Source organism: Pisolithus orientalis (genome assembly GCF_024613125.1).
Source record: "Pisolithus orientalis strain OTSU chromosome Unknown F5J12scaffold_33, whole genome shotgun sequence".
Lineage (NCBI taxonomy): Eukaryota > Fungi > Basidiomycota > Agaricomycetes > Boletales > Pisolithaceae > Pisolithus > Pisolithus orientalis.
Window position 1 is genome coordinate 243,513 of NW_026260814.1, and position 69,726 is coordinate 313,238.

The 69,726-nt window shown below is 46.5% G+C and overlaps 11 protein-coding genes across 11 annotated transcripts; 4 read left to right on the top strand and 7 right to left on the bottom strand.

Moving 5' to 3' along the window:
• Positions 1–8,016: 8,016 nt before the first annotated feature.
• On the bottom strand, positions 8,017–9,098 carry F5J12DRAFT_895806 (uncharacterized protein; the record flags this gene model as incomplete). Its single annotated transcript, XM_051747875.1, has 5 exons — positions 8,017–8,267; positions 8,315–8,546; positions 8,599–8,782; positions 8,819–8,841; positions 8,895–9,098. 5 exons carry the CDS (start codon positions 9,096–9,098, stop codon positions 8,017–8,019), a joined length of 894 nt encoding a protein of 297 aa, XP_051597018.1.
• A 3,991-nt stretch (positions 9,099–13,089) lies between these two features.
• Positions 13,090–14,198, top strand: F5J12DRAFT_851076 (uncharacterized protein). The gene is made up of 3 exons (XM_051746536.1): positions 13,090–13,150; positions 13,206–13,274; positions 13,323–14,198. The coding sequence occupies exon 3, from the start codon at positions 13,466–13,468 to the stop codon at positions 14,117–14,119; it is 654 nt and encodes a 217-aa protein (XP_051597019.1). The 5' UTR covers positions 13,090–13,150; positions 13,206–13,274; positions 13,323–13,465; the 3' UTR covers positions 14,120–14,198.
• A 1,553-nt stretch (positions 14,199–15,751) lies between these two features.
• Positions 15,752–18,233, top strand: F5J12DRAFT_772291 (uncharacterized protein). Its single transcript, XM_051742263.1, has 13 exons — positions 15,752–16,166; positions 16,226–16,267; positions 16,328–16,352; positions 16,411–16,508; positions 16,573–16,593; positions 16,645–16,717; positions 16,773–16,781; positions 16,832–16,868; positions 16,923–17,038; positions 17,115–17,325; positions 17,388–17,471; positions 17,531–17,896; positions 17,959–18,233. Exons 1-13 carry the CDS (start codon positions 16,088–16,090, stop codon positions 18,022–18,024), a joined length of 1,227 nt encoding a protein of 408 aa, XP_051597020.1. The 5' UTR covers positions 15,752–16,087; the 3' UTR covers positions 18,025–18,233.
• Positions 18,234–18,314: 81 nt separating this feature from the next.
• Positions 18,315–19,007, bottom strand: F5J12DRAFT_851105 (uncharacterized protein; the record flags this gene model as incomplete). The annotated part of the gene is made up of 4 exons (XM_051746537.1): positions 18,315–18,436; positions 18,506–18,638; positions 18,695–18,822; positions 18,886–19,007. The coding sequence occupies 4 exons, from the start codon at positions 19,005–19,007 to the stop codon at positions 18,376–18,378; spliced, it is 444 nt and encodes a 147-aa protein (XP_051597021.1). The 3' UTR covers positions 18,315–18,375.
• A 7,383-nt stretch (positions 19,008–26,390) lies between these two features.
• Positions 26,391–27,684, top strand: F5J12DRAFT_785128 (uncharacterized protein; the record flags this gene model as incomplete). Its single annotated transcript, XM_051743178.1, has 9 exons — positions 26,391–26,422; positions 26,469–26,488; positions 26,738–26,782; positions 26,838–26,912; positions 26,974–26,998; positions 27,160–27,175; positions 27,258–27,347; positions 27,396–27,534; positions 27,629–27,684. 9 exons carry the CDS (start codon positions 26,391–26,393, stop codon positions 27,682–27,684), a joined length of 498 nt encoding a protein of 165 aa, XP_051597022.1.
• Positions 27,685–38,713: 11,029 nt separating this feature from the next.
• On the bottom strand, positions 38,714–39,052 carry F5J12DRAFT_725179 (uncharacterized protein; the record flags this gene model as incomplete). Its single annotated transcript, XM_051741605.1, has 1 exon — positions 38,714–39,052. One exon carries the CDS (start codon positions 39,050–39,052, stop codon positions 38,714–38,716), a length of 339 nt encoding a protein of 112 aa, XP_051597023.1.
• A 771-nt stretch (positions 39,053–39,823) lies between these two features.
• Positions 39,824–41,042, bottom strand: F5J12DRAFT_928987 (uncharacterized protein; the record flags this gene model as incomplete). The annotated part of the gene is made up of 2 exons (XM_051749471.1): positions 39,824–40,783; positions 40,935–41,042. The coding sequence occupies 2 exons, from the start codon at positions 41,040–41,042 to the stop codon at positions 39,824–39,826; spliced, it is 1,068 nt and encodes a 355-aa protein (XP_051597024.1).
• Positions 41,043–51,666: 10,624 nt separating this feature from the next.
• Positions 51,667–52,404, top strand: F5J12DRAFT_785131 (uncharacterized protein; the record flags this gene model as incomplete). Its single annotated transcript, XM_051743179.1, has 4 exons — positions 51,667–51,707; positions 51,830–51,891; positions 51,935–52,068; positions 52,129–52,404. 4 exons carry the CDS (start codon positions 51,667–51,669, stop codon positions 52,402–52,404), a joined length of 513 nt encoding a protein of 170 aa, XP_051597025.1.
• A 10,790-nt stretch (positions 52,405–63,194) lies between these two features.
• F5J12DRAFT_785132 (uncharacterized protein) lies at positions 63,195–63,995 on the bottom strand (the record flags this gene model as incomplete). Its single annotated transcript, XM_051743180.1, has 5 exons — positions 63,195–63,306; positions 63,388–63,434; positions 63,489–63,575; positions 63,696–63,810; positions 63,874–63,995. The coding sequence occupies 5 exons, from the start codon at positions 63,993–63,995 to the stop codon at positions 63,195–63,197; spliced, it is 483 nt and encodes a 160-aa protein (XP_051597026.1).
• A 1,248-nt stretch (positions 63,996–65,243) lies between these two features.
• F5J12DRAFT_785133 (uncharacterized protein) lies at positions 65,244–66,793 on the bottom strand (the record flags this gene model as incomplete). The annotated part of the gene is made up of 2 exons (XM_051743181.1): positions 65,244–66,169; positions 66,211–66,793. 2 exons carry the CDS (start codon positions 66,791–66,793, stop codon positions 65,244–65,246), a joined length of 1,509 nt encoding a protein of 502 aa, XP_051597027.1.
• A 1,476-nt stretch (positions 66,794–68,269) lies between these two features.
• F5J12DRAFT_725153 (membrane bound O-acyl transferase family-domain-containing protein) lies at positions 68,270–69,566 on the bottom strand (the record flags this gene model as incomplete). The annotated part of the gene is made up of 2 exons (XM_051741601.1): positions 68,270–69,229; positions 69,303–69,566. The coding sequence occupies 2 exons, from the start codon at positions 69,564–69,566 to the stop codon at positions 68,270–68,272; spliced, it is 1,224 nt and encodes a 407-aa protein (XP_051597028.1).
• Between the last annotated feature and the right edge of the window lie 160 nt (positions 69,567–69,726).

The window sequence follows — 69,726 nt, forward strand, 5'->3', positions numbered from 1 at the left end:
CCAAATGAGTGACAGGGGAGTAGCATAGAGCTACCCAAGGGGTATCAGAGGCTGAGGGAGTCCAGGAGATGGGAGACCAGCCAAAGAAATGATGTGAGGCATCCACATTCCTTGGACACATAAACCCCTATCATCAACCATTCCATGACTGTTGTTATATTCCCAGGCCTCTCAAACATGCCACTGTTCATGCACTACCTTCCCATGCCCTCGCTCCCTCTCACACGATGCTATATCTGCAGCCACTGTGCTCCAGTTGCTTCCTTTCTTTTGGACTCTTTTCTTTTACCATGGTCTCTGTTCCCTTTACATTAGTGGTATACCCTTGGCCCCTGTTCTGGCCTGTCTCTTGTGTATGTGCTGTCATGCAGCTTTCCTTTACTTGTACCCTGTCTTACTCCAGTTCTGGGTTTTCCTGGACTATAAAGTCCTGTACTTAGGTACAGAATGACACCTTTTGGCACTCAGAAGGTCACCACAAGTTTCTTTTCCACTTTGTCTACACCACATGTTCCACATACTGCTGTACATGAACTCTGCACACCACTTGCACTGCTCACATTGCCAGTACTACTCCACAGACCACACCATGCATGTCATGAATCACTGCCACTACAAAGCACAGGCTCTCACCATCTAGTCTCAGCAGTCCAGAATCCCTTGGGATGAGCAATTTGTTCCCTTCATTTTTATTGTTGTTATCTAAGCCATCTAGCTCATATTATACAGCTACTTGGACTTTTCCTACAACTGGAGCCCACTGTGAGGGATTCTGCTGTCACTTCCAGAAGGTTGCTCAGGTGCACCACTGAATGCACTGAACTAGAAAATTTACACCTGCACTTTCACAACCTCAACCTGTCAGAAGACTCTGACCTCCTCCACCCTGTTTCACCCATAACACCAGATCATGTGCAATTACCCACTGACATTCCATGGGTACTACCCATAATCACTCCCCCTGATTTTCCCAGTGGCTTTATCCACTCAACTCCCTGAAGACCCAAAACCCTGCCATCACCTTTAACACCCATCACATCATATGATTCATCATCACCAACACCCTCTTTTTCCCATCTCTTTGATGCCTCCAAATCTATACCCAGACTCTCAGTTCCATCTTCCACCCTGCTGCAACCACTCACTCAGTTGCAGACCACCCATCAGCCAATTAGTAACCTGCCAACACTTCTGCCAGTCTGCTCATGTGCTATACCAACTGCTCCACATCTGCAACCAATACCCATTCCACCCATTACCAATCCAGCACCACCACCACAGGTTAACCCACCAATGGCTAATCCTCAGTTTCAGATGCTGCTCTGTGGTACACAAAACTCACCTAAATTTAGTGGAGATTCCCCCATGCAGCTTCTGCACTACCTTGAAGACATTGACTTCCTCAGTACTCTTGCTGCTCTTGATGACCATGGCAAGATCAGAGCTGCAATCTGCTATGCTGACCTCAAAGAAGCCAAGGTCTGGCAAACACTTCCAGAAGCCACACCCATGGCCAATGACTGGGATGCCTTCATAGTCATTGTTAAGGGCTTGTACCCTGGCTGCAAAGGTGATGACTGCTACTGTCATGCAGACTTGCAGTACCTTGTTGAAGAATACCAGTCCAAGCCTATGTGAAACCAGGATGACCTCAGAGAATACCAGCAGAAATTTGCTAAGATTTCTGCCCTCCTCATTAAAACTAAAAAGCTACCAGAGACAGACAGAATGGGACTCCATGTTCCTTAATGGCTTCCTAAGAGCCATCACAGATTGTATTCATCATTGACTCTCCATAGTCTGCACCAACCTCCACCCAGACAACCCATACCCCCTTGCAGAAGTGGTTAAAGCTGCCAAGTTCCTCCTGACAGGATCTGCCCTACATAGCATGGTACTGATGATGGCTTCCATGGCCTTGCCAGCTGCACCTCCCTCACCAGCTTACATGCTGCAAGTGCCACCTGCTGGCACTGTCATTAAACAAGAGTACAACTTCCAGATGCAGCACCTGCTGCAGCAATGCAGACCTGGCTGTGGTTTCTGTGCAGACCCCAACCACTGGACAAGGATGTGCATGCTCATTGAAGTCTACATCCATGCTGGTAAGATCATGAGGGGTACAGACAACTGTCTCTATCTTGCAGATGGAAGCTGAATCCCATGCTTCCCTGAATGTAACTCACTGAGAGAGGCTGTTGACCATGTCATGGCTGACAGAGACCAGGCCAGTGCATGCACTGCGACTCCTGCTGCTCTGTGCAACACAACTGTGCAAGGCACCACTAATCTATTCTGTGTTGCTCATCCTGAGGTTGATGTGCAGTTGGAGATCCTGCCTTCTGCCTTTTTAAAGACTGTCCAAGATGTCAATGAGCCTGTCATGGACTTAGCTGTCCCTGACTTCCAATCATATGTCACTCAAGCTTGGGCTACCTACCAAGTGGATAAAGGTAACAAGGGAGGAGTCATTTCCCACAGAAAGAAAGCCCACTTTGATGGGGTCAAGATTACAGCATGACCCACAGCACATCCTGCCAACCCTCCACAAGTCAATCCTTGCACAGCCACTGTCAAAGAGGAAATCATTTCCCCTGGCATTCAAAGTTCACATGCCACTCACCAGGCATCCAAGCCCTCTGCACCTGTGCCAACTGCCACTGCTGTGAAACCATATGTTCCTCCAACTAATCCCATTCCAGCAGCTGCACACAAGGATCCCACACCCATGGCAGCAGTTGTCCCATCACAAACACCATACCCAGCAGCTCACAATCAGAACCAGTATCATTACTCATTCCCTCTCGAAGATGATGCTGTTCCCAAGCATATTGTGGAGTGTGTACTCAAAACCAGTATTGCCTTGCCAGTCAAGGAACTATTTGCAGTAGCCCCTGAGTTTTGCAAACAGTTCAGGGACATCACCATGGTGAAACATGTCACCACCAGTGAGATTGAGGTAGTTCATAGCAATGATGACAAGGGAGTACATGTAAATGAACTGACCAGTTGTGACCCTCAATGAACCACACATGAGTATGGAGACCATGTCATCCATGGCAATGACAGATCCATCATGGCTCACCACACTCTGCCACTCTGCTGCATCAAAGCCAAGGTTCCCAGGACCAATGTCACAATCAACTGCATACTAGATTCCAGTTCAGAAATCATTGCTATGCCTAGGCACATCTGGGAAAAGATTGGGCTGCCATTGTGCAGCAACCATCTCATGACTATGACCTCTGCTAACATGTCTACAGACACTACTGTAGGTGTTCTAGAGAACCTGAAACTTGACTTTGGAGCTGGACCAGTCATGCTCCAGGTTCAGGTAATTGAACACACCAACTTCAACATGCTTCTTGGGCATCCATTCATCTGCCTTATGAGTGCAGTAACAAATGACTATCCTGATGGCAGGCAGCAGATCACTCTCTGTGACCTGAACAATGGCCATGAGTATGCTCTGCCCATGCACCCATGGTGTGAGGGCTGTCTGCACTGTAAGTGTGGCAAGCACTGCCATAGTCACCAGAGTATTGTTGAATGGGGTTTTTGAGTATCAATGATCCACCAAACAGTCAGGGAGAGCCTACTAAGACATCCTGTTTCCTGTTTAGCTGCTGTTATCCATTCCTCAGTCCTGCAGTCTCATCTCTAGCCTTCACTTCAATGAACTTCCCTTCACCTGTGGCACTCATACCACAGAACATACCCACAGGAATACCCTTGCCTGCTTTCACTTTCCTCTCCTCCACTCAGACCATACTAAACCCCTCTGCTATAGCCACTTTCAGCAGTGTTTACCAATTAGATCCTGCAGTTTGCACTCTCATTTACAAGCCAGTTGCCAAGAAAGTTTGGATGGTACCTGCCCCAATGGTGGAAGAATACTGCATTGTGCACAGCCTGCCTGATGATCCACTTGCTGGTCTCCAACCACTTCCTACACATCTGCCAGACTTTACTCCAGGCATCCACTTCACTGCTGAACAGGCCATGGAGCTTGACCTTGATCCTGCAGATTGGCTTTGGCCAGAAGAACTCAAACTCATGACTTGGCTCATCTCAGTCCACAAGCCTGCATTTGCTTGGGACATCACAGAGCATGGACACCTAGATGAATGCTATTTCCCACCTGCAAAGATCCCCACAATCCTGCACACACCTTGGGTCCAACACAATATCCCTATTCCAAGTGTGATACATGCCCAAGTCATAGACATGATTAAAGATCACATCAAGTCCGGCATGTATGAACCTTCTACAGTGGCTTACCACTCCCACTGGTTCTGCATAGTAAAGAAAGATGGAAGGTCTCTTTGCCTTGTGCATGACTTGCAGCCCCTAAATGCAGTAACCATCTGTGATGCATCTGTCCCACCCTTTGTAGAATATCTTGCAGAATCCTTTGCTGGATATGCAGTGTATGTGATGATGGACCTCTACTCTGGGTATGACCAGCATGCACTTCACATTGATTCCTGTGACCTCACCACCTTCAGTACCCCACTTGGACTGCATTGGCTTACTACTCTGCTGCAAGATCATGTAAACATGGTCCAGGTATACAAGGGAGATACTGTGTTTGTCCTCCAAGATGAGATCCCGCATCATATCTTGCCTTTCATAGATGATGTCCCCATAAAATCTGAGACCACCTGCTATCAGCATGCAGACAGGTCCTATGAGACTATCCCAGAGAATCCTGGGATTCAGAAATTTATCTGGAATCACTGTATAGTCATTAACTGCATCCTTCAGCATTTGCAGAATGTTGGAGCCACTGTCTCAGCAAAGAAGTTCATGCTAGCTGCTCTGTCTGCTGTGATCATTGGCCACAAGTGCACCTTTGAAGGTTGCATCCCTGAGGAAGGCAAAGTACAAAAGATCCACAACTGGCCTGAGTGCCACAACCTGACACAAGTTTGCAGTTTCCTTAGTGTTTGTGGTGTCCTCCACATCTTCATCAAAGACTTTGCCAAGATTGTGCAGCTGCTAGTTGCACTCATGCAGAAAGATGTATCATTCACATGGGACAAGCTGCAATGTGCTGCCATGCAATGGCTCAAGGATGAAATCATAAAGTCCCCTGCACTCCAAAGGATTGACTATGAGTGTGGTTGTGAAGTAACTTTAGAAGTTGACACTTTGGTCATCACAGTTGGCTACATCCTTTATCAGCTTGGCAAAGATGGAAAATGATACCCTAGTTGCTTTGGATCCATTACCCTCAATGAAGTGGAAAGCCATTACTCCCAGGCTAAGCTTGAGTTGTACAGCCCCTTCTGCACATTGTGTGTATACATCTTTGGTCTCACTAACTTCACTGTGGAGGTAGATGCAAAGTATATCAGGGGCATGATAAATAACCTGGATCTGCAGCCTAACACAACGATCAATCAGTGGATTGCTGGCATCCTCCTCTTCTTGTTCAAACTTGTGCATGTTCCCACAGACAGGCATGCCAGCCCTGACAGCTTGTCCTGCCATCCACAGTTGGAACTCAACCTGCCTGAGGGTGATGACCATGAGGATTGGCTAGACTGTTTTTACTCTTTCTCTACAGAGGCTGTCAATGACTGCCTGCCTCCTACATCCCTTTCCAATCAAGATCATCATTCCTTACTGCCACCCACTTACCATCAGGCAAGCCTCCCACCACCTGCATCCTTCTATCTCACATTCTCTGTGACTGCTCATGCTGATAACCCTTCCAATACCCCTGATAACCCTGCCATTCCATGGTCTGCAAAAGCTTGGGCATGTGAGGCAAAGATAGAAATGATCTGCACATTCCTTGCAACCTGTGAGCGACCTCCTGACCTTACTGATGTGCAGTACTCATCTTTCTTTAATTTGGCCAGCCACTTCTTCCTCCTAGATGGTAACTTATGGCATAGGGAACCACACAGATGGCACCAGCTAGTCATCAATGGGTCCAAGCAGTATTGTCTCATCAAAGAAGTGCATGACAACCTTGGACACAAAGGTGTCTTCACAGTCTGCACCCACCTTCTCCTTCACTTTTGGTGGCCTCTGCTTGTCAAGGACATGAAGTGGTATGTTTGCACTTGTCACAAATGCCAGATCCACCAAACACAGAAGCTTCATATCCCTCCCACTGTGCCCATGATTGGGGGCCTGTTTCATAAAGCTCACATTGACATGATGCTAATGCCCAAAGCTGGTGGCTACTGCCACATAGTACAGGCTCGATGCATGCTCACCTCATATCCCAAGTGGCACATGTTGTGTGCAGAAAATAGTACCACACTCATGTCCTTCATCTTTGAGGACATTCTATGCCACTGGGGTCTGCTTGCCAAGATTGTCACTGACAATGGTCCTGCATTTGTTTAAGCCTTAGATGCCCTAGCTGTGCAATATCTTATCCATCACATCTGTATCTCTCCTTACAACTCTCAGGCTAATGGCATTGTGGAGCATTGCCACCATGATGTGCACAAGGCTATCATGAAGAGCTGTGAGAACAATGACCGCTGCTGGCACACTGTTGCACACTCTGTGTTCTGGGCTGAGCAAGTCACCATCTTGAAGTCCATGGGTCTATCCCCCTATTTCATGGTACATGGTGTTGAACTGCTGTTCCCATTCAACCTTGCTGAGGCTACTTTCCTTTTGCCCCTATCCCACAATGATGCGACACCACTGACTACCACAGAACTGATTGCTTGGCACATGTGCCAGTTACAGAAGTGTCAGGATGACCTAGACCAGGTCCATGATAATGTCCTCTGTGCATGCTTCCAGTCTATCCAGCAGTTCGAAGCCACCTTTCAGCATCGCATTAAAGACCATAACTTCACTCCTGGCACCCTCATGCTCATTTGCAACTCCTGTGTAGAGAAAGAACTGAACTGGAAGATGAAGCCACAGTACACTGGCCCCATGGTCATCCTTCATTGGACCACTGGGGGCTCATACCTGCTGGCTGAGTTGGATGGCTCCATCTTGAGACTCCACTTCACTGCATTCTGCCTACTTCCCTACCACCTGTGGTCTCAAACCCACATGACCATGACTCATATTACTGGGTTATATGATGAAGAACTAGACCACCTTCTTGAGGAGACTGAGGATGACCCCACTGATGACAAGGTAGAGGCTTTTGCCTCAGTCAGCTGACTATCTGCCCTTTCTGGGACCCACAGCCCATCCATCATGCCCTCCCCTTCTTTCCTTCCTACTTGCCTCCATACCCTCTCCTCTGACAATACCCCTACCTCCTTCTGCAGCTTCACCTGCCTCTGTGGCCTCTTCTGCTACCCTTGTTCCTTTCCCCATGCTGACTGGGGACAGTCAGCATTCAAAGTCCCCCACAGGGGTGACCTGCACACCACTTGATACCAAACATAGTTCATTTCCTTTTATCTGTTTTACCCTGGGTTTTGTCTGGTAATTCTACTGATAGCTAGTCCTCACACAAAAAACATAAAAACTGCTAACAAAAAGTCAAAAACCATCCAGAAACATAACAAAAATAAGTATATAGCTAAAACAACATTTCTCCTATCTCTCTTACTAGTCTTGCTGATGCCATCCTTGGCCACTATATACCACAGATACCTGCAACTACCCCATGCATTTCTTCTTTGAATGTGCAGTCAGCATGTATGCCTTGATCTATTTTCCTTTCAGTTCTTCTTCTGTCTCCTTGCAATTGATACCCAAAGACCATCCCAGTTACCCAATAAACAGTCCCTTTGTTCTCTCTTCAAGAATCCATCACATCCTACCATCAAGACCATTCCACAAGGACTTACTGCTGAGAGCAGTTGAAAGCTGCATGAAGCAGACAAGTCAGGTGGTACCCCATGCACTCTACAATACTGCAACCAGTTCAGGGCCAGTTCCCTGCTGAGCAGACAGAAGTCTCTTGTGGTACCTTGCTTCACAACCACACAGAACAGGCCAGCATGATATGTTTTTCTGCATGTAAGGTGCAGGCTGCAGCAAAAATGGGACAGGATGCAAGAACAAGTCTACAAACTACATGGTCTCCATGAGCTGGTTGAGGCAGACCTGCAGACACATGGTGGCTGTGTGCAAAGCCACAGCCTCAGCCCTCCCTGTTGTCAGTGCTCGAGACAAGGCCATGGCAGTCTTGTCACCCAATCCACCATGCACTGGTGCCTTGCCCTTTCCATGGGCCCTGCTCTGGACCACCTCCACAATGTCATCATCATCATTGTCATGACCCCACTTCAATGGACTGGCCTTAGGGGCCTTCATGGATTGCACTGTAGTGGGATAGCCTCAGATGCATCAAGACACAACCACTACTTACCAACTGATGTGCCCACCTGTGCCTTCTTGCCTGCCACTTTGCTTGACTTTTCACAGCCCTGCTTGATCTTCACACATGCATCACAGGTCTTGCCCAATGTTCTGGTACAAGAGATCCTCTTCAGGGCACACTGCATGCATGGCTCCTTGTGGGTGATTGTACCTGTGGCTGGGATACAGATCTTTGGCCAGGTAGGCTCTTCATCACTTTCAGCAATGGTCTGCCAAGACCACTGTGTGGTTGCAGTGTCAATGAGACTGAACAATGTGCCCACAGCGACTTACCTTGTGAGCTGGCTGCAGAACTTCCACATGTGACATCTTCACTGCACCATCCTCACCAAGCTCCACCACAGTCTCTTCCCCCATCTGAATGTCCTGCTCTGCCTTCACATGTGCTTTGGCTTCTTCTGTGGCCCACCATTCATAAAGATCATTGGCCTCTGCAAGCATGGGAGCATCTTCTGCACTGACCCATATGGAAACCCTGAGCACCTTCCCTCACTTAACCAGGGGCATCAATACCACCTGTGGCTGGCTCATCAATGTTGCACAGCCAAGTCACCAAACAAACCACTTACTGTCTTCTCCTCCCAGTGACTCAGCCATGTTGCCTTCTCCTCCTGCATGTCCTCCCAGTCATCAGGTGCACATTTTGCCTCTGCCATGAGCCCTGCTGATGCAGCCACAAGCTGCTCTCTTAATGAAGCCCTTTCAGCTTCCACAGGATCTGGGGTTGGAGCATGTACAAGTTGCGAGAGATGAGGGGCATGGTTGGCAGACATGGTACAAGTAAGAGAGATGATTGATGAGGGGGAAAGAATCAGAATGATGCAAAGGTTTGAGCCATGCACTAACAAATATACACTTAGCAGCCATGAGGTGCCTTATGTCATCAGTCCAGATGCCTATATGTGGCATTCAACAGTCTTCTTGTGTTCCTTGGCACCACACTTCCTTCACTTCTATGCAGAATCCACCAGTGTTCTTGAATCCTTGGCACTACACCTTTGCCATCACCAAGTGGCTGAGTTATTTACATCCTCCATGCCATGTGGCTGACCAGGGACAGTCAGCATCTAAGTCCCCCACAGGTGTGAGGAATCTACATTCCTTAGATGTGTAAACCACTATCATCAACCATTCCACAACTGTTGTTATGTTCCCAGGCCTCTCAAACATGCCACTGTTCACATGCTACCTTCCCATGCCCTCACTCCCTCTCACATGATGCTATACCCATGGCTGCTGTGCTCTGGTCACTTCCTTTCTTTTAGGACTCTTTCCTTTTACCACAGTCTCTGTTCCCTTTACATTAGTGGTATACCCTCAGCCCCTGTTCTGGCCTGTCTCTTGTGTATGCACTGTCATGTGGCTTTCCTTTACTTGTACCCTGTCTTACTTCAGTTCTGGGGACAAGCCAACCCAAGGCTGGGAAGGCCAGTAACAGACCATCTGGAGACTGGAAAGGGGGTCCAGGGCTCCAAGGCTAGTTTAGCAAAGGCCAAGGGTGGAGACCAGACCCAAAAACCACTGAAGGCCAAGTGCCAATGGGGAACAGGGAAGGTGTTGAGGACCAGGACTGGCCAAGTCTGGTCCTGGGGGCTGCACCAAAGGTGCACAGAGGTCCAGAGAACAATATCACAGGGGGTCAGGAGGTCAAATGAGTGATATGATCACAGTATCCAGCTACAGTGGAACTGGACCTAGACTGCTGGGATAAAGTGCTGGGATGACTGAGATAAGGACCAAGATGAAGACTGAGGTGACCAGCCAGGGGTCAGGGGTAGCTTGGGGGAGCTAACAGAAGTGAGTCTGGTTGTTGAGGCCAGCTCAGGGGCAAGTCCAGAGGCTAACTCTGACTTGGAAGTGGGCTCAAGCATGAGTCCAGGTTGGTGGTGAGTCCAGATGGTAAGTCCAGCTCAGGGGCTGACATGGCCAGTCTGGAGTCAGGAAGAAATGAGTGGCAGGCAGGGCAGGAGTGAGGGAGTGGATGCATTAAGTTTTGACCACTAGGAACATAGTGCCAGGGGTGTGCAGAGTGCTGAGGGGCACCAGTTACCTCTCTGCTTTAGCAGGGGTCTCTGGGTTGGGCTCTGGAGTCAGATGAGAGGTAGCCCAATGGGTCCCAATGGGCAAGGTCATGGGTAGGGGCTCTAGAGCAGGACCTAGACATGATGCAATGGCTTGCACAAGTGTGAGTCAGAATATACTGTTAAGTATAGGTGTATCCTTGGGTGACCAGGCTTCAAGACCAGGTGACAGGGGCTAAGTCTGGGTGACCAAAGTCAAGGCTGGGAGACAGGGGCCAAGTCCAGTTGGACTGGAGTTGAGGCCAGAGGTCAGGGGCTAAGTCCAGAGGACAGGACTTAAGACCAGGAGTGCAGGAACAAGACTGGTAGTGTGGGAAACTGACCAGTCTTGGAGTGCATGCAGGGGGAAGCTGGTCTGGGGTTGGATCTACCTCCCTTGGTCTCAGCTTATGTGCTGTACCCTTATGCAAGCTGGGGAGAGGTCCAGGACAGGGGCCAGGGATAGCTTAAGGCTTGGCCTTAGCTATAGAGTAGACTCAGGGTGTAGTACAGAGTTGAGGGTAATACTAAATTGATATTCTGACTGGAGTACCACAAAGTATGTACATGGGTTAAATACACAAGGCCAGTCTGGGGTAACAAACATAGAGCCACACTTGTTAATAAGCTATTAGTGAGATGATTAGCAAGGTGTGGAAAGCCATGGAGGCTGTGCCAAGACTAATAGTTAAAGTCTAGGGTGACTAGGCATAACCAGAGTCAAACACAAGTTTGTACAGTAAGCAAAGATCAGCAAAGGGGACTAGACTAAATCTAGTACAAACAATGGGAAACAGACTGGAGTTATGTCCAGGTGACCCAGACATGGACCTGGGAGGACCAGGGTGGAGCAGTGCAAGGCTGGGAGGCCAGAATGGACCAGAGATAGGGGTAAAAGACTGGACTTGAGTTATTCAGGCTGGAATTGGGTTATCTAGGGCCAGAGTTGGGTTTTCTAGGCTGGACTAGGACCAGGCTTGACCAGAGATAGGGGCTAGGGGTCTGGACTGGACCAGGATTGAGTCTGAGAGTCATGGATATGACAAATGGCTCCATCCATTCAGACAAAACATCATAAGTACATTCACAGTGTTTTCATCAATACAGGCAATGTGGTCAGGAGAGTCTTCACCAATTGCCATGGTGAACTTGCAACATGCTTCCTCACTGTGCTCACTGGCAATTCAAGACAGCTAAAATATGATGACATCAGTGTCTGAAAATTGAGATCAAAGCATATGTATGTGTCATACCTTTTTTGAAGACAGACCCAAATGCTTGAGTGTATGCCATATTGTTGCAATAGAGACTTTGATGTTGTGAAGCAAGAGTAATTATTGCTGAATTTCTTCAAGATAGAGGTTGGGGGAATGTTCAAGAAGCACCAGCATGAACTAAGATATGGATATGATCAGCTCTCAATGCTATTTCCAATGTTAGAACAATTTAGACATACCTCTACTGCTGTTTCAGACATCAAAGGTATGCACCCATCCATTTGTTGTTCATTGACAACTTCACCAGTTTCATGGTATATCTTGAGAACACATTGAATGACTCAAAGTGACATGTCAAGTGAAATGGCAATAGAAGTTGTGGTCTGACCAAGTACATGAGCTTGATAGACAATTTGCTGCTTGAGATCTCGAGAGTATTGCCTGTGGGTACAACTAGAAAAGTGCCTTCTGCATGCCATATGGAAATCACTCACACATGCTCACAGGCCAGTACCACAGTAAAACATGCTTGTGTGTCAAGGTGGCTGACTTGATTAGTCAGCACACATAACTCACACACAAAGACAGGCATGGACAACTACCTCAACAAGTGCAAAACAAAGTGCATTTCTAGTATGATACTGTTCCCTAGGTATTTTGAAGGGCTTTATGGATCTGAAACTTTTGTAAAAAAAATATGCAATGTGGAGTGAGCAATTTTTGTTACATGATTGGCACCATTTGGAGTGCAGATTGCTCTCTGTTGGTACAAAACAATGGAAGAACCACTGGATTTTCACCATGGTTCACTCATCCACCAGTGTATAGATCATGGCTAGAGGCATTTCCAGCCATAGAAATGTGTAAATCACTCACAATTGTTGTTATATGCTCAGAATGACCAAGTATTTTTTCCTGTCCAAAATAGCAGTTATTTCATCATGATTTCTACATCATCCCCTAGAGCTGATAATGCTGATTCAGAATATCAAAATTTCTTTCAGATCCATCAAGAATTGAGTGAAATATTTGAGATATATATTTTATCTAGGATACCTATGAGTTTTGTTGTGTTTGGCTGGTACCCTCGGTACTGCAAACTGCTGTAATGGTTAGAGTAGAGAGCGAACAAAGGCATAAGACGAGGACGCACGGCTTTCCCTCTCCTCGTCACCACTGCCCGTCCAGGCGTCCTCTCCTCCACGCTGATTGCTGGAATATCACACATTTGATGACCCCGCAATGGCCTTGGATTCTTTTCCTATGTTCTTCACCGTTCGCTCCATCGCATTCGGTGCGTAGTCTGGTGATATCCAACCCGTCGTACGTTCATCCATTTGTTTCAGCCTGCATCGTCTTTCTGGTCCTGGTCTAGCTAATGCTTGTATCCGTCCAGATATTCACTCGCTGGACCATCTGAGACACCACTTCCCGTATGTTCCCTAACAAAATCGTCCGCACTTGAAACGGCTGAATTGCCGTATTAGAATCATTGACGTTCCTGCTCATGCTCACGAACACAGTGACCATCTTCATCCTACCTGTCTTGTGAGTCGTAAGCAGGCCTGTTTTCCATGTGGTTGTGCTGACTGATGTTTCGTAGATTGATACATGAGTTTTTGAATATGGCTAGATGCCACGCGTCTCTTGTTGGTAGTTGTTCTGCAGACAGGTGTGTGGCATCAGCGCAGTGCAGAGTGTATCCTGAGATCATCACCAGGCGCTACTGTTGCATTCAGATGCTGGAGTCCCCAGATTCAACGCCCGGATCAAACTCCACAGCGTTGCCGTGCCCACGATAATCGTACCTTACCCAGTTCCCCCGGCCAGCTGCTGACGACATGGGCGTATGCAAGCTCCTGAATGCATACACTGCCGTGGCATGCTGGATCACTCCAGCCATCTATAAGCGGTGTCTACCTGCAAATTGTTGCGTATCCGATTTTCGTGGAAACAGCACATTTCTATAGCGTCTACTTTGCCATCGTGGCGTATATGCAGTCTAGGATACCTGACAACGTGGACTCACGTAAAGTTGTTCCCTCTTCGGCACAACCATCAGTACTGCCCTTTATGGACCCGGAAATGAGGGAGGGGCGGTTTTCGATTTCACGTGGGTCGTCGGATTTTGGGCCTAATACATCAAATCGTTCATCACACGCTCGACCGCCACTGCTGCCGCTTATACTTGCTCAACGCCAGCTGACGCTCCCAGTGCAAAGCCAGTCAGTTACCCCTACCAACAACCCATCACCTTACAGGGGGCCCACCCCACGACGAACCTTGATCCATTCCATTCCAGCACCTCTAACCACAGTCGCAATTCCAAGCAGTTCCAGACCTTCGTCGAATCTACAAGTAGGCGTTGTGGGTTTACGACCAGCGGTACGACATTTGTCGGTGACGTCGTCGCCCAGGAAAAGTATATCTTCATCCGAAGTGGGGAGTTTCCTAATCACCGAGAGTCCCACAGCACGATCTCTACTCTGCAAACTCGGACCTTCGTACCTCATGTAGCTGCATAACGACACATGTATTGTTGGCAAATGTGTGACAAAGACTCCAATATACTGTAGGATACTTGCATTGGTAGTGCGACACATGGTGATAGCTGCTTGACTTGGCTCCCACCTGTTTTTCGACCAGACTCCTCACCCAAACGCACACTCATGCAACAACAAAACATATCTTCACATCAACCTTGATCCCCGTTGGCATCTGTTTGCTGTAACTTGCGATCTTCAAAGTGGGCAGGTAAAGAAAAACGTATAGATGAAATAAAAAGCGAGATGGAACGAGAAAAAGATGATCGACCGCATGTGTAGACAAACCTTTTCTGGTCCGTTTGTATAAGTGTTCTGATACCGCCGCAGGATAATGCAGAATGACAGAGGAGCTTGGGAGAGTTGGTGTGTGAGACGAAAGGGAAGGGAGAGGGAAGCATGGTCAAGAGAACAGTACGAGGACAGGCGCCGCACCGAGAACCGCAACCCCCACTGTAGCAATTTCCAGCGCATAGGACGTTGGGTTCGTCGCACACAAGGGCGATGGTGATGGGTGGAATATGTGATAGGGAAAAAGGAAGTCATGAGTGTGGACACTCGCGTGAGGTGGCTGGATGGGACGGACCGGTAAGTTTCTTTCCACCAACCGACTCTTTTTTTCCATACCGTTACCATTCCCAACACTTATGATCACCACCCGTTGCAGCAGATCAAGCCTAGCTGGAAAGATAAAACGAAAGAGAACAAGGAGACTTGCACGAAATGACCCAACACGACCAAACAAGATTGACCAAACACCATATCCCCCACTCCGCTTGCAAGAGTGTGTATGCACGTACATATATAGGTAGAGGAAATCCTCTGCGCGAGCACGTTTCTTCCTGCGAAACTCTTCCGTGCCACTGGGCATTTGATCTTGTGATGGTGTCCTATTCGTTGCATCGCTGGCAAAGCAGTGCTTCGCGATGCGTACACACCTCTCTTCCTATATGCATAAGGACAAGGGGGGAAAGAGTGGAGCGGTGAGCAAGCCATGGCCAAAACAGACGAAATTAGAGTGAAAAACGCAGTACATACTGAGAAGCTGGGATCCGGATATTTCAGGTCGGTCTTCTTGAAAGGACCATGCGTCTGCTCGAAAGCAGGATTGGAAAGTACAAGTGGTGGTGGAAGAGACACCGTCGGTGGTTGTGGTGCTGTGGCGGCGGGAAGGACGAACCCTGGTGGGCGTGGAAGAGGCGGACGGGAAGGAATGGTGGTGCACCTGAGGGAAACATTCCATGTGGCAGCAGCAGACCAGGAGGTGGCATAAGGAAGCTAGGGGGTGGGGGACTGGAAAATAGAATTAGCTATGCACAACGATAAAAGCCACACGGCAAGACATACCCGGGAGGGAATCCAGGCATACCGTGGAGTGGAGAAGCCATTGGAGGGACGCCTGGCGAAGGCCCTGGAGGGAGAACACCAACGGTGGACTCACGCCCTCAGTAACAGCATCAAGGACGGAGGACCTGAATATTTCGTTGATTGCGAAGTTCTATTATCGGGTCGAAGAAAACAAGAGACTTCTGCGATCCAACACAGCCACAGGAACATACATGTATTGACCAAAACAAATGCCGGCGGCAATGTCACAGTGACAAGTGGGGGGGACTTCCAATCCACCTGTCGTTCCTCGCTCGGAGCGAAAAAACCTTCCGCGGCTTCCGTTCAAGCTTTCTCTCAGAACCTTTGACAGGTAGAATGTTGTCCAAGTCACCTTTCGTTCCTCGCTCGGAGCAACAATAACTTCCGCGGCCTTCGTTCAAAGATTTCTCTCAGAATCTAGCTCGCCACCAGGGGTTACATGTCAGACCGATCTCCTGCCTATCTGCCAATCCAAGGGAAACCTGACCAACTTCGGAATGCATAAATACTACCCTAGGACAACACCTAATCCCCCAGGTCCTCCGAGTCCTTCACCTTACGCGCATCAGTCATTATGTCTCCTCCCAGTCCCAAGATGCTGCTTGTTTTCTGCGACGGTACCGGCGCAGACGGAACTCTCACAGGTACTGAAGGTGTGCTGTGTTTCCCTGGTCTTGACGCAGCAGGTCTGACGTTCGTTTTGTCGCACCAGTACATGCACCACGCCAGTTTGCTACCAACGTTCTGCGCCTTTGTAAGTCACCTCTGACAATCAGAGAAACTCGGCTTATTCGAATGCTCATGCCCACGTTAGCGCGAGCCATCCTACAGACCTCTGCGTATGTCGCTGCTTCAGAGATGAGATCCCATTTCAACTAGCTATACATAAAAAACCAGTGGTGATAAGCCGAAGCGTCAAATAGTCCTTTACTTGAGCGGGGTCGGCTCTGAATCCGATTTTAATGGTAACTTCGCGGGCGCAGCTCCGCTTCTTCGTTGAGTGACTGTTCCCGTCGATTCGAACGTCTCAGTTGCTGATGCGGCCATTCCCCTTTCCAGAGGCTTATGGCACGGCAGTGGGTCAGTTTGTTAGGTGTCTACCTGCGTAAATGGATATTCATGATATTTCAGCAAGCAAGATTCGAGATGCATATGCATTCATCGCCCAGAATTTTGAAGTGGGGGATGAGATATGTATCTTCGGGTGGGCTATGATCCAAATGGTCCCTTGTAACTACTGACAAGTCCTTGCCATCTAGATTTTCCAGGCAAGTCATTTTCGTTGTTACCGCTGCTGACGATTAACAAACCTGACTAGGGGTGCCTACACAGCTCGAAAGCTATCTGGTTTAATTGTTAGTAGCTTTAGTAGATCTTCTGATTGCTTTACTCAAATTCATTTGTGAAAGGACCGTATTGGGCTCTTGGAGAGAGAGCAGCTCGGAGACTTCTTTAAGATCTGGTCTGCTCTCGCCAAAGGCCGACACCCGACGATTCCATCCGGCACGCGTCAGACCAGGATCAAGTGAGTAATTAATTTTATTCAATCAACCATAGACCTTGCTCTCTGTTGTTGCTGATACAATTTCGCTTCCTCGAAGATGCGTGGGCGTATGGGACACCGTTGATGCTGTCTATAAATTTCCCCTTACTCCCATCAAGGATACACTCGGCATAACAGATCCCAGTCTTCCTGCCAGCATCGATATTGCACTGCATGCGCTGTCTCTGCAGGAAAATCGAGACCGTTTCTCGCCCACCCTTTGGGAGATGCCGAAGGGCGGCTGGCGCGACAACCAAGTCATCAAGCAGGGACGTCAGCTTTTGTCAATGTTCCTTCCTTTCGAATATCTGACATACGGGGGGTCCTGCAGGTGTGGTTTCCCGGTTCCCATTGTGATGTTGGTGGAGGTTATGAGAAGCACGACCTCTCTGACTTGGCATTGTTCTGGATGGTGGTGCGTATGATTCTCCAGGATTTTGTGGAGTCACCTCACATAGGACGGCTCGTAACTAGGGAGAGATCAAGTCCTTCATCAACATTGATACTTCGTTTATTGAGAAGATTGCGCAGCCTCAGCCCGATCCGTGGGGAGCAGCGCAACCTGGCAATGGATATGTGGAGTTGGTTGGCGACTTGAAGCGATTCATTCAACCTCAGACACGCTTGCAAGGTGGTGCGATCAAGCCAGGCATGGTGTTCCACGAGAGCATCCTTTATGCCCCCACAACGCTTACGAGGCCGCAATACATGCTCACCCTCGATACGCTCAAGCAAGCATTTGGAACTTCTTGGAAGCCGACCATTGCACCCCTCAACGAGTTTGAACAATACTGTAAGGATAAGTGGGGGAAACAGTCCAAACGCAAGGCTAACCGCAATGTGCGTATCACTGTCTTCTTTCGTGCGCTATTTACGGAATGTTTTGATTTTTGTGCTTATAGCACGGTATTTTCGAAAAGGTTCCCGAGAGTGTCACCTTCGAGAGTGTATCAGATCTATTTCCTTAGATACCAGGGGCAGGAGCAGGATACGGGTTGTACGGTTCCTTTCATGGTAGTTGTGTCCTAGGTAGGGAGTGCCCAAGTGCTCAAATTTTGTCATAGTTGTCGTGCATGAACCACCTACTCTCTGTACAAGTGGCCCCTCTGAAACAATTACAATTCCGTGTATTGTGCCTTACACGATCTTCGAGCATAAAACGAAACAAACAAATAGCATTTCGATTTTGTCATACAGTCCGTACTTGCTCGCATGGTTAGGGAATACCTACCACTGGAACGAGGCTCTCACAGATGACCCATAATCACCTTGTTTATCATTCAAATCTATTATATGACATATGTACTGAAGTCCTACACTTATAGTTCGAAAACCTTCTGTATCATGGGTGTGAAGTCCAGTCGTGTAGCTGTGGGGTCCCTGTCACTGACAACAAGTTTAGAACCCTCCCCGCCGCCGTTGTACGGTCGAAATGGTTGAAGTGCATACAGTCTCTCCAGCCGAAGCCCCTCCCGCACCGATGCCAACTTCAGTGCCGTTTCAATACCCAGATGCCTACCTTCCTCTACACTAATTGGATTGTGTCTTTGGGCCAGTGCGAGAAGAGAAGGAAGTAGCCAGCCTTGATGTCATATTGCATGGCGAGCGCAGCCTTCTCGACATGGCCAAGAGTCGCACTGTTACTATCCAACCAAGATATGGCTGCCGCACGGAGGCTTGTACATTCCCACATCGTGGATAACTTGAGGACAGATATCCATTGGCTGGTAAAGTGAAGTACTAGGCTCTTATTTTGCCCACGCTGTCTGGTGTGGATAATTCATAGTCAACATGCCACACTTTGAAAATCAGATACAGGACTATCTTACCTGCATAATAGAGCTTTCAACAGGCATTCAAATTCATCCTTGGAGATGCCATGTAAGACCACCAGTCTTGTGTCATCCTGGCCCTCTATCATCTCATTTTTGGGTTGTGGGATGCGAAACATGTCTCTGAAGATCACTAACTCCTCTTCCAGTGGCTTCCTGGGAACCTTGAACAAACAATTTTCCACCTAATCAAAGGGTAAGAGTAGCAGAGGAACTATACAAACAATGCTGACTAGGAGGATGAGTGTGTCCATATAAAGCTCTGGGTGCTTGGGATACTCTGGAGTGGTTGTCATACTGTATGCCATGAGATGGAACTCACCACAAAGGGGTGAGCACACTCAACAATCACAACCACAACAGAACATGGACAGGCATGTGGATTAGACAACCTAGCATATATGCTGATACAGAGCAATTGCAGAGAGAGAGAGAGAAAAAGAGAGAAAAGAGAGATATGACCCATACACACAGGCAGCACCAGTATATATACCCCAGGGTGTACAAACAGCACAACACAGGGGGGATCTGCATGCCCAGATGGGGACATGATAGGAGACATGATACCATGATGTGTTAGCATGAGCAACATGTGAGCATGAGTGGTGTGTCAGTAGTAAGCATATGCTTACACCCTCCCAACCCATAAAAAAGGAGCAACGGGGGGGTGAGTGTGTGAGCTGCATGAGTAACCATGCTTCATCATCCTAGCCTCCTTCATCGCAACTTTCTCCTGCTCTTTCCTCATCCTCTGTTTCGACCTCCAACCTATCAAGGTGGGTGTTCCCTTTCCCAAACATCCAATGCTTCACAATCCTCCAAGTCTTTCTTCATCAGCCACTTGTCATCCTCTGGACCATACCCCAACCACCACACCAGGTATTTCTTCATCCATCCAGACTGCTTCTCATCCAAAATTCGCTCAATCAAATTCTCCAACTGCCTGTTTGCAGTGACAACAGGGCCCAGGCAAGGTAACTCATGGGATGGGAAAAGTGCTGTGTTGTTGGGCATGAAGGCACATAGTTGACTGGCATGAAACATGGTGCATGCATTGGCAGCATGGGGCATGTCCAAGGTGTAGGAGGATGTTTCAGGAGAAGCTGCCAAGACAGTGTATGGGCCGTCATAATGCAGCATAAACTTTGCTACATGATTTGTACCATTAGTAATATACTCATGACGATGATGTTTTGTAGATAGCCAAACCTTGTCCCTGACTGAAAATCTTGGGTCAGAGATGTGGCAACGATTTGCCACATGGGCCTGGGCAGCCTTGGCTGCAAGAAGGTTGTCACAGGCCTCAAGAACATCCATCTCCAGATGCATCAGGAAGGTGGCTGCATTGGTATGCTCAGTCTCAGCATGCTCCCCATCTGAAACATCTGGAGTAGATATGGGGGGCAGGAGGTGGGGAGAGTGACCAAGATGGAGCTGGAAGGGTGAGAAACCTGTACTGTTATTAATAGTGTTCATAATGTGGAAGTGTACATGGGGCAGGGCCTTGACCCAGCCTTTCTGATTGTGCTCAACATGGAAGTGAATACACTGGTTGACTGTCTTGTTAGTGCATTCGCTCGCTCCATCTGTTTGAGGATGGTAGGATGAGGACATTTTGAGCTTAACACCCATCAACTTGTGAAGGGACTTCCAAAAGCAAGAGACAAAAAGCTTATTGCAATCTGATACAACCTCCAAGGGGAGGCTGTTCTCACAATACCAATGATCAAAAAAGAGTGCTGCAAACTCTGAAGCAGTAATAGAACTATGACAAGGGACTAGACGCATGTTGGCACTGAGGCGGTTGGTCATGGTAATGATCATATTGAACCCATGGTTCTCTGGGAGGGGGCCAATAAAATCAATGGCCACTGAGTCCCCACAAGCATCAGGGACTGGTAAGGGATGTAGGGGGCCAGCCAGGGCTGTAGTCGGAGACTTGTTATGCATGCACTGGGTGCAGGAAGGAATATATGCAGATGCCAGGTCACAGCACATATTGGGCCAGTAGAACGAGTTGTGAAGTGCTGCATATGTTTTGTCAGTGCCAAAGTGACCTAAGGCATCATGGGCAAGGTGGAAGAAGTGCTTGTGAAGTGAGTGAACATGAGGAACCACCAGATGGCCTGCAAGGTACAGCAGACCATCACATTCCTGTAAGCCAGGGAGTGAGTCAAGCAAGGAGAAGAGTCATCTGCAGAATGGGTCCTCTGTGTACCCCTTTAAGATCTCCACAGTGAGTGACTTGTTGACCTCAACAGTCAACACAGCAGCCACAGGAGGCACATCATCTGAGTGGCAAGACAGGGCATCAGCACCAACATTGCACTCTCCCTGAACATACTGAATGGTAAGGTCAAACTGTGACATGTACTCTTGCCAGTAGGCTTGGCATCTGGAGAGGTCACATTGCATGGAAAAACTCTGCAGTGTATGGTGGTTGGTATATACCAACACTGGGGCACCAAGCAACTCCACCCACCATTTCTTCAGTGCATGTATGATGGCAAGAAGTTCCTTTTCATGCACAGGATAATTAATTTCTGTGCCATGAAGGGGAGTGGAATCAAAGGCCACTGGTCAGGTGGTCTCCCAAGTGGGCCCCCAGGAAAGAATGGCCCCAGTGCAAAAGTCAGAGGTGTCACATGTAAGGAAGATGTGGTTGTCTCCTGGGTTATCATGATCAATAGTTGTTGGGCAATGCAGGCTGACCACAAGATCCTTGATGGCCTGGAAGGCCCACTGGTGATCCTCTGTCCAGGCAGGGAACCTGAGCTCTGTGGCTTTGGTCATCAATGCATTCAAGATGTGTGTGTGGTCTGCAAGATTGGGGAGGTGATCAGCAACATAGTGAACGAGGCCAAGGAAGGCATGCATGTCCGTGACCAAGTGTGGGACTGGCCAGTTGAGAATCCTTGTGATCTTGGAGGAGTCAGGCTCAATCCCATGGGTGGAGATGCAGTGACCAAGGAAGAGCACTTCAGTACAGAAGAGTTGAGTCTTTTTAAGGGAGCAGAACAACTTAGCATCATGAAGGGCTTGAAGGACTGCATGAACATTGCATTCATGCTCTTCAAGTGTCTGTGACCAGATAATAATATCATCAAGATAGATGTGGCAAATCTGACCAATCAAATGTTGAAGAGTGGCAGACATTCAATGCTGGTGAACCGCAGGAGCATTTCTTACCCCCATGGGCATGACTGTCCACTCATACAAGCCCCACAGTGTATGTACCACCAACCACTTAATGTCATCAGGATGGACCTTGGTCTGGAAAAATGCATTAGTCATATCCAGCTTTGCAAAGTACTTGCCCTTAGCACAGTCACGAAGGATCTCATTGATACGAGGCAATGGATGATTATCAGGCACTGTGTTTAAGTTGAGTTGGTGGAAGTGGTTTACCCAGCATGGTAGTGCATTAGGGTCAGCCTTCGGAATGATGAATGTGGGGGAATAGTGTGTACTGTTGGAGGGGTGCAGGTGTCCTGCATTGAGATGTTGTTGAAGCAACATTTTCCACACCTTGTGGTATTTCTTAGGGCAGTCATATGACCAAAGTTGAATGACCTTATTGGCATCTTTGGGCTGTACATGGAAAAGGACATCATTGGGAAGTGCATCTGTGGGTGGGATGTCAACTGGAAAATGGTCTGTGAATTCTGTCTTGAAGAGTGCATCATGCCTTGACAACTCTTCAATGGCTGCAAGGACCTCAATGTGGTGTTGTACCACACCAATAATATCCACCCCTGAAACCGGAGTGGATGCTGCCTCTGCAATCTCCTGATATGTTGGTAGAACATCCTGTAGTTCCATAAGAACCACCCTTTTAAGTTTCTTTACAGTCTGAACAGAAGGAGTTATTGGCTGAGATGGGGAACTAACAGGAGCCAGAGGATTCATTAAGTCATAACCACTATCTTTACTAACACACGTTTGGAGGGCGTGATCAACAATGAGCTGATTATGAGAAAGGAATGGGAGTCCTAACAGAAGTGGAGTACATAGGCCCTGTGTGATAATGGCATGAATGGAGTGTGAACAAAAGTGCATATCAGAGGAAAGGCAAGACAAGACAATATAACTTTCTAACAACATAACCTCTTGGTCACCTGATGAAAGCATGACTGAGACATCAAGTGACTTATGCAACTGGCAGCATCAAAGACCCAGCTTCATGACAAGGGTCTCATCAATCAGAACTAAATGAGAGCCACTGTCAATAAGCACTTTTACAGGGAGGGGGAAGGTTAAGTTGGGTCCCTCAATAAGACAAGACCATTGAAGATGGGGAACAGAAACAGGGGCAATGTACTCTTCACCTGAGTCTGTCCCATCCCCAAGGACAGCAGAAGGCATCACAACTGCAATGGCATCCATATCTTCTTCCTCAGTGATACATGAGTGCTTTGAGGCCAGCTTGTCTTTGACAACCACATTGACAGGCTTGGCACATTTCTTACGAGCAGCTTCAATGTCAGCAGCAGTCAAGGCTTTGTAATTCTTTGCATCTGGGAAATCATTTGGGCAGTTATGCATGGTATGATTCTGGAAGAGGCGATGACACTTGAAACAACCCAAATTGTCTTGGAGAAGTTGGCACTCCTCAACAGTGAGAGCAGGAGGTCAGGTGTGTGCATGGCCATCAGATGCCTTTGAGTTCAATGTAGTAGCATTGGCTACATGACTAGGCTGGAAAGGCTTCTTGTGAAGGGCTGCATCAAGTTTTGCTGCATCATGGACACATTTCTCATTAAGGAGGCAGACCAAATCAAGCCAGGCATGGAACTGCTTCTCATGATGAGTACTCATCAAATGGTACTCTGCAGTGAGGTCTGGATGCATGTGGGATTCCAAGTGAAAATGGAGGTGATCTTCAGTAAGATGGAACTCACTTCCTCACAGTAGTACATTCAAGCTTTCCACCTTGATGGCCCACAAATGGAAGGCCTTGCTACCCTGCATTGATGACAACATTTTCTGCTGGATGGCTTCTGCCCAGTTGCTAGGAAGCCAATATGTATGGACCTCCTCCATAAACTCTGTAAAGGAGAGATCAGTCAGGCAACTACTGTTGTTACTAATCCAGTCCTGGACATGGGGGTCTAGAAGATGACTGATGACCTTAGTAACCTGGGCATCCTCTGCTATGCTCTTTAGTTGAAAATAATTTTCACACCCCAGCTCCCAGCTCCACAACCCTTCTGGAGTAATATCACCTGCTGTCAAGAAGGGAGGGGTTTTACCAGCATTGGTGTTTTCACACTGTGCTGCCTGAGGTTGCACCAAAGACATCATAATGGTAGGGAAGACTACAGCAGAGCTGTCTGATGATGAAGAGCTATCTGAGGAGGTGGGGGATATCAGCTGAGTCTGCAGAGAAGATGCAGGCTGGGGAGCACATGGAGGGGAGACAGGTGAAGACAGAGTGGCACTGGGCAGAGCCACAGGCAGTGGCATTGGTGACTGAGCAGTAGGTGGCAGAGACAGTGGAGACAAAGATGAAGACAGCAGAGATGACTGATGACAATGGTGTCATGGGCAGAGGGTTATTCACTCGACTACGGGTAGTCAAGGGCACCAGGACAGACAGGACATGATGAGGCAGCAGCTTGACACCTTTACCAGGCATCGACATGCACTATGGCATGTTCAAAAAAAGTGGAACTCACCACAGAGGGGTGAGCACACTCAATGATCACAACCACAACAGAATGTGGACAGGTGTGTGGATTAGACAACCTAGCATATATGCTGATACAGAGCAATTGCAGAGAGAGAGAGAGAAAAAGAGAGAAAAGAGAGATATGACCTGTACATGCAGGCAGCACCAGTATATATACCCCAGGGTGTACAAACAGCACAACACAGGGGGGATCTGCATGCCCAGATGGGGATGCAATAGGGGATGTGATACCATGATGTGTTAGCATGAGTGACTTGTGAGCATGAGTGGTGCATCAGTAGTAAGTGTATGCTTACATGAGAATGATGGTGACTGTTCCAATGAAGGAGATGACCCTTGAGCTTGAGGGGCATGTTTAAGGGGCAAGTGCTGCAGTCTCTGGTGGACATTATAAACAGCAGCCAAGTAGGTTTCCAATGGTCCAATGTGGTTGAAATAAGGGAAGATTGTTGGATAGATATCTGGTAACAGTCTTTAGGCAGAGCTTTGTGCATGTGAGAGCAGAAAGGTACATGCCTTTACTTCCAACTTCACATGATGGTCATAGGGTCAATTGCAACCACTCAGCCCTTGCATTGCTGCCTACACTCTGGGAGGTACCCAAAAATGGGTTGTTCAGGAACCAGGACAGGGAGGTCTAAATTGCAGCATGAAAACTTTTCAAGTCTCTGGCTTTTGTGGGTAGGGTGAGAGCAGAAGGCCACTCAAGTTAGCCTAGACACAGAACTCAGACTTGAAATGACAAAGTCTTAGGTGTAAGGTAAGACAAAGTATAAACTAAGTACTTAACATATTACCCAATCAACTTGGTGTAGACTGGATGGCATACTGTGCAACAACATGCCCCCTCAACAAGATGAGTAGGAAAGAAAAAATGTGGCTAGACACTTGGACATCAACTGCATACCTCTGAGGACCTGTACTGTGGTAGCATAGGTGTAGAAATGCAGTCAGCATTGTATTGGACAGCAGGTGAAGCATTTGGATGAGCAGGAACTTGAATTTTGTCTATGGTGATCAGCTGATGTGTGCATGGTTGACATGGCCTGTGCATGGTGCAGTTCTTCATGTGAATACTGTGCACAGCCCTGTCATATGACATGTGGCTTGTTTTGTCAAGGGGTTTACAGTGGTCAAGATGTGTTGACACATTGTGGTGAGTTGTGACAGTGTCACAGTTGTGTGACAGGACTGGGCAACCAGCTGCACCTCATCAGGAGAATAACACTTTACTATTTTTGACTTTTTGTGACTAAAGTGACTTTTTGGGAAGGAATCTACTATCATTACCCATGTCCTGCAGGCATGGCTGCACTTTTCTTGCTGATTTTGGTCTTGTCAAACCACCTAATTCATAGCTTTCAGTAGATACCACATACATTCAAATTGATGGAGGTTCCAAAGAGATATTGTGATTTTTCTCTCAGACAGTGTGCATCACACCAATGGCTCAATATCTCTGAATTTTCAGACATTTTCTAGTCTTCTTGGCTTAGATATATCATCACTTAGTTGTCTCAATAGATTCTGTTCTCTTTTCATTCTTCAAAATGCTGTATATGGTCAAAAAAAAAGTACAGATAGTAGGTTCCTTCCCAAAAAGTCACAAATAGTCACAATAGTCACAAAAAAGTCAAAAAAAGTCACAAAAAGGTCAAAAATAGTAAAGTGTTAATTTCCTGATGCTGTGCTGCACCAGAGTCAGTGCTGCACCTTCCACACCTCTTATTTCACCTGCACCACCTCTCTCAACTAAACCACTACTAACCCCCACCAGTAGGTTTGCTTTGCTGCCATCTGCTTCAAGAACATGACACAAATCATCAAGATCTGGCCATTTAGGTGTGAAAATGAGCTGTTTGAGCTTATTCTGAGTTTTGGGCACCAGGTGTGAAGTTGCTATGGGTTGTAAGTGACCATTGCACCTCAAGTCTAAATCTAGGGAGCCTGGAGAGTGCTTGAGGGCTGTTTGGAGTGCTGTAGGAGCTGTTTTGAAGGTAAGTGGGTTGTTCTTGAGTGTGCACTGATCCTGATTGTTATGCAGTGACAGCTCATGATCTGGGACCCACAGCATCTCATTTGTGCCCCCTAGGACCTTCTCTGACAGCCACTTCAAGACCAGCAGCTGATCTGTGAGATCAGCACCTCCATCATCAGGCCTTGGGGTCATACTTCCAGCACTTGTGCTTGGTGAACATCCAGGTATGTTTTTTTGGCTTGATTTTGGTTCATTGGGCTTGAATTGGTGCATCAACAGGAGAAGAAAGTGGCCCCAACCTGTTTGGAGTCATATTTACACCTTGGAGGGATGCTGTACCCCAGTCCTCAGGTAGTAAGTGCAGGCTTGATGAAACCACACAGTTTTTTTATTAATCCCAGGTGTGTGCATGCAGACAAAGTCCTGTGTGAGCCACAGCTGTGAGTATCAGGTACATGAGCCCATTTGCTACAGTATGGAAAGCAGGAGCATTGCACTGATATTTCTGTGTTGGCCAGGACTTCATGTGTGGCACAAAGAGGGAGTGAGGGAAACAAAGAGCAATTTGTAGTGTGCACAGCACTTCTTGTGCAATCAATAGGTGCACCCATGTGCAGGTCAGTCATAATGTTACTTGCAGATGGAGTGGGCACATATGAGCTTGCATTTTGATTTAGATGGATTGAATAGGGCATGTAGGGACTCATAGCACATGTGTTCAGAGGAACTGCACTGTGGTGTGGACCCTCTGTTCCAGAGGGTGTTCACATGCCATGTAGACTGCCTGTAGTGAGTCTGGTGAAGTCTGTATTTACTTGCAAGCCTGTGCTGACACAGTTTCCAGCATTTGGCACTTGTGCTGGCAAAGGAACAAGCATGTGGAACCTGCTAGGGTGTCAAGAACTGTGCCTGAGCACTGCACCAGTGGCCACACTGTGTGGAATGTTGCACAGTGGTAAAGAAGTTTGGTGGACAAGTGTGTGTTCATGAAGTAGGTATGTTTCTGCTGTGAGAAGGTAGAGTGAACCTTGTAGCTGACCATATCCAATAGCTTGGCCATCTGTGACCAGGGAGCAGCCATTTTGAGAGAAAACAACTTGAACTCCTTGACTGGATAGATAGGTGATTGAAAGAAGATTTGCATGTATCTGGGGAACAAAGTATACCATTTGAAGTAGTATGTGAGAGGGTTTAGCAGTGCTGAGATCCATTTTGAGAGTGATTTGCCCAACTGTGGTAGCAAGGACCAAGTTTCTGCTTGCAGTTACTATTGCTTGAGCAGGTGAGAGAGGTTTGTGTTGTGGCACCAGTGACACAGCCTTATGTAATGCACTTGTACTTGTGTTAGCTTTCATCTTTTGAACACACCTCAGTCTTGACATACTCAAGCTGAGGTGAGATACTTTTTCTACAGTTGTTACTCTATGATATCTAACCCTATTAGTTACACTCCTTCGTTTGTAGCTTCCTCTGTTCACACTGTAGCTCTTTAACCTACAAAAGGTTATGAGCCCTGCCCTGCTCAGATACTAGATCTACACAGTCATAACTAAGCTAAAACAATGTCAAACCCTTTCACATCAACTGCTGGCTCCTCACAGACAGCAACCTCAGCCTCCACAATAACTGCTACCTTGTCAGCCAAGTCCATGCAGCCTAGTAGTTGCCCATATGACATTCTGTCATTGGAAAATGATGGTTCTAACTTCCAGACATGGAAGTGCAGAATCAATGTGGTACTAGACATTTGTGGATTATTGGACCTCATCAGTGGAAAAATCACTGCACCAGACCCAACTACAGACCCAAATGGGCATGCAGACTGGCTAGCCAGGGACAAAGAGGCTTGTGCACAGATCACCTTAACTCTGAAGGATGAACCACTCAGTGGTGTGCTTCATGCAAGCACAGCAGCTGAAGTCTGGAAGAAACTATGTGAGTGCTATGAAGGAAGAGGCAAACAGACAATAGCCTATATTATGGGTGAACTCTTCCATGGGACCCTCTTGGATGATGCTCCCATGGAACCTCAGTTAAACTCTATGTGGCAGAAGGCAACTGTACCCAAATCACTTGGCCAGTCCCTAGACAACTCACTAGTTGCCATAGCCATGCATATCTCTACCATCCTCCTACTTGACTCTCTGCACTGTTCTTATGTCCTCAGACAACAAGCTGTCAATAGACTCAGTAATCTCCAGTGTTCTCATCAAGGAGAGAGCAAGAAAGACAGCAGCAGCCCAGACTGCACATGTTGCTAAGACCCAAGCCAACAAAAAGGGAAAAGGGAAAGACAATCAGAAACAGAGAAAGAAGCCTCAAGATGGCAAGAAGAAGAAAGCTGATGAGATGGCAAAGTCTTCATCCCATCCAGAAAAGGAAAAGGAAAAGCCAAAGGAAAAGGAGAAGGACATGTCAATGCCTATGATAGGAAGTCACTCACTGAGCCTAGGGAAGATACAGGTCATGCACTGTACTAGTAACATGACACTGCAGCAGGCAAGGGTGATGTGCATGTGGACAGTGAGTCAGTGGCTCATGTGGAGACTCTGCATGAGTCTGCTTACAAAGCAATCACAAGACATGACAATGAACCAGCTATGTTCAATGAGGTGATGCAATGCACTGACACAGACCTCTGGTACACTGCTATGCTTGAGGAACTCAAGGTATTTAAGTCCATTGGGTTATATGAGGAGGTTGACTTGCCACCTGAGCACAAGGTCATTGATTCTAAGTGGATTTTCAAAGTCAAACAAGGCCCAACAGGTGAGATAGACAAATACAAGGCTCGCTTGGTGGTGAAGGGGTTTACCCAAGTCCATGGTGTTGATTATACAGAGACATTTGCACTGGTGACCAAGTTTGCCACCATTTATTTCCTGCTTGCACTTGCTGCTAAGTATAACCTTGAAATCCATCAGATGGATGTAAAATCTGCATTTTTAAATGGAACTCTGGACAAAGAGATCTACCTGCAGCCCCCTCCAGGTTTCAGATTGGATGATAAGGTGTGGCTACTGTATCATGTGCTCTATGGACTCAAGCAGGCACCAAAGTCCTGGTATACCCACCTCAGATCTGTCTTTGAAAACCTGGGATTTACTTGAAGCCATGCAGACCACAGCCTTTTCTACAAGATTGAGGATGGTGTCCTCATCATTGTAGCTGTCTATGTGTCACACACCAAAGGTGTTTGGTGAGGTGGACATGGATACAGCTGATGAATGGAGATGAAGACCATAGCCCTCCTGCAAAGAAGGACAGCCAGAAATGTCAGCAGTCATCCCTTGCACAAGAACAAGTCATCAGTGCCAAAGAAAAAGAAAGGGAGCAAGTTAAGTGCTGGTTAAAATTCTTAAGTGCCCATGTATGGCATTCTGGTTTTTGACATATCTCCACTGTCTCTGCAGATACTGAGACCATTCCCACACTCGCTTGTAGTGCTCAGCCACATGATCCTACCTTCCAAAATTGGAAAGGATTTGTGCACTCCACACATTTCTACAGCACTCCCTCCAAAAGATGCTCATTTCACTAATTCTTCTGATATGGCCACCTCCACATCAATCATTTCACTTGTCCCCTTTGCTAGGGACCATGGCTACATATATCTACCAGGAGTTCCTACCAGCTTCCATCCTGAAGCATCCTGGTACATCCCACCCTTGTTGGCACCCTCTCAGCCCATCCAGCTTGGACAGCATGTTCTTTTTGTCAGTATGACCTCTAGGAGGACATTCTTTGGTCACCTCAGGTCTGTCATTCGCTTGGAAAGGTCTTTTGTGGTCATTTCAGTCTCTCCAGTCCAAGAAACATATGGATCCTTCCTCCCTGCTCCCTGCAATGTCTTTGTACCAGTCTCATCTGTCATTCTTCCAAGATTGTGACAGCTACAGTATAATATACTGTTCTACACCCTCCCTGATCACATCCATGACAAGTATGATGCACATCTTGCCTCCTTGTTGTAAGATACAGCAGAAGACACTCCCCCTTCATCCTCTCTTCCAACAGAACATCATTTATGAAGTTTTTATTTGCTTCACTGAGAGGATGGTTTGGGGGGGAAAGTTGCAATCCCCTATGCTCCTGCCACCCCACAGAACCCCAAAGCTTGACCCCTGTTGACATCTGACTCACCCTGTCCACTTTTGGATGTACTGTATTGGCATCAGGTCAGTGCTGCCTCTCTGTCATCCCACCTTGGCTGATCTCTTTGAGATGTGACATGCACAGCCTCCTCCTAATGTGATTCCAGTGTGCTTTCCCAGTTCCTGACATTACTTGACTCATACTTTGATGTTTTGACTGTCTTTGACTCACCTATTGCCAATACTTTCCAATCTTTTGACTTTGCTTACTGATTCTTCACATTTTGGCTTGCTAATCCTTACCAATGCTTACCAATGCTTTCCAAGACAATTACCCATCACTTACATTCCTTACTCATCAGTTACCAATCACTTACCAAGTGTTTGCACCTTGTTTTCCAAGGGCAACACCCCTGTACTGTATATAAATCACTGTACTTAGATAGCAAAAAGGAAGAAGATGTCAGAGAGCCCCTCTTGCTTGCATTTTATCATCACTCAGTAACTCATTCAGCAGCTTTGATAGTTGAGACTTTATTAAGGGTCTAACTATCATCTACTTTGCTTATCCTTGTCTCTCATCAATCTACTTCACTCCAAGCCCTCCCTGAGCTTAGTGCAGCTTAGGACATCAAATTAAGTCGCCATTCACCCTTCTGTAGGCTGACAGCAGTCTACCCTATTGCTTTCTATCACATTCTTGCTCCCTCTTTGTCAGGAGCACCCCCATCCCTCAGCACTTGTTTTTGAGTGTTGTAGCTTGCAAAAACCCACCCAAATCAAAGGTTCTACCATCTAGGTACTGCATAGGCACACCACCACTTGCTCTTTTTGTCTTTTGTGTTGGTTTTGGTTGGTTTTCACCACTGAACCACACTTTGACTCACATATGTTGATGACAAACTTCTTGTCTCAAGATGCTGCTCTACCATCAAACACCCCAAGACTCATCTTGTGAGTGAGTATGATCTGACAGATCTAGGTGAGGCTTGTTGGATTCTAGGCATAGAAATTATTCAAGATTGTGACAAGGGGACTATCCAAATGTCACAGAAGAGGTACATACAGAATGTTCTTGAACATTTCAGCATGAGTGAAGGCTGCTCTGTGACTACATCTATCAGGTCAAATCTGAAGCTTGAAAAGTTGGAGCACCTGGAGGTTGATGTTAAGGCCTATCAGAGTGCACTGGGTGCACTGATGTATGTAGAAATATCTGTAGGCTACCCCAGTAGTGAACAAACTACTGATATATTAGATATACCTGTAGGCTACTACAGGATGTCAGTATAGTAGAATACTTGTAATATGAATGGACTTACCCTCAGTAGTGAACAAACTACTGAGGGAATACTAGTAGAAAATACTACAAGTATGTGCGCTATTTCAGCTTATGTAAGCAGCCAAAACATCGCACAGTGGTCAAGTACCACAGGGGCACTTTATGTTCCAACAATGTATGCCATGCTTGCTACAAGACCAGACTTGGGCTATGCAGTGGGCATACTTAGCTGTCATGCTGCATCACCTGGACTTGAGCATCAGACTGTGCTGAAGCATGTCTTCAGGTACCTTTGTAAAACCATTGGCTCTTGCTTCACATACTCAAAGTCAGAAGAGGGTTGCCCTATTGGCTACATTGATGCTGACTGGGCAGCTGACATAAATGATTGCAGATCTGTTATGGGCTATGTATTCCTTATGTCTGGTGGCACTATTAGCTGGTCATCAAAAAAGCAGACCTCCATTGCACTATCTAGCATGGAAGCTGAGTACATGGCTATGTCTGCAGCCACAAAGGAAGCAGTCTGGATATGGACACTGATGGATGAGCTGGACCCTCCCCCCTCTTAACAACCCACCACCCTCTGTATCAACAATCAATCTACTATTTCCCTAGTCCAGAATGCAATGTTTTGTGACTGTACAAAGCACATCACTATCTGGCACCACTTTATTCAAGAGAAACTTGACTGGGGTGAAATCTCTGTCAAGTTTGTTCCTACTACTGAGCAGACTGCAGATGTCCTAACCAAGGGTCTGTCTCATGAGAGACATCTTTCATGCTCTAGAGGTATGGGTGTTATTTTTGAGGACTTGTTTCACTGAGTGGGTGTGTTGTGGCACATTCTGTTCTTCATTATTCAGTGACACAGCCTTATGTAATGCACTCATACTTGTGTTAGCTTTTGTCTTTTGAACACACCTCAGTCTTGACATACTCAAGCTGAGGTGAGATACTTTTTCTACAGTTGTTACTCTATGATATCTAACCCTACTAGTTACACTCCTTTGTTTCTAGCTTCCTCTGTTCACACTGTAGCTCTTTAACCTACAAAAGTTTGAGGAATGAGAACCATTCTTTCTAACAACAGATGTTCACAGATGCACCAGAGTTGAGGACCTAGTGTGATCCCAAGAAACTGTCTTGTTGCTGTGTGAGAAAGAGGCAAAGGGGCTTATCATTGCTGGAGGTAAAATGTGCAAGGTTGGCTGTATGTTCCTCCATCTTTTTGCCTTTCTCATCAGTTGCATTGCTTTTAGTTTTGTTGACCTTTTTCTCATCATTCTTCACCTTTCCTTTTTAATGAGAAGCTGTATTAGCCACAAGTGTGCTGTGGGCTGCAGAAGCCTGACATGACTTCTCCTCAACTAAGACCTGTGATATAACTGTTTTGACAGATAGTTTACTGTCAGATGACATGAGGATTGTTCACAGGGTTGAATAGGAGAGTGGCAGGGAAATGACCATGGCTGTGGCTACTAGAGATTTGTTGAGTGGTTGGCTGAGTGACTTAATCACTTGTGCTTTCTGCTGCATAGAGATGAGCTGACTTTGCATAGGAGCATCATCTGTTAGAGTTCCTCAGAAGAGCTTGCCAATTAGAAAGGTGATTGTCTGCTTTCCATGTCCTTTGTACTGCTTGCAAAGTTGCTTCCAGATCTCATGTGCTGTTGAGGCATAGAGTACTCCACTGAGAGGTTCATCCTTCAGTGTGAGTGTAATCTGGGCATGTGCTTCTCAGTCCTCCTCCCAGTCTGCATGACCATCAGGGTCATTTCTTGGGTCAGGAGCAGTTGTAGCTTTTCTGTCAACAACTTCCTTGAGGCCATGAATGTCAAGTACCATCCCAACTCTATACTTCCAGGTGTGGAAGTTAGAGCCATCATTTTCTAGTGACAGGATGTCAGGGTGGTGCATTGGTAGAGTTACTCATTCTGGAAGATGCTTGAGACTTGTAAGTAGAGTTTGTAGGTTGAAAAGCTGTATAACTAGAGTGCTTTGAGCTCAGGGCTCATAACCTTTTGTGGGTAGGGTGAGAGCAGAAGGCTACTCAAGTTAGCCTAGACACAGAACTCAGACTTGAAATGATGAAGTCTGAGGTGTAAGGTAAGACAAAGTGTAAACTAAGTACCTAACATATTACCTAATCAACTTGGTGTAGACTGGATGGCATACTGTGCAACAACACTGACACATCAGTAACTGCAGGTCCTACCCTTCATTACCAGTACACAAGGGGGAATTCTGAACCACCTTCTGGGAAGCTGATGTTGACAAACACTAGGCCTGTTGTTGGTAAGTAGCATAAGGCCATGACACTCCACTTCTCATCTACTGTTCCTTGGCCCCATTTTGCCCATCTGCTTAGTGTGCAACACTAGACACACCAGGAGTGGCCAGGCAACAGGCAACAGCCCAAAAGGAGGGAAGAGCCAACTAATGACCAATGTTCAACCAACCATGTGCTCCAACTGGTTCAAGCATAGTTGAACCTGGTCCTCCAGCCCAGAATATGATCCAGAATTATCAATGACAATGTCTGCATAGGCAATTTTGGATGTTATCAGTAGCTGAGAACTGAGTTGGGCTTTGGATTCAGTATGAGTGCATTTGTCATGGTCCATGAGGCAATGGATCTGAATCTCTGTGGAGCTGGATACAGTGTGCACTATGTGTGAAGAGGCATAAGGAAAATGTATGATGTACCCACCAATACACCATGACCATACAGCCCATCCATCTCCACAGACTGCCCTCAATGAGAAGCAGAACATTGATGACCCACATACATTCTCTTTGCATCTAGCACCCAAGTATATCCCACAGGATCATGTGCATTACAGCAGGGTGCATGATGGAGTTCAACTGTTTCTGTTTAGCCTTGTCACTGAAGACAATGGAACTGAGCTTCTTGCAGTTGAGCATGTTGGAGATATATTCTCCCCTGTGTTTCTGCTTACTTTGGTGCGATGTTTGACTGCTTACATAAGCCATTAGAGCGCACTTACTGCACAGTCATTACACTGTTCCCTCAGTAGATTGTTCACTACAGAGGGTAAGATTACCATTCATTAGCAGTATTCTACTTACTGACTCCCTGTAGTTGCCTACAGGTACAGTGAGGGACAAAAGCATTGCAATGTTTGTGAGATGTGACTTGCTGAACCCAACACCCTCTTATCTGACCTCTGACCTCTGACCTCTGACTCTGACCTCTGCCTCTGAAACTTTCCTCTGTACCCCTCTGCTCACTGTTTGTTGTATACAGTGAGGGACAAAAGTGTTGCAATGTTTGTGAGGTGTGACTTGCTGCTGATGTAGCTTGGGCTATTCTGCACAGATAATCATGATACCTATACAATTGGAAAGGGGTGACTCTAAGCTTTCCAGAGAACTAAGGTTCAGTCCAAACAAAGCAATACATGCTGAGATACACCCTATTCTTTCTGAAAAGTGCATTGCAATGCTTTTGTCCCTGACTGGTGAAATAGTGAAAAGTGACCTTTTGATGGGATTGAGGGCATGAAGGATGGGAAAATATGATTACATAATAAACCACATGATCTTCCAGATGATTTGTTGGCATGTAAACAATGGCAAACATTGGACTTGTACCATTAACCCTTTCTCTTTTACCACAACTCATGAAATCATCTCTCTAGCTCACATGGTCATTTTCTCAAGGAATTCTTATCAAATACTGGTTTCCACCACAGTACCATCAGTATAACATGCTCTCAGAACCATCAGTCCCCTAAAAAACCTGCTTTCAGTCATTCCCTGGACTGTTCTCCCCCTCCCCCCCCCCATGCCTAATGTGTTCTGGGACTAGTCAGTAGTTGGAAGGCTGAAAATGTTATGGAAGTCAATCTGGCACTTCATAACATGATGGACAAACTAACCCCCTCTCAATCAATGCATTTCTGGAACAGGGACAGTGGTATGGAAGTTAGGACAAGACAAAATCCTCTTTACCCCTGGGTGTCATCAGAAGGATATGCTACTGAACTGCTATGGAGCAGAATCCTGTGCTTCCATCTGGCCCTGAACATTGCCTTTGGTCACATATGACCACATACTCCTTCCCCAGTCATCTACAGTTCAGATCAGAGCAAGATCTAGTGAACCCTCTTATGGTGCTCAGAGCACAAGAAGGTTTTGCCTCACCCCAACTTCCATACCAGTGTTCCTGTGCCAGAAATGCATTGATTGAGAGGGGGTTAGTTTGTCCATCATGTTATGAAGTGCCAGATTGACTTCCATAACATTTTCAGCCTTCCAACTACTGACTAGTCCCAGAACACATTAGGCATGGGGGGGGGGGAGGGGGAGAACAGTCCAGGGAATGACTGAAAGCAGGTTTTTTAGGGGACTGATGGTTCTGAGAGCATGTTATACTGATGGTACTGTGGTGGAAACCAGTATTTGATAAGAATTCCTTGAGAAAATGACCATGTGAGCTAGAGAGATGATTTCATGAGTTGTGGTAAAAGAGAAAGGGTTAATGGTACAAGTCCAATGTTTGCCATTGTTTACATGCCAACAAATCATCTGGAAGATCATGTGGTTTATTATGTAATCATATTTTCCCATCCTTCATGCCCTCAATCCCATCAAAAGGTCACTTTTCACTATTTCACCAGTCAGGGACAAAAGCATTGCAATGCACTTTTCAGAAAGAATAGGGTGTATCTCAGCATGTATTGCTTTGTTTGGACTGAACCTTAGTTCTCTGGAAAGCTTAGAGTCACCCCTTTCCAATTGTATAGGTATCATGATTATCTGTGCAGAATAGCCCAAGCTACATCAGCAGCAAGTCACACCTCACAAACATTGCAACACTGTTGTCCCTCACTGTATACAACAAACAGTGAGCAGAGGGGTACAAAGGAAAGTTTCAGAGGCAGAGGTCAGAGGCAGAGGTCAGATAAGAGGGTGTTGGGTTCAGCTAGTGTGCTTCCCCCTTGTGTGAGCTTAGCCCTCATATTTCAGAGGTAGAGCAGACTCAGAGGGAGTTGGAAGTGGGGACTTTATTTGATACTTGTACTGATTACATTGGAGCACTATGTGGCCTTATATATGATGTAGGCCAAGGGCAGTGCAGTGCAGAATGCAAACCAATAAGCATATAACAGGTTAGCAGTCCCTCTGACACAAGGGATAGAGGATAGGGATGACAGGGACCTTGACTGAGACAAGGAAACTACTACAACAAGGGAGAGGGGGTAAATACCAAAGGAGCAGAAGAATGGAGAACAACTGACATGAGGGCAGAACCCTATCTGGAATGCAGTGGCACAAGTCTGACAGCCCACTGAGCTGACCAAGGCCTTGGAGGAGGCACAGATGAAGGTATGGCCTCCACATGACCAGCCTGAGGGTGGAGTTGAGCAGAGTTGGTCAGAGCATGGACAGGGGACCTTGGAGAGGTGTGGAGATGTGTTGGGAGGGTTGGAAGAGCATGGGAGTGTGTCAGAAGAGGGCAGAGAAAGGTTCCCAGGGTGTGGAAGAGGGCAGAGTAGATGTTAGGGGCTTATGCTGGTGTCATCGTCATGACACACTGGAGTGATACTGTATTGACCCATGATGCAGAAGCCTGCAACAAACTTACAGAAGTTGTGCCAGATATCCTGGGTAAAACCTGAAATAAAAGTGCTGGACAGAGAGATTAAATCCAAGTGATGTACTCATTGACTTTGTACCAGGAGTTTGCATAAAGGCTGGGATCATGAGGGGTGACATCAAATGAACCTGGGAGGTAGGGCTTGCAAGCACTGAGTGTGCACCCATGTTCTTCCCACCTGCACTGATCCTTTAGAATGGCCCAACACCATGTTGTCTTGTTATCAGTTGGCACACATTCAATGGTACCTCTCCACAAGTCAAGCTATAGTGCAGCCATGTTTGCACTGCTCAAGTGCATCATTTCTGATGAGAAACATTCAGGGATACCAAGGACAAGGTGTGGCTGCAGGCCAAGAAGAATGCTGGGGCCAACAATCCCAGTCTCAAGGCATCATCCTTCATATTCTTTCTGATTCCAAGAGTGAAGGATGGCATGCAGTTGTACAACATAGTGTGCAGAGGTGCTTGGTCTGACATTATAGACATTGACATCACCATGGTTACAACCAGTGATGTCATAGTTATTGGGTTTGAGTAGAACAGGGTAGTACTGAGAAGCACCAGGCTTCCAATGACCTTTGAGAGGACAATGCATGTGACACCTATTTTTACCTTGGTGTCCAACAAAATTGCTCATCATGAGCAGACTGGGACCATCAGCACATGCAAGGAATAGGTATAGATGAGAAGTGAAGCCACAATTGTGAGCAGAATCCCATATCTTGATACCCTCACATTGCAAGGCAGAGAGGTGATGAAAACCTGGCAACAGGAAGGACTCAATGAACTTTGGTTTTTTTGGGGCCAGGGATGATTGTGCCAGGAAGGACATGCTTCTTCTTGTAGCAATGATCAGGTGAGAGGTTGAGAATGATCCAGATATATATCCAACAATCCAATTCCTTGGATTCAAAGAGTTGAGCACTGTTGATGGATATCATAAGAAGAGTGTCATCAGGAGTGATGGTACCATCACAGATACCATGGATATATGCACTCCCACAGAAGCTGTCATCATACACTTGCTGACTTTTTTCCTTGCAGTAACACATGTTGTTAGCAGTGTCAGGGTATCACCAGAGGGCCTGGGGTTGGGGACCAATAGGAATGGTGTGGAAGATGGCATGAGGGTGTTTGACTGCTCTGTTCTGTCAAACTTGGTCATAGTGCAGCTCATCACATTCAGGGCAGGTGTCAAGATGGGCATAGGGACCAACAAATGTGGTGCATGAGTTGATATACATATGGTTGATGATAGACATGACTCTGGTTAGGTCCACAAGGAGGCATTTGACCTGGTAGAATGAGGGAAGTTCAGAGCCTGGAAAACAGGCATGGATGCCAATGCATATCTTCTCATACACAGACTCCAATGAGTGCTCAAGAGCAATGAAGATTTGGATGGCAAGCTTTTGACAAGGATCAATGAGTTTGAGGACATCTGTCAGAGGATTGCAGAGCTGGTCAACAGACTCTCCTCCAAGCCCCATCCCATCACCAAGTGAAGCATTCCAAATCCACTGGATGAAATCCATGCTTCATGCATGCTTGGGATTTGTAGAGGCAAAATCTGCAAGTTTGTTCAAGTCAAGATTGATGAGAAAATTTCTCTGTGGGTTGGGAGGGGGAAAGTCTTCATGCATCTGCCCAGGTGAATTATGGGGAGAGCCAGGAGGGGGAAAGCCTTCATGTATCTGTCCAGGTGAATTATGGGGAGAGCCAGGAGGGGGAAAGTCTTCATGCATCTCCTCAGGCATGCTATTGGGAGACACAGGTGAAGGTGAATGCTCGTGCACCTGGAGAACCTGGTAGTCTTGATTTATAGGAATATAATGAATTCATAAAATGAACTCACCTCAAAGTCATCCTCATCTGAGAGACAGAGACACTTGGAGGAGTTGCAGTCACTTCCCTACTGAACTCAAGTTTCACGGGAGCTCAAAGGAGAGTCGACAAGATACGACACTAGGTTCATGGTAAAGCTGACTCGATGGAGGGTGTAAAAGTCATGTCATGGGCTCTAAGTCGATGTCGGTTTTGGCGGGGGACAGGGCACAACATACCTGTATACCTGCGTATATTGCATATTCACGAGGTGGAACACTTGAGGCACAGCCACCCGTTATCCAGTTTCTGGGTGTTACATTCTCATACACAGAGAGGGGCAGCCTTCGTCACGGGTACGCCGATCCTAGGTTTGTAGACAGGTCGTGCTTGTCCGGAAAGCAAGAAAATATCGTGCGACATCTGATAGAGGCATACTACGATCCACACGCCCTCAGCCATCTATCGAAGGCTGTTGTGTAGTGCTCCACGATGCCCCTCACAGGAGCCGCAGTACCAAACGCGCCCGCCGATGCAAACATCCCCGCTCGCGCAAGTCCATCGACCATGACATTCCCCCATACCAACAACCAAGCCGTCATCCATGCTCTCCCCATCCACCCACTCACTCGCCTTCCCGCCATCCATGTGAACATGAGCTCGAGAATGACGCTGACACCCATCATTCCGAACGAGAGGGTCATGCACCACCACTCGACGTTCTGATTGATCATAATGACCACAATGTTGTGATAAATCCCCGATCCAATGAAGGTTCCAGCTACGAATCTCACATATCCGAATAAAGACCCCAAAGACCACCCGCCCACCACAATAAATGTTCGCCTCAATAAATGATGCCATCTATAGCCCCAAAAATCGCGCAACGAGTCCGCATTCCATGGTTCGTAGAATACAGGAGGCCACTGTGCAGGGTCTTGCTGCAACACAGCGACGCTGAAGAATGTGCCGAGGTTATAGATTGTTTGCATGAGTGTGTAGATGGAGAATCCGACGAGGATAGAAAGGACACTGGATCGGATGTATCGGATCAGAGGGGGAAGTGTGGGGTCAAAGATAGTGCCTCCACTTAGGACGGTGAAAGTCTCAGGCAAAAAAGCTCGTATGGCAAGCTGAATTACACCACAAATGAAACTGTGGAACAAAGCGGAGAGGAAGACGTATATTATGAACCATGGGCATGAAGTGGGGCATTTGTCAGGAGGGAAATGGAAGCTCTTGGACCAGATCCAACCGACACCACGCATGTTGGTGGAGAGGTCAAGTGCATCCATGAGAATGGATGGGGAGGAACCAGAAGGTCGGAGGTGCCGTTTGAGTGGGTCCTTTTGGAACGTCCATTCCAGCATACGGATGACGAAGGTGAACATGACGAGCTATATTAATAGATCCAACATCAGACCCAAAGATGATGTCGGTCAGAGTAAACATAGTAAACATGATGTGAAGGGAGAGAAGATCGCTCATACCGCAAAATCAACATTCAAAAACGTCCACTGAGGATTCCCACCTGTAAGATCTACGTACATGGCAGCCCGAAAAGCCAAGAGAGCAATGAGTGGCCACTATGCTATACGCAGCATACGGGTTCCGGGGAGAATGACCAAGAGTGCGACGACATGATAAGCAAGACATGGAGGTAGTATGTACACAAAGAATGTGCAGGTGTCGAACGGGAGTCTCTCTGACGCGGGTGGGACGCGGAAGACATTGGTGGGCATGTTCTGGAAGGACGCCCAGGATATCGTTATCGTTTAATTGTCGGCGTCGTCGATGGGCGATGGAAAGATGCTGCCTGGGGCTCCTTCATCGTGGCAGTTTAAATACATCACGGGTAAGACATGTCCTTCCTTCGCAAGCGCTCAGCCAAAACTTTTGCACGGGATCTCGGCAATTGTCCAAAATGAAGAATCGCTGTGAGAAGTTTGGCCGACTCAGCGTGGGCAAGAGGGATTTGGCTGATTGATTGATTGTAAGCCAGGGTGCCGGTGATACCTTATATATTGGGAATGAACACTGATGCAGGGGGTATTGCGCAGGGGAACGGAAAGGACGAAGAGCAATGGCAAGAACACTTGCCTTTATTCAGAACAGTAGTAGCGTTTGAAGTACTTGAAGTTGAGGGGCTCAGTTGTTGAGTAGACAAGTGAAGAATGAATGTGGGATTCACTTCCTTAGGATATGAGGAAGAAATCCTCGAGTTTATATACATGAGTAGGTACACACGGACCAGTAGCATAAAAGGAAACTACTACTCAGTATAGTAAAGAATAGTGCAGAAGGTCATGGAATATGATGTATAATATGATGTCAGAATGACATCATTGTGGAGCTGATTGCTAAGGAACGTCATGTGATGAACAACGTGTTGATGCACATGTAAGTCTGGAGCAATCTAGATGTCGGAACTATTAACAATATTTCCAACACTCCCCCTCGCTCTAAAATGGTAAAGTCACAAGACCCATTGATGAGCAATTAGTTTCAAACTTCTGCCAAGTTAACAATTTTGTAAGACCGTCTGCTTTTTGTTTGTCAGTTTGAACATATTCAATACTGAACAAATTATCTTGAACACATTCACGAATGAAGTGCCATTGGACGTTGATATGTTTGGAATGACCATCCGATACAGGATTCTCTGCTATAAAGCGAGCTCCCATATTATCGCAGTAGAGAATTGTTTTCTCGGTCTTGAGTTTAAGTTCATCAAATAGCATTGAGAGCCATTTGAGTTGTCTGGCAGCATCGCATAAAGCCATATACTCGGCTTCAGTGGAGGAAAGTGCGATTGTCTTCTGTTTTCTAGATTGCCAAGAAATGAGGGAATTGCCAATAAACATGGCATAACTGGTTGTGGAATGACGAGTGTCTTTATTAGAAGCCCAATCAGAATCCGTGAAGCCATAGATTCGAGATTCTAGTCCCGAATAGTATAAAGCCATTTTTGGAGTAGATGCAATATAGCAAACTATATGCAAGGCTTTATTTCGGTGATCTTCGGTTGGATTTGCCATATATTGAGACATGCAAATAACCGCATAGGCAATGTCAGGATGAGTACCAAGAGCCAAATAAAGTAATGACCCTATGATTGATTGGTACTGTGATCGAAGAGAAGATGTGGCTTGATAATCTGATGGTGCTTTTTCCAGTTGATATCCAGAGGGTAATGGAGTGTGAACATTTCGAGCAGTCTTCATGTTGAACCTTTTGATAACCTTTTTGACATAAGGTATTTGATCGAGATAAACTTCTTTCTTCGATCTATCTCGGTGAATTTGAATGCCAAGGTATTCCCTGACTTCACCAAGATCTCTGGATTCCCATTTCTTCATGAATTGTTCTTTCTTGGCTTTGAGAAGACGTTTGTCCGATCCTAGAAAGAGTCCATCGTCGACATAGACAAGAAAAATGATGATTCCAGCTTTGGAAGAATGGATATAGATCCCAGCATCCACTTTTGAACGAATATAGCCCATTGCTAGTAGTGATTGATGAAGGGCTTTATTCCATGCCAATGCAGCTTGCTTTAAGCCATAGAGGGCTCTAAGCAACTGATAAACCTTGTGTTCTTGACCCGAAACTTTGAAACCTTCTGGTTGTTCCATATAAATTTCTTCATTGAGATTGCCATATAAGAAGGCTGTTTTAACATCCAGGGCTTCTGTGTCCCAGTTTCTTTGGGCAGCAAAAGCAAGTAAGATTCGAACTGTTTCAAATTGAGCCACTGGAGAGAAGGTGTCTTCAAAGTCAGTACCAAATTCTTGTGTAAAGCCTTTAGCCACAAGACGAGCTTTATAACGACCATCGCTTTTAATAGCGAAAACCCATCGATACTTTACAGGTTTCCGATTTTTAGGAGGATCCACCAAGGTCCATACTTGTCTTTCTTCAATAGACTTTAATTCGTCTTTCATAGCGTCAAACCACTTCTTTTGCAAATCGGGAGATAACTTCAGCACATCTTTGTAATGTTCTGGAGATTCTTTAATTCTGGCAGCCAATGCAAACTCGAAAGGATGCATTTCCAATTGTTGGTCTGGCATGCCTTTAGGTGACAAAGGAGTATCCGGAAGTGGAGTAAGAGGTGACCCAGGAGATGGAGGTGTGGTTCCTTGTGGATGTTCAGTCCACTGACGAGGAACTTCAGGAGGAACAAGTGTAGGAGGTAACCTTGGTGAAGGAGGTCTTCTCTCTTCTGCTTGTGACCTGATAAACTCTCTGGTTTGTTGAGCATGTTGCTCAGCATTACGAATCCACTGTTGTGCTTGATCCCGATTTTGTTGAATATCTTGTTCAATTTGAACAGGAGGTCTATCTCCATAGATATTCCCAGGACGAGATACTGGTATAAAACGACGCTTCAGACGAGGTTCTCTGTCATTGGCAGGTTGAGCTCTGTGAACATTACGCAAGTCTCCTTGAATAAATTCTGGTTGATGAGGATGCCTAAGATGATGAGGGTCGACTGGTGGTACAGCAGCAGGTGCTCTTCTTTGTGATTGAGCTCTAGGCTGGTCTGCAGCTCTCTGCTGTGGGTTTTGTTGTTGTGGTGGAGTATTAGGACGAGGTGGTTGCCGGTGATGAGTCGGCGGTTGGATCTGATCAGGATCTGGGAGTGAATGTAGGCTTTCTGTATCGGAAACAGATGATTCATGGTTGTCTTTGGTATCGGGGTCAAAGGTTTCGGATTTTGAATGACCAGAGCAGAAAGGAAAAGAGTCTTCTACAAATTTTGCAGTGCAAGAAAGAATAATCTTTTGTCCATTTAAGAACCAATATCCTTTTGTGTTAGGCTCGTAGCCTAAGAAAATCATTTCGACTGCATGTGGTTCCAATTTATCTTTTCTCTGTTCTTTAGGAACCCATACAAAAGCTTTACAGCCAAAGGTGTGGAAATAGGTGATGTCCGGGATTTTTCCTAAGAAAAGTTCGACTGGAGTCTTGAATTGAATCCTCTTGAGAGGAGTTCTGTTGTACACATGTAGTGCACAATCAAAAGCAAAATTCCAGAAGCGTTTTGGAACGCAAGCATGATGTCGAATGGTCCCAGCTTTTTCGGAAATGGTCCGATTAAAGCGTTCTGCATGACCATTTTGCTGTGGCTGGTCTGCAATTGGTAATTGATGGGTAATTCCGCGCGAAGAAAGGAGCACTTTGAAAGTAGAACCCATAAACTCTCCCCCTTGATCCGAACGGAGCGCAAGTAAATGATGTCCAGTAGTATTTTGCATAGACACCATCCAATTGGCGAAAGCAGTATAAGTGTCGGATTTATTGCGAAGGTAGAGACAAAAACTGTAGGATGAATAATCATCCAAGAGGGTAAGGATGTATTTGGACCGAAAGTATGATTCAACAGGTAGTTCGAGTAGGTCAGCATGAACCAACTCGAGTGGTTTAGTTGCTCGTTTCCAAGAAGGTTTAAAGGCTTCAGAAGAAAGTTTGCCTTGTGCGCAACCTTTGCAAGAGGTAGTCTCCCCCTGTATTTGTATATCTTGATTTAGACCTAATCTGCGAATGTGTCTGAGAACTGCCTGTGCAGGATGACACATGCGATTATGCCAAAGAGACTCTTGTGTTTCCTTGACCAAAGGGCAAAGGACCCCAAAAGCAGTGGTAGGTGGAAGCGGTACGCCCACAAACCAATGAAGAGGTGAAGTCGGTGAAGCTACTTTTGCTTCAAGGACAATCCGGCCATTTGGTGCTCTGATAGTCTCGCTACTAAGTGTCGCAGTGCTCCGATATCCGTTATTTAGGAGCACATTTCGTGAACATAGTCGCTTTGAAAACGAAGGACTGTAAACAACATTATGCAGTGGTAGGTTACTGCCATTTTCCAGGCGAATAACCACTGTTCCTTGACTGAGTAATTGAACCTTTTTAGTGCCTGCAGTAGAGGCCAAAGGTGGATTTTTAAATTCTTGATAGGTCAAGAAATCAGTTTTAAATGGAGTCACATGGTGTGATGCTCCAGAATCCAACATCCATAATGACTCACCCTTTGGTAGGTTCTTTTTGAGATTCGCATATGACAATGGTACACCCAAAGGGTAACAGTCATAAGAATCGAAAGCATGACCATCGAATTGCATGGGTAAATACCCAGAGGCAGATTCGTTTGGATCATATTCGATGTCTGGATTATGCTTTATACGAAACGATTTTACAACAGGTATTTCTGGCACTGATTCGTGAAATTGAAATAAGGACATAGGGTGATTCTTCTTTTTAGAAGATTTTATAAGTATGGATTTTCGGAGAGATCCTCCATCTCTACAATTCTGTCCTCGAAGTCGAGGGGAAGAGAGATTAAAAGTCCATTGTTGCATCTCAAACACATCGCCATTATCCTTAACATTCCTGTCCTCCACCATGTTCTCGCCAGCCAAAACGGAATTTCCCATTCATACTGAGGATTCGAAGGAACCACTCGTACATGTCCCATCCTGCTCAGCAGGGGGAAAGGAAATCGTCCTTGGATAAGTGTCCAAGTACTTCCATTGTTCCGGTTCCCAAATGGAAACTGCCAGCAGGTTGCAAGTTGTGGCTGCTCGGCGACAAATAGAACATTGGCAGGAATTAGAGCCAGGAATATTAACACAAATCTTGACTGACTCAACTTGATCCAGTTGGAAATTTTGAATTTCCTCCAGATACCAAGGAGCAAGATTTCCGGTTGTAACATCAACTGGATAATTTGGGGTTTCCCCCACAGTTTCCATCGCCATTTGCAAATCTTGGCGGGAAAGATCAGGATCATACATCTCGGTGTCAGTTATGACATGTTGTCCGAGATAAGTATTAAGGTCGGAAGAATAAACTCGTTCAACTGGAGTAGCTTCCGGGAGAGAATATTCGGGAGATGGTTCGCGGGAAGGTATATTGATTGCAGTGATATCAAAATCTCCTGCATCAAAAGAAGCAGCGGCATTCTCGAAGGATTCTTGATCCGGGTAAACATCCCAGGATCTAGAATTGGGATCGTAGGAACCATCAGGTAGTTCCTCGATATAGGCAGCATCAATTGGTTCTGCACCTTCTACTTCGAGATTATTGGCTCGGGCTTTGCCTTTGCCATGACGTCTGTTCTGGCCTCAGCCATGAGAACCAGAACCTTGCTGCTGTTGTTGTTGGCCATAGGGAGTGTAACCTCCACGTCCACGGCCACGACCTCCATGTCCACGGCCACGACCTCCACGTCCACGGCCACGACCTCCACGTCCACGGCCACGACCTCCGCGACCTCTTCCGCGACCTCCATGGTAACCGCAAAAGGATCCTGATCCAGATCCAGATTGATGATCGGAAGTATTATGACCACCTCTGCAAATTTGACAGAGCGGTGGCTTATTCATGCGTGCCAGAAGTGAATTTGATTCTTGTTTAATCGGGGTAGATGAAGATCCTGATTTGTCCTGTTGGGGAAGCATAGTTTTGCCCAATTTGTGGGCCCAGACCTCTTTCATGTGAGGTATTACAGTATCAGGAGAGAGTTGATTGGCGGCAATAGAGGATAAAATATTGACTGGAGCTTGTTCCCAAGCCTGCATCATTGAATGGACCAAAATAAGTGCTTTCATTTTGTCATTAAGGGCAATGCCCTGAGCACTAATTGCGGCGATAAGCATAGTGATCTCCGCAATCTTGGCCATTATATCGTCCTTCGGTTTGATTTGAATGTGGATCAACCACTGAAACTCCATGAATGTTGTCATGGCCGAAGGAGTGCCATAAGCATTAAGTAATGCTTGCCATTTCAAATGCGCAGTAGCTTGTCTGTCAATAGACATTGCGATCATCGGATCACAATAGAGTGTGAGAATGCCTTGGGCACGTGTATCAGAAGTGACCCAGGCAGCAATTTCTGCGGCTCCTGCACCAGCTGCAGGACGTGCAACAGTGCCATCAACAATTCCCATAATACCAAGGGTTTGCATGTATGCTTTCATAAGAACCGACCAGGATGCATAGTTCAAGCCATTAAGCTTGGGAATCTGCTTAGAAAGACCTTCGGACATCTAGTGTCAAAAGTCCATAAGCAGGTGTTTGTATAAGAACGAGTGAGTCGGGTGAACATGGATGGATGGAGGATTTAATTCATGAATCCGATTCCTTTTGGGTCTGTGAGCGGATGCTCTAGCAGCTTGAGATGGATGACACTTGCGAGCACATTGGTTTTTATAGTAAGGATGAGGATTCCTTCGCTTTTCTTGTTTTGTCTCCAGTGCCTTAGTACCTTTCTCAGTGAATCTCCAGGATGAGATGCGAGAATTATTGCACTCTAGACTTAAAAAGTCTAGTGGAGGGAAACAATGATAAGACATAAAACTCCAATTGCAATCATGCAATGGAATTCCCTCTGATCGAAACCCAAGATAGGGATCAGCACAAGAATAAGGTACATTTAGCGGAGCGGAGTAGCGAGGATGACGGTCCTTAACTAATACTTCTAGAACATTGTATGACTCGTAAAGATTACAAGTATTAGTTAACCAATGGTTTCGGCCGCCTGATACGTACGGTGCGTCCAGCAAATTTGGAAGAGGATAGCTTTTGTCATATGGTACGAGCCTCATGAGCTCTGCTAAGAGCCGTGGTGCAAATTCCTCTAGGTCGGGGTGCTGCGAGATAGTCAAAAGTATCTGCGTCCATGACATGTTCGAGATCGTGTAGAACCTCTTCTGTTCCGGGCCAGTAAGTGAACTCTGCGTTAATGGGATCGAGACCCCATGAAAGATGCCGGTTAGCAGAGTTATATCGCAAGGAACTTCCCATATCTGCCGTGTCCCTATACCGTCGTAAAGACCTAAAGAGGTCGCTATCAAACCTGTCTCCTCCGCATCTGCATTCTCAGAACCACCCTGGTATACAGGCAACGTCGGTGCTTCCGTCAACCCAAGTTCCTCTGAAATGGAACTCAAGATGCTGGTTCCAAAGGTGGAGAGGAGGGATGACACCATTGAAGCATGGATCGTAGAGTGGGTGGACGTTGTAGTAGATGTAAACAAACGTATCGTGGGTGACTGTGAACGTGGGAACAGTGTCGAGGGAAGGATCTTCATAATAGGCACTGGGAAGATTGCAACTGTTGAAATTAGCTATGGCATGAGGAGTCGAGGTATGGGACAATTTGGGAAAGAAGTCGGTAAGATAGCCGTGAAAGGCTAAATGGAGGCCAGGATAGAAGAATGGCGATTCGAAACCAGGAAAGTGGGGCATGCGCTGCCATGCTGTTTCCACAGTGTCAATTGGGACGAGATAGGTTGCAGGGTTTGGCTTCTTGAAGAAAGCCACTGACGAGGGAACAGCCTCTCTCCAACTTGTGCAGTCACGTACGTATAGCATCTCGGTATACTCTATGATCTCTTTTACCGCATATTTTCTCCACTTTACATCATACATGCCATCCCGTTGCTCAGCAATAGCGAGTTCGAGTTTCTTGGCAACGACGAGAGACATCTTTTTAAATTATTAGTTCCTGTTGTTCGACAAAGCAAACGAGTTTTTAGAGTAAATCGAACTCAGCGATGTCATCGACAGCGAGAACGACAGGATTAATTAACTCGTTGACAGCCGCAACCTCCTCAGGAAGAGGGGTAGGAGCCCGACATGGAGAAGGCAGATTAAGCGCTTCAACCTCGTCATAGGGTGGAACAGGATCTAAATCCACGTTGTAATCGATGTCGGGAAGGTGAAAATGAAGGTAATGAGGCGGTGGAGTTGGAGGACGAAGAATGAGACGTTGTAATAATGCTCTGTGAACAATCTGCTCTTGTAGCAAGAATTGTCGCCTTCGCCACCAAGCGGTGAGACCTAGAAAAGAAAACCAAAAGGCTACCGAGTGCACAGCGAGCTCCCGTAGATAAATCGGATCATGACCACCATAATGAAGTAAAAGTACTGCCTGGTTAAGGCCGGTAACAAGCGACACAGCGAAGACTACTACTACCATTCCTAGCGCATCTAGGCCTACGATATCCATTGTGATTTGCCCGTCAGCAGTGATCGCTCGATGCAAATACCGCAAATAGCTAACCACCTAGTTATAGGCAGGGCTCATAACCTATTGCGCAGAGGAACGGACAGGACGAAGAGCAATGGCAAGAACACTTGCCTTTATTCAGAACAGTAGTAGCGTTTGAAGTACTTGAAGTTGAGGGGCTCAGTTGTTGAGTAGACAAGTGAAGAATGAATGTGGAATTCACTTCCTTAGGATATGAGGAAGAAATCCTCGAGTTTATATACATGAGTAGGTACGCACGGACCAGTAGCATAAAAGGAAACTACTACTCAGTATAGTAAAGAATAGTGCAGAAGGTCATGGAATATGATGTATAATATGATGTCAGAATGACATCATTGTGGAGCTGATTGCTAAGGAACGTCATGTGATGAACAACATGTTGATGCACGTGTAAGTCTGGAGCAATCTAGATGTCGGAACTATTAACAATATTTCCAACAGGGGGAAATCATTAGTCTCGGAAGCGAACGCTTGGGAAGCCAGCAAAATCCCTCCCAAACGGAGACTAAGAAGGAATTTACTGTAGTTCAACGCAACGAAAAGTAAGTGCACTGTATGACGACTCGACACACCATCAATGCATCATGCATCATCCATGTATGTCACTTCCATCAGGAAATTAACACTTTACTATTTTTGACCTTTTTGTGACTTTTTTTGACTTTTTTGTGACTATTGTGACTATTTGTGACTTTTTGGGAAGGAACCTACTATCTGTACTTTTTTTTTGACCATATACAGCATTTTGAAGAATGAAAAGAGAACAGAATCTATTGAGACAACTAAGTGATGATATATCTAAGCCAAGAAGACTAGAAAATGTCTGAAAATTCAGAGATATTGAGCCATTGGTGTGATGCACACTGCCTGAGAGAAAAATCACAATATCTCTTTGGAACCTCCATCAATTTGAATGTATGTGGTATCTACTGAAAGCTATGAATTAGGTGGTTTGAACAAGACCAAAATCAGCAAGAAAAGTGCAGCCATGCCTGCAGGATGTGGGTAATGATAGTAGATTCCTTCCCAAAAAGTCACTTTAGTCACAAAAAGTCAAAAATAGTAAAGTGTTACTTTCCTGATGCTCATCCGGTCACTATCATTTGTGCAGGTGAATGTCGACCATCTGGCATGGCAATGGAGGCACTGCACAGTCCCAAGGACATACAGAAGAGTACCACCCTCAATTGAGGGCTGGTCACTGGTATGAGCTAGGGTGCACACTGTTGACTCTTCCCCCACTCGCCTTATTCCTAAATCATGTATACCGAGCACCACGAGCATCATGCCTCGTTGGTCACCCTTCTGGGGTAAGGGCAACTTCCATCATTGATGGATAGTCCTGCTAGTACCTGCTTAAATATCTGGCCTGGGATGGGTCATAGTTGGAGTAGTGGCAGCCCTCTGGTGAGAACTTACTTGTGCTGCTCTCCATGGGGACCCCACCACCCTTTTATCTACCACTACACCTGCTGTATGTGGCCCTGACCCTCGGGTAGTGGCGACCGATGGAAGTAGGAAGTAGATGGACAGCCCTGACCCTGGTTGGCACATAAAATTCGTACTACAACCCGGAGGGGTGGTAATGTGCTCACTGGTATACTGGAGGTCTCTTCCATCATTTCTCCCAATCAGTGGTCTTACTTACACTGCCTTATCACTCACTAACTCTTCGAGAAGCTGGTGTCCTGTGCATAGAGCACTGTCCCTCCCTCTGCATACTCTGGGCATTATGCATTCCACACTTAAATGGTCCAGAGTAACATGACACTTTCTTGGATAGGGATTTTGCAGTTAGAAGTTCAAGAGGCCTTGTTGATGCACCTCAGTTTCATGTAACTACTGTGCCATGAAGCAGAAGTATTGAAGATCTGCTCCTCAGTCCTTGAGTGTCATTTCATAAGAGTCAAGAGAGGGTTAATGTAGGGTTTCAGACCGATGATTGACAGTATGTTCCCAAGAGATGTTCAGTCACTTGACAGATCCAATTTGTTTCTCATTTAGAGCCTGTTCAGAAACCTGAAACAACCTGAGTATGCATGCCAGATCACCATGTTGTAGTTGTTTGGATTGTCAGCACACCAGCAGGGCAGGTCAACTGAGTTTGAAATCCAAACCTTGTTCTCTCAAGCCATGGACTATTGATTTGACCACAGTGATCTTTGACACATTTGGGGGATCCTAGCATCCCTGGTGGTGGTGGCCATCCAGAGTGCAATCCTTCTCCCAATGCCTCCCAAAAGCAACAGTGAACCCAAGGTAGTGGCATGGTGGGTGCCAGTAGAAGAAGAGAAACTTGTTGAGTTTCTCCACTCCCATCATGCAGAGGCAATGGATGGAACAGGGAATTTCAAGCCACAAACATACAACCACCTTCCTGCTGCTATCACAGCCTATTGAATGCCTGGGACTCCTGTGAAGACACCATTGCGATGCAAGAACAAGTGGAGGGTGGTAGGTTGCACTTTTTTGTTATCTATTTCATCATACTGATCAGTGCCCAATATTCAGCTGAGGCAGCTATATGCTGAGATTCAAAGGTATTGTGCATCTGGAAAACACTGGGACAATGACAACAGTGCTGCAATTGTTGGTATTGATGCAGGGCAGGTCTGGGATGAATATATGAAGGTCAAATATTTCTTTGGTTACATTGTATCTATAGATACTGACTGATGGCCATGAATTTAGACACACAAATCTCTTTGTCCATACAGGAATTGGGGATGGTCACTGTTTGATATGATATCTGAGATCATGCTGAGTGGTGTTGTGAGCAGTCACCATGCATTTGATGCCAGTGCTCCCAGTATGTCTACCCCAACTCCATCTGCCACCTCTCCTGCATCTGCCACCCCCACCATGTCTACTACCTTGACCACTGGTGAATTCAATGCACCTTCCATGTCTGCTGCCACCAATTCTGCCTCTACTGCCATCACTGCTGGAGAGGATGAAGGCCCTTGATGTGACATTTCTATGGAACCCCCCCTCCCTCCCTCGTCACTGAGCTCCATAAATTTGGAGACATTTTCCTTTCAAATGCTCTCCTCCCCTAGCCACCTGACAAGTGGCAGTACTAGCACTTGCATTCTGAGGCCTCCCCACTCCAATGCATCAAGCCAGGGAAAGTGTCCCTTCACTGAAATGAGCAACACTGACCCTGCTGTCAGATCAAATTTTCTGGAGCTCCCATATGCAAACACCATCTCCTCTGTTGACACAAGGCCTTCTGTGAAGAAGAAGGGGGGGCCAACATAGGTGAACCACTTCCTGCAATGTCCATGACTGATGCAATGGTGATTGCTGCTGCAGGGTCCTCCTCATGCAACACTTGGGTAAAAGCACCACCACCAGAAGAGCCACCCAACCTGCTTCTGGTGACCTTGCTTGGTGCTGTTACCCAGCTGGCAGGCTCCATCAAATGTACAATGCAGCTGGCTGAGGAGCAACTGAGCTCAAAGAAGCAGAGTGCCATTCATATTGTGGAGGAGGAGCACAATGATCTGAGTATTGACCAATGTATTTTGCTTTTCAAACTCATTGGGAAGGATGACTATATTTCAGATGTTTTGACACTAGTTAACCCTGACCACTGCCATGCATATATCTTAGATTTACTTCAGAAGCATGGATGTAGTTTGACTGCTCCTATGATGCATAACACCATTGATGATAGTTTGACTACAATTTATATGTGCCTTCTGTCATGTTTCACTGCATCAATGTATCAATCTCATTTGTTTTGGTAAACACAGTAAATTGCAAGTAAGAAATGACTACTACAATCAAGATTCCAACTCATCATCATTATCATTGTCCAAATCATCCCTCTCAACCTCAGCCCCTTCATCCTCTGAACCCTGTGCAATATGATTGTAGTCCCTCTCCCTGATGATATGTTGATAATCAATCCACATCACTTGTGCAATGCTATCTCACATCACTTTGGCCTTGATGTCCAGCACATCTTGATTCTCCCAGTCTGCTTCTGGATCATCATTGATCACACTCCCACCACCACCAAACATCTCAGATCCTTGGAATGGACCTTCAGTGGGATTGCAAATGGAGATGAAGTTGTGAACAGCACATAGCATGCTCGGAATGTGTGCTTGTGTTTCTAGGTCATATTCAGGCACTAGAAGCAAGATACAAAATTGTCATTTGAGCACACTGAAAATTTGTTTGATGGCATTCCATGCAGAGGTGTGTCATAAATTAAACAATTCCTCTTTATTGGTGGGCCTATAAATTTGATCAGGCAGTGTTACTGTGATTTTAAATGAATTACATACCTTTGCTGTGCATGTTGCCATTCAGCCAGATGGTATCAGACATTCCAATAGGGAATGAGAAGCTCTGGTCACAGTGGGAAGCTGGCATCAGCAAGGAAATAGTTGCCAGGAGGGATGTAGAGGCCTTTGGTACACACATCCTGGTAAACATGTGCATCTGTAGCAGACCCCTCCCATCCTGTGAGTGCATAGGTAAAGAAAAGGTCAAAATCACATGCGAAAAGACAGTTTTGTGAGATAAAGCCTTTGCAGTTTCAGAAAGTACCATGGTCAGTAGCACTGGGGGCTGCATGTGTGTGGCTCCCATCTAAAGCACCTATCACATCCTTGAAAAATGGCCAAAACCTCATGTTGTCTTGAATGTGGGTGTGGATCTTATTTTCATCTGGGAGATGGATGTATTTGGTGTAAAATGGTGGGGTAGAAAATATTACCAGCATCTTGTGGAAATATCTGTGAAAAATCAGAATAAAAAAGAATTGAAAGATGATGGAAAACATACTGTGAAATTGTTGCATTCAAATGTTGAAACCATTCACCAACATGCCAAATAGTTAATCCAGGGACAGACATGTACAAAAAAATAGTGGCTTGTTCCTCAAGGGAGATAAACTTGGAGTTTCCATGACCATGAGTGCACAACTCTGCAATGAGTTCTGCAAAGACAGATGCATGCATTCCTAGCTTGCAATGGATCCACTCTGGATGCCCCACAAGGAGTTCAATTACCCAGGCCTCACCTGAAAGTGCTGATGTATGGTATGGTCCAGGGGTCTTTCTTTGGGGTTGTTGGGGCTGGACAACAGTTGCTGCTGCACATGCAATAAGACTGAGAATCAATGTTATAAACTGGTAGAGCCACTGCCAAACTTCAGGTTGCTGAGGGTCCATATCAGTCAGAGGTGCTAGATCTATAAGTTTAACAGTGAAGGGGGACTGTGCCCAATGCCCAATTGCTGATAGTCAATGCATACTTTGTGTAGTTCGCAATTCTTGCTACAGTCACTAATGCCATGTGTTTTTCCTTTTTTGTATGACAAAAGCCATGTGGCCATGACAGACTGCTGTCCACTGTCCCTGTGCTGTCCCTGTCTGTCCCTCCTGTAGTTAGCTGTGCTGTGTCTGCAAGCTTCCCCCCCTTCTCCCTCCCTGTAGCTCTCCATTGAGGCTCTTGACACACCAGAAGATTTGCTAGAACTGTGAGTGTTTGCACTGATTGCACTGATCTTGGCTACATATGATCCAGATAAGGAGATCTCTGACTGATAAGGCCCATATCCTTTGCATTTTTGACCATTTTCAGTGTTTCCCTCCACTTCTGGTAAGCCTATCAACCTGCTACCATGCTCAGGAGTGCACTGAGATCATTTCATTTCATTGGCTTTTTGGGTCTTTTTCTGTCCTTTTTTCACTTTTTGGCTGCAATTTTGGTTTTTTTTGCAGGCATTACTTGGCCTTTCTCCATCCAGAAGTGCTTGGTGGATACCTCCCATATTGGCAAAATTTGGCTTTTGGTTATACTGAATGCATTTTTTCACATTTTCAGGTCATTTTTGGCATCGTCGCACAACTTTGTACATAACTTTTGCCCAAAGTTCCTAGGTCTCTGTCACTGGTAAGTCTATAGACATTTCTACAGTTTGACTGCATTTTTCGCTTTTTGGGTGCCATTTCTTGGGCATCATTTGTATAGGAAGCTTTGGTGAGTGTTTCACATCTATTGGGAGTTGGTATGGGTATTTTGGCCATACTAATGGATTTTTTCACATTTTTCAGACTATTTTTTCTGCATTTTTGTGCAGTTGGTGCATATTCTCTCCCCTTGCCCATCACTCATCCACCCCACTCATCAATTCCCCTGATTTTAGCTGCTGTTTTTGCTTTGTTGGGAGATTTTGACACTTTTTATTGTTGGGTGGGGATTTCAGGCAGAACTCTCCCTGTCATCCAGCATGGCTCCAGAGAGCAGTTTGTACCTGCCACACTCACTCATTCAAACCTCTGGGCACAGATGAGGGTGCACTATCTCAACCAAAATATGCATCTTGGCCAGGATCCTGAATCCTGAATGTGATGAGTGGGCACAACATCTTCTGGAGATAGGGACCACTGATGGAGAACTGGAGCTTCCTCAGCACATGCATTGTGGTGATGACATGCCCTCTCTGATGCAAACCATATACTCAGATCTGCTTGCACTGCAACCACACCAGCAACTTCCTGATGGCTATTTCCTGGATCATACCATCCTGACCTCTAGGAATGCCCAGGTGCATGAGATAAATGCTACCATCTCAGAAACTGTGCAACCACAGAAGAAGTACACCTATACCAGTGCAGACTCTGTGACTGACCAGGAGTATGAGTACATCCAACCAGAGGTGTTGCACTTCCTGTCCCCCTCTGGATTTCCCCTGCACAAACTGGAGCTGAAGAATGGAGCACCTCTGATGCTGTTGTGCAACTTGGATCCCATCCATGGACTCTACAATGGAACTAGGTTGAGGCTGGTGAGATCCACACACAGGATCTTGGAGTGTAGAGTGTTGAAGGAGGATGGAGAAGGAGATGTGGTGTTGATCCCCAGGGTTGCTCTTGACACTGGGCTTGAGGATTCCCCTGTGCCATTTCATCAAATGCAATTCCCTGTGCACCTGGCCTATGCAATGACCATCAACAAGTCACAAGGGCAGTCAGTAAAGATTGTGGGGATTGACTTGCACTCTGCAGTTTTCTCTCATGGGCAGCTTTATGTGGCTCTTTCACATTGTACTCATCCCAAGAGGATAAAGGTTCTATTTAGAGAAGGTCAGGATGATACCAAGACAAGCAATGTAGTCTGGCCTGAAGTATTTAGACATCTGAACATATGATCTGTAACTGTGTACATATGTAATATGTAATATCAAATTGTACCACTTGGCTTGAAATGTGGGCTGGATGCAGCTCTTCCCTTTAAAACTCTTCCCACCCCTGCCAGTGGTAGTGGGAGGCTGTGAAGCAGCCATGAGCCAAAGGCTCGTATCAATTAGTAAGCATAACTATTTTACATCTCCAATACCTCTCCACTTCACTCTAACCAACACACATGTTAAGTCGATGTCAGGTGTTTGGTTGCTGAACAGGCTCTAATGCAAAGAAGTGGTCCAAGTCATGATGAAGGATGACACTGAAACCAATTCCACCTAGTAAATATGATGGGTCAGATGATGCACACTCATACCATTGTTTTGTCACCAAAGGGACTGTGTATGTCAAGGATGGTTGAGTGGCCCCAAAGAAACATGCCTTCATGTTGTCTCACTACCTGACAGGCAAGGTGTACAAGTTCTACATGTGTGAAGTATCTGGGGACCCCTACAAATGGAGGCTGTCAGATTTCTTTATGGAGCTTTTCAATTATTGCTTCCCTATCAATGTCCAGCTATGGCAGCAAGAAAAGCTGCAGGCTTGCTACCAGAACTCCAAAACTGTAAAAAAAATTATGTGTACAAGCTGAACAAGCTCTGGAACATGATTGGGGAGACAGATGAACATGCTAAAGTCCATAAACTATGGTCTGGCCTCTGCAAGGAGCTCCAATGAGACTTGTAGCAGGAGAAGCTAAATCCAGAGATATCTTCATTGAAAAGAGTGATAGCAAGTGTGGAGGTACTCAAGATTGCCCAGTCTATAACTGGAGATTATATCCCAAAGTCCCAAAGACAACAAAGCAAAAAGCGAGCCATGGCCAGTGCAGCTGCTTCCCCAGAGGAACCTGAATCCTCCAAGCATGAACAGAGACATCACCAGAGGAGAAGGCACAGGGATTATGAGCAGCAAAGGGAGGTGGCACTGACAGATGCTCATAAGCCCAGGGGAAAACATGATGGGCCTCCTGAAGAGTGGAAACACGACACACCTAAGCTCAGCAAGGATGAGCAGGAGTGGCACAAGGCCAAGGGACTGTGCTATATCTGTCATAAGGCAGGACACTTCTCCCGAAACTGTCCAACAAGACATACCATGGCCTCATCAAACAAGCCCCCCAGAGTCACAAGCTTTGGGATAGATGTGGACTTTGGCAATGTCAGATGTCAATGGCAATTAGCCAAATCCTTGAATGGCAACACTGAGGTATTGTTGAATCTAATCCACATGCAAGGACCTACCATCCACAATGATGATGATATCCTGGACCTGGAAAGTGTCTGGAGTGATGACAATAGGGAGAACATTGGAAACAGCATCACAATGGACAATGACAACTTCCCAGAAGGAACACAAGTTCATGTCTATTCTCACAGCCAATTCTTGGGTCACTGCTCCACAGGTCCCACACTCAGGCAACCCCTGGAAGAACAGGCTGTTGAACAGTTATTGGGCATGTGCTATCCAGGCAATGACTCAAACTCACTGAGTACATTCACGGACACCTGGTTCCTAGTCTATGTCTATGACATAGGAGATGGTCTGCATATGATCACTGACAGTGAAAAGGATGTCTTAGGTCCTGCAGATGCCATCACTGTTGAAACCAGCTTGCTGATGAACCCTGCCTTCAGACTAGACTCTTGGTACTGGTTCAGGAAGGGTGAGAAGGCCAGAATGACGAAATCTGGCTTATGTCAATGGGATAGAGCTCGAACATGGTGATCTGCACCTATGGGATGCCCAATTGAAGAGGCCATAGAGACCAAGCTGGAGATGTACAGCCTGCAGGTACTTGAAGGAGAGAATCAGGGACGCTTTGCATGCATCCTTAAGGATGACTTGACTTGCAAGGTCTATGACTATGACACAGCCTTGTGCTTCAAGCTCCCCATGTGCAAACTAAAATCAGAAGAGTTTGATGTCATGCATTAGCACATGAAGAGATTGCTCCATGTGTGTGTAAGTCTTGCTGGGTCTGATCCCACTGAGGATGATGACCTGGCATTATCTCACCTATTCCAAGAAGACAATGATGCATCAAATGATGAAGGATGTGAGCTCAAGAACATACCATGTAATGTGCTCCACCTACATGGCACCATTGTCAAGGCAGATGGCCACCTGACATTGCAGCACAATGCTGCAATCACAAAAGATTTCACATGTAAGGTTCCAAAGCCACTAGTTGTGGTGGTGCATACCAATGGCCAACCTGTGTGAGCCCTGATCAACACTGGTTCCCTGGCAGATTTCATGTCAGTAATGCTTGCTGAACAATTGAACATAAAGAGAATCCCATTGGAAAAGCCCCTCACTATTCAGCTGGCTGTCCAAGGCTTGCGATCAAAAGTGAACTTCGGGGCAAAGGTATACTTCCAGTACCAGGGAATAGACTGCGAGTGTCATTTTGATGTGATGAACATTCAGAACTATGACCTGATCTTAGGAATGCCATTCCTTTACCAACATCAGGTACTGGTAGGATTGCACTCACCATGCATGGTAATTGGAAGTAAAACACCAATGGAAATGAAAAGGCCTCAGGTCTTGGTCCTGGAATCCTGAGCAACCAAGGTGTACAATGACAACATTGAGAAAGCATGCCAATATCTTCAGGAACTATCAAAGTCACTCTGTTCAATGGTTGGTTCAACAGCCTTGCCCCCATTCCATGCAATCAACCATGAGATTCCTCTGATTGATGAGGAGAAAATATATCTGTGGAGACTGTCTAAATGCCCTGAAGCATTATGACCACTCTGGACTGAGAAAAAGAATGCTTACCTGAAAATGGGTCAATGGGAACTTACAGCTGCCTGCAATACATGCCCTATGCTGCTCATCCCCAAAGCAGGGGATCCTCCATGACTGCGAGTCATAGTCAACTTGAGGGAATGCAATAAGAACACCAGGAAATTGTTGTCCCCAATGCCTGACATGGACAGCATCCAACAATGCATGGCTTGGAAACCTTACTGACTGATAATAGACAGGGCTGATGTGTATGAACAGATACAAGTAGTCCTGGAACATATCAAGTGTACTGCAGTGACAACCCCTGATGGAAATATGGTCAGCATCATTGTGCAGCAAGGAGACTGTAATGCCCCAGCAACCTACTAGGCACTCATGAACCATATCTTTGGGGAATACATTGGGTCTTTCATGGACATCTATCTCGATGACATTATCATCTATTCTGATACCTTGGAGGATCATGTATGCCATGTTAAATTGGTGCTTCAGGTTCTCACTCGAGAGAAGTTGTACCTGAGCAAGAAGAAATAGCAGTTCCTTTGTGACGAAGATCCTCGGACACATCGTCACCAATGACAGCATTAAAATGGACCCAGAGAAAGTTGACCAGATCCACAATTGGAAGGTTCCTACCAACCGCACCCTGTGCAAGGGTTTTATAGGGTCAGTGGGTTACCTCACTGAAGATATTTACAAAGTGCATGTACCCCTGGGAGTGCTAGCAGAAGCTAGTGTGGAAACTCGTCCATTTAGATGGACATATACTGAACAATGAGCATTTGATATGGTGAAGCAATATGTCACAGTGTGCGCACCTCACTGTCAAGTACCACTAAGCTATGGGCCCAACTGCGATCCCATATGGGTGATGACTGATGCATGCAGGAATGGTATTGGTGGTGTTATTGCTCAGGGACTGGATTGGAAGTCCTCCAAAGTGGCTGCATTCTATTCAGCAAAGATGTCATCTGCACAGTGCAATTACCCTGTCCATGAACAGGAGTTGCTCACAGGTGTTGAAATGATGCTGAGGCATAAGGATATTCTGCAGGGCATCCACTTCACCTGGGTGACCAACCATAAAAACCTGACATACCTGCTAGACCAGAAGGAACTCTCCAAATGGCAAGCACACTGGCTGGAAAAACTGGCAGAGTTCAATTTTGAGATAAAGCATGTCCTGGGCAAGGACAATGTTCTCCCAGATGCACTGTCAAGAATGTATGAGTTTGATGCTCCAGGAATGATCTGCACCCTGAGCAAGTACCTACATCATGATGTGGAAATCAACTCCATGTCTCAAGACCACACTGAGCAGATCATTACCATGCCTGTATACATTGGAATCGAAACACTTGCCATGTCCCCAAATGAATGAGGAATGTCAACAGATCAACCATCTGGGAGTAGATTAGTGAATGCACCTGAAGGATCATCATCGTCATCAAGTGTGCCCTGACTGATGATCCAAATTAGGCCACTGAGAAAACTGCAGGACCAGTCTGTCGATGCTATGCAGACAGGTAAACTGATGGTGAAGTCTCGTAGTCAACAGGATCCTCCTCCTCCAGCAGAGACAGGTCGCCTGGAGACTGGTCACCTGGAGACTGGCATGGAATTTGCAAGTAATGTGAAGAATTGTTTTGCTCTCCTGGGCCCAGGTGAGCGAAAGAAGGGGGGGAAGGGTACAGACATACCTGCCTCACCTGAGAATGACCACACCACATCTGCATTGCAGGACCATATGCAGAATGCACATGTGACAAACACAGATCAACCTGCTGCTGCCCCAGACAGCATGGATAAGAGCACAATGACATGTGTACCATTAGTAGTATATCCAGGAAACAAGGGCCTACTGGAGGCAGCAAAGGACAAATATGACCAGGACCCTTTCTTTAAGCAAATCCTGAGTGATCCAAAGGCATTCAAAAACTTTGAAGTCACACTGGATGGATTCATTAAACTGAAGCTACAAGATTGCATGGTGTTCTGTGTACCTAACATCAAGGTAAAAGGTAAATGACTTCGTGAAGCTGTGATCATCAGGTGCATTCTATCCTCACCCACTTTGGTGTGAAGAAAACAGTCTCATACATATGGGAGTTCCCATGGTGGGACACTATGGTGAAGGACATCACTGAGTTCTGTGTGTCCTGCCAAACCTGCCAACACAGCAAACCTCCAACACACAAGCTGTTTGGACTGCTCAACCCATTACCCATCCCCTCACAACCATGGGAAGCAATTGGGGTGGATTTCATAGGCCCCCTACCTGAGTCTAAAGACTGCAATGGAAATTACAATTTGATCACTGTGATCATTGACTTGTTAACATCCATGGTGCATCTTGTGCCAAGTAAAACAACCTACACTGCATGCAAGGTCATGGAATTGATGTTCGCTGAGGTATACAAATACCATGGCCTACCTAGGGCGATAGTCAGTGACCACGACATCCTATTCACGAGCCTGTTCTGGACACACCTTAATAGCTTGATTGGAATCAAACAGAAAATGTCCAGTGCTTATCATCCAGAAATGGACAGAGCCACTGAACAGGCAAATCAGACCATTGGGTAAATGTTGCAATGTTGCATCGGTGATAACCAGAAGGATTGGGTGTCATGGTTACCTGCCATCAAATTCACCATCAACAGTGCAATGTCTGAGTTGACAGGCTACGCACTGTTCTTCCTGAATACTGGACAGATGCCTCAAAAAATGATATGGGACATGCCTACAAAGGACGGGTACCTGAGTGTCAGAGCCTTTGCCAATAAGATGAAACTGACAATAATGGATGCTCACAATGCAATAATGAAATCATGCGTGAAGCAGACTATCAGTGCTAATAAAAAGCACCGAGATTGCCCATTTATCAAAGGGGATCTTGTATACATGTCTACAAAGAACATTAGTCTCCCCAAGGGAACATCTCAGAAGCTCATACCAAAATTCATGGGACCTTACTGAATACTGGAAGATTTCGGGAACTATTCTTTCTGGATCGAGCTCCCAGATAACCTGAAGTGGAGGGGGGTGCATGACCTGTTCCACTCTTCCCTACTAAGGATCCACATCCCGAATGATGACTGAAAGTTCCCAGGTCAACAGGATGACCAGATACCTGAGTTTGGAGGGACCAACCATGAATGGGCCATAGATCGTATAATCTGGCACCATGGAAGTCATGCCAACACGACATTTGAAGTACAGTGGACAGCAGGAGATCAGACCTGGCTCCCATACAAGGACATTGCTCATTTGAAGGCACTAAGTGATTGTTTCAAGGTAATCAGAGTTGATGGAATAGATAATTTGAGGGACATGGGTGACAGGGACATGTTGGGTGATGATCCCCAGGTATTCGTTGGATACTTGGCACCACATCTGTGTGGAAGCCATAAAAATTGCCCATGCATGAGATGGAATGGTCAGGCCCCAAGGACAACCCCATCACCCTGTCCACCTCGCCACAACACTCGCTCTGCACACCATTCACACATTCCCCGCCATCACTCCACATGCACTGTTCCTCAACAACCTCCCAAACAATTTACATATGGCTGCCCCTCATGCCAGCACCTGCTGACAGAACTGAGATCTGGGCACCAAGCACATCATGATAAGTATCCTGCTTCTAACACCCCTAACAAAAAACATCCTTACCAAATTCAACCATCTTCTTGGTGCAAAGGGCGAGGTGAACAGAGTAACATCACCAAGAGGGACCTAGAACCTATTAAGCACACAATCGCAGAAGTCGTTAATGACTTACAAAACTTATCATTCAGGACCTGTCCCCCACCTGCTCATACCAGACCAAACTTCATGTCCACCACATGCAAAATGAAAAACATCGAGTGACAAAGTACCAACCTTTTCCTGGTCTGCAACCCTGATGAGGAAGGACAGGGAGATGAGCATGTGGTGATTCACAGGGAACAGGTTAAGATGTACTTTGAGTACAACCACTCACTTCGATGCAAACATGAGGTCGCCCTGGACACCCCTGTGGGTTATCATCTGTTCAGAGAACCGCACAGCTGCGAAGCAAAGTCCAAGGTGAGGTTTGCTTACTATGAAGTTGATGACAGCAGGAACATAGTTGTGGTGGCTGAGGGACCATCCCCAACCAGACAGGAGGTACTGGGGAATGATGTGGACCTACGCAGCCAAGAAGAGGTCATGGGTGGACAGATGCTCAGTAGCATTCAGATGGATACCATCAATGCCCTCCTGTGGGATACTGCTGAGCGAGTCAAGAAGCAACAGCAGAGGGCTCACCAGGGTTATGTCGACTGCCGGGAGCAATGAGACAGTCAAAAGTGAGAGGCGGAGCCTTATGGTAATCCCCTCCCTTGCGACACTCGCCTTCCTCACATCTCCCAATCCTCGAGGCCTAACCAGAGATCACGCAAGTCAAACGCTAACACCAATCCTCATGTCTGCAACTCCTATGCACCTGGACAGCTGGTTGCTGGTCCCAGTACCTTCATCGTCGACCACACCATGACTGGGGATGAGGGTTTTGAGGAGGACAAGGATGCTTTGGGGGAGGACAATGACAAGGTTAGCCCAGCACATGTGGCCAGTCACGAGGATGCACAGGGATTCACCATGGGAAAACCCCCAGGGAAGTCCACATAAGGAAGGCGCTACTGCAAGTATGACTGGAGAGGGTACTTTGTACCCTGGAGGGGGGAATGTAGGGTTTCAGACCAACGATTGACAGTATGTTCCCAAGAGATGTTCGTTCACTTGACAGATCCAATTTGTTTCTCATTTATCTTTCTGATTTACTTGGCCTGTTCATCTGCATTGACATTTCATACCTGTCTGCTACAGTATAAAGGGATTCGTAGTACGTAGAGATAAGGGGACTTCCTGCCCTACATCAATACAGACCACAACGTCTGGATAACCATATAGTGTGTTCTAAGGAAGATCTCTTGTGCCTGTGTGGCAAGTGTTACTACTTTGCCTTGGCAATGGAGGTGCTGCACAGTCCCAAGGATATACAGAAGAGTACCCCCCTCAATTGAGGGCTGGTCACTGGTATGAGCCAGGGTGCACACTGTTGACTCTTCCCCCACTTGCCTTATTCCTAAATCATGTATACTGAGCACCATCAGCATTGTGCCTCATTGGTTGCCTTTCTGGGGTAAGGGCAACTTCCATCATTGATGGATAGTCCTGCTAATACCTGCTTAAATATCTGGCCTGGGATGGGTCAGAGTCGGAGTAGCAGCAGCCCTCTGATGAGAACTTACTTGTGCTGCTCTCCATGGGGACCCCACCACCCTTTTATCTGAAGAAGTTTGTGGGGTTGCAGAGGGGAAACCCAGAGAGGATTCCGTAGGGAACCTCAGTAGTCTGTCAAGCTACTTATATTGAGTATAGTACCTGTAGGGAACTATACAAGTTAGTAAGGGTATTCTATCTATGTAGAAGTGTACTCACCCTCAGTAGTCTGTCAAGCTACTGAGGGACTAGGTAAATTTTACTAGTGTATGTGTGCACTCTAACCACTTATGTAAGCAACATGATCACATGCCTAAGTCCAAGTATGGACAGGAGTCATTTCACTCCAACACTGGCCTCCCTTGGCCCTGATTCTGTGTCCAGCAGGCATGCTCATGCCCTGGCTGTCCTAGTGCTGGTAGGCCCTGTCTCCAGCCTTGTCATGCTCCCTTTGACATCTCCACTGACTGGCTGGGAAGTTTCAGTGCCTCTGTGCACTTCTGGCTCTCTACTGTCTTCAGGTGTGCACTTGAGCATGCACCAATGTATGTAGAATTCTTGTGGTCTTGCCAGTGCACAGTTGCACTCATTTCACAGTGTCTTGACCTCTTGCACCTCACTGGACCCCACTGTGTGCTGTTCAACAGCTGTAGTACCAATTCCTTCCTTCAGGTGCTCCTCTGGTGTGTACTGACACCTACAGGTCTCATTTGTTATTGCCAATGTGCAACCTTGCTTGATGTGCAGTCCTGCACCTCCAGGTGCACTGCTGTGCAGCTCCAGCCTGTTGAGGGTGTTTTCATAGGTGTACTGAGTTGCAGCCATGGGTGGTGATGCATCCTTGACTCCATGTGAGCCAGTGTTGTGACCACTACTGCTGTCCTGGTCATTTTCAGCCTTGACTGGCTGCACCCACACTTTTGGTGCATCCCTCCCATTCTCAACTGTTCTGCTGCTGACCCTTGATACTTCCAGCATCTTCATAATTGTGCACTGATGGCTCTCACTACCAGCTGACTTGTGTGTGTGATCTCGAAGATCCTTTCCACTGGTGTTTTGGCCATTTGCATAGCTGCTCACATTACCACCATACTCCCCCTCAAGCAGTACTTGTCCCTGCTCAGTTGGTGACTCCAGTATGTAGTTTGTCATAGGGGGTTTAGGTTGACTGTGCTCTGTAGGCATTCGTAGTAAATTCTTGGCAGTGTGTGCTTCCATTTGAAGAGTTAGGTCTGGCACTGGCTCAATAGCCTCACATTTGCATTGCTCAGCCATGACCTTGGGTTCAGCATGCCCATCTGACTCCTTGCAGCTCATCTCCCCCACTGCATGCTGTTTAGCAGCTGTAGTGCCAACTCCCTCCTGTGGGTGTTTGGCTGGTGTCTGGAGGCTGATTGGTGGGTCTTGGGCACTCATGTGTGTGCTTCTCTCATGTGCATGGTGACCAGGGTCACCTGTATCATGCTGCAGTGCATCTGTGCTGCCACCTGTGTCCTTTGTGTTGCTGCTGGGGTTGTCTACATAGTGTTGTGGCACATCTGTGCCACTGCTTGCACACCTGCCATCCCACTCCCCTTCGAGCTCTGTTCTCTGAGTTTGGGGTAGCTGGATGCTCCAATGCTTGGTGGCACTCTTACCTCAACAATCCTGGCCAGCCTTTCATTGTTGGCCCTTTCCAGTTGTTCATGTTCTGGCCTGTTTGATGTGTGGTGGATCTCTGTGTCCCCACTGTCTGCCTTGAGGTTTTCCATCTCCTTGGCTGTGATATCCTGGCCATTGGTCTCGTCTGTGGCTTCCTTGCCCAGACCTCTCTTCATGGCTTTGTTTTCACTAACCATCCCAGATGTCTCACCCTCGACTTCAACTGATTTCACCCTTTTGAACTTGACTGGAGATGCACACTGACAAAGCACATCTTCAGTGGACTTCATAGTCTTTGGTTCGACCTCTCCACCCTGTGACATGACTTGCTGGACCACCTTGACTGTAGCCTCAGCTTTTACTCCATCACCACTTCTCACCTCATTACAACTGTTCCCCTTGAGCATCACCTCCTTAGGTGGCTCACTTGACAGTTTGTCAGGCTTTGCATGTGGTGAGTGTCTTGTCTCATGGTTCTCATGCATATTTGCACTTGCCATTTGTTCCTTTCAGTTCATCCTTGCCAATGCTTGACTGTTCAGCTGGTGTGCTGACACATTTTGCAGGGATGGAGATAGGATTTGGGTTGCCATAGGTAGTCACTAGGTAGTTGAACATTTCATGGGCTGTCTTGTAGTATTTGATGTGTGAAAAGGTTGAGTCTGGGATGTTCCACATCAGGATAGACTCAGTGCTCACATTCAACTGCTGCCATTTATTTAGTTCATCTCCTGCTAGTTTTGGCTTTGGCTTCATGCCAGCCAACAGCTCTTCAACATTTTGGGTTCATGCAACCTTGAGTATCTTTGTGTGATACTCTTTCCAATTCTGTCCATTTGTCTTGAGCTCAGGGATGTAGATGAAGCCTTCCCTAGTCCAATATCTCTTCACTGCCATTCCTCTTAGGTTCTGCCACTAGGTGGGGCTCATAACCTGAAGAAGTTTGTGGGGTTGCAGAGGGGAAACCCAGAGAGGATTCTGTAGGGAACCTCAGTAGTCTGTCAAGCTACTGAGGGACTAGGTAAATTTTACTAGTGTATGTGCGCTCTAACCACTTATGTAAGCAACACAATCATGTGCCCAAGTCCAAGTATGGACAGGGGTCATTTCACTCCAACATTATCTACCACATATGTGGCCCTGACCCTTGGGTAGTGGCAACCAATGGAAGTACATCAGTAAATTCAGCCAAATTACAGCATGCACATTAGACAGTTTTTGAATGCTTGGCAAACACCGGCAAACATTAAGTGCTTGAAAACCCAGGTTTTTGAATGCTTAGCTTTACTGATGTACATCTGCAAAACTACCTGAGGGAGTGAGCAGGTTATACCTGCCTCTGTTTGGAAGTGACTTGTCATAAGACTTGCTAAGACACTTGTTGGCCAATGAGAGAGCTTGCTCAAGTGCAGAAGAGCTGTTAACAACCATGTTGTGTAGCTGTTTCCCAGATGTAGGAAGTAGATGGACAGCCCTGACCCTGGTTGGCACATAAAATTTGTACTACAACCTGGAGGGGTGGTAATGTGCTCACTGGTATACTGGAGGTCTCTTCCATCATTTCTCCCAATCAGTGGTCTTACTTACACTGCCTTATCACTCACTAACTCCTCGAGAAGCTGGTGTCCTGTGCATAGAGCACTGTCCCTCCCTCTGCATACTCTGGGCATTATGCATTCCACACTTAAATGGTCCAGAGTAACATGACACTTTCTTGGATAGGGATTTTGAAGTTGGAAGTTCAAGAGGCCTTGTTGACGCGCCTCAGTTTCATGTAACTGCTGTGCCATGAAGCAGCAGTATTGAAGATCTGCTCCTCAGTCCTCGGATGTCATATCATAAGAGTCGAGAGAGGGTTAACTATTATTGGGGCTACACCAGTTGTGTATAACAGACATTCGGCGGGTCTATAGCTGGATCATGCCCATACAGAAGGCAGGTAGCCTGATGTCACAGTACAGGGAAAGCAGAGCACACTATGATGCACATTCCCTCAACCACCTATCCAACACCGTCACATAATATTCCACGATCCCTTTGACAGGGCACGCAGTATCCAACAAGGTCGTTGATGCAAGCAACCCCGCTCGCGCGAACCCATCCATCATGATACTTCCCCACACCAACAACCAAGCCATCGACCATACTCTCCCAATCCACCCACCCACTTCCTTCCCCGTCATCCGCGTGAACATGTGCTCAAGGATAACGCCAACGGCCATCATCCCGAACGCGAGGAGCATGCACCACCATTCGACATTTTGATTGAGCATGACTACCACGATGTTGTGGACTACCCCCGATGCGAGAAATGATCCTAGCACATATCCCATACGTCCGAAGGCGATCCCAAGAGGCCATCCTCCAACAACGATGAATGTCCGCCGAAACAGTTGATGCCACCTATAACCCCAGAAGTCGCGCAACGAGTCTGCTTTCCACGGCTTGTCGAATACGGGTGGCCATTGCGCAGGGCCTTGCCGAAGCACGATAACACCAATGAGCGTAGCAATGTCATATATCAGTTGCATGACAGCGAAGATGGCAACTGCGGCGAAGACAGTGATGATGACGGATCGGAAGTATCGGATGAGAGGAGGAAGTGTCGCATCGAAGATCGTGCCTCCACTTAGAACAGTGAAGGTCTCGGGCGAAAACGCTTGCGTAGCAAGGTGGAATGCACCACATACAACGCTGTGGTACCAAGTGGAGAGTAAGACATATGCTATGAACCATCCACGCGAGGAGGGACGTGCGTCCGGAGGAAAACGAAGGCTTTTGGACCAGTTCCAACCGACACCGCGGACGTTAGTGGAGAGGTCCAGCGCGTCCACGAAGATGGACGGAGAAGAACCAGCTGGCTGGAGATGCCGCTTGAGTGGGTCTTTTGCGGCTGTCCATTCGAACGTGCGCACGACGAAGCAGAACATAATAAGCTACACAGACCGGGAATCACCAAACGTCAGAAGGATGAAAGATGGCACAGGTAGAGCATACCGCAAAATCAACATTAAAAAACGTTTTCTGAGGGTCCCCACCTGTGAAATCGATGCCCATGGTGGCTCGAAAAGCCAAGAGAGCGACGAGTGGCCACAGTGCGATGCGCAACACACGCGTTCCGGGGAGAATGACTAGGACTGCGGCGACATAGTAAGAGAGGCACGTTGGTACGATGTACGCGAAGAATGTGGATGTGTCGAACGGGCGTCTCTCTGACACAGGTGGGACACGGAAGATGTGGGTGGGCAGGTTCTCGAGGAACGACCAAACCATCGTCGTCGTCAGGCGATGACAATTGGAGGCAATTCAGGTTCGTTTTCGTGGTTTTTTATATAGTCCAACATTTTTGTACAAGCGCCCAGAACATAAAAAGCCCTGCGGTGTTTGTGGGTGCAGAGTCGACCGTGGCGCGGTCAGCGTATGTACTGGACCC

Coding starts and splice junctions, on each gene's coding strand:
- F5J12DRAFT_772291 (XM_051742263.1), top strand. CDS start 16,088: ATGTCTCCTCCCAGTCCCAAGATGCTGCTTGTTTTCTGCGACGGTACC. Junction 16,167..16,225: donor AACTCTCACAGGTACTGAAG/GTGTGCTGTGTT, acceptor TTGTCGCACCAG/TACATGCACCACGCCAGTTT. Junction 16,353..16,410: donor GCCATCCTACAGACCTCTGC/GTATGTCGCTGC, acceptor ATAAAAAACCAG/TGGTGATAAGCCGAAGCGTC.
- F5J12DRAFT_851076 (XM_051746536.1), top strand. CDS start 13,466: ATGCATACACTGCCGTGGCATGCTGGATCACTCCAGCCATCTATAAGC.